This window comes from Mytilus trossulus, chromosome 2 (assembly GCF_036588685.1).
Source record: "Mytilus trossulus isolate FHL-02 chromosome 2, PNRI_Mtr1.1.1.hap1, whole genome shotgun sequence".
In the NCBI taxonomy this organism is placed as follows: domain Eukaryota; kingdom Metazoa; phylum Mollusca; class Bivalvia; order Mytilida; family Mytilidae; genus Mytilus; species Mytilus trossulus.
Window position 1 is genome coordinate 30,871,987 of NC_086374.1, and position 70,916 is coordinate 30,942,902.

At 32.3% G+C, this 70,916-nt stretch overlaps 2 protein-coding genes across 4 annotated transcripts; one reads left to right on the plus strand and one right to left on the minus strand.

Moving 5' to 3' along the window:
* Positions 1 to 2,209: 2,209 nt before the first annotated feature.
* Positions 2,210 to 8,870, minus strand: LOC134705044 (uncharacterized). Of its 2 annotated transcripts, XM_063563815.1 has the most exons (8): positions 8,776 to 8,870; positions 7,827 to 8,006; positions 7,391 to 7,512; positions 5,339 to 5,474; positions 4,369 to 4,476; positions 3,810 to 4,022; positions 2,998 to 3,073; positions 2,210 to 2,490 (listed from the first exon to the last, which is right to left on the minus strand). In XM_063563815.1, the coding sequence occupies exons 1-8, from the start codon at positions 8,825 to 8,827 to the stop codon at positions 2,289 to 2,291; spliced, it is 1,089 nt and encodes a 362-aa protein (XP_063419885.1). In that variant the 5' UTR covers positions 8,828 to 8,870; the 3' UTR covers positions 2,210 to 2,288. The 2 variants fall into 2 exon arrangements, with proteins under 2 accessions (XP_063419885.1, XP_063419886.1); XM_063563816.1 differs by lacking the exon at positions 2,998 to 3,073 and having other exon boundaries at positions 2,269 to 2,490.
* Positions 8,871 to 15,261: 6,391 nt separating this feature from the next.
* Positions 15,262 to 25,315, plus strand: LOC134706986 (uncharacterized). 2 transcript variants are annotated; one of them, XM_063566401.1, is made up of 7 exons: positions 15,262 to 15,422; positions 16,787 to 16,978; positions 17,292 to 17,366; positions 18,629 to 18,814; positions 22,729 to 22,875; positions 24,445 to 24,475; positions 24,804 to 25,315. In XM_063566401.1, the coding sequence occupies exons 1-7, from the start codon at positions 15,383 to 15,385 to the stop codon at positions 24,952 to 24,954; spliced, it is 822 nt and encodes a 273-aa protein (XP_063422471.1). In that variant the 5' UTR covers positions 15,262 to 15,382; the 3' UTR covers positions 24,955 to 25,315. The 2 variants fall into 2 exon arrangements, with proteins under 2 accessions (XP_063422471.1, XP_063422472.1); XM_063566402.1 differs by having other exon boundaries at positions 18,629 to 18,796.
* Positions 25,316 to 70,916: the final 45,601 nt, after the last annotated feature.

A 70,916-nucleotide genomic window follows, 5' to 3' on the forward strand; every position in this document is an offset into this window, starting at 1 on the left:
TTACAATATATGACCAGGGTACTAAGATAATATCTTAAAAGCGTTATTTTTATTTTTGCATTTATATTAAATGGCTTACTAGGTTAATTGTAAAAGTAAAGTTAAAATAACCATGCATCGTGATATTCAAGCTTGATATAGGTTACTAAGTATTTTGAAACCAACACACAGAGATACATGGAAATCAATTTGTTTAAAATAAGGAGGTATGATTGCTAATAAGAAAATTAGGGACAAAATATACCAGAGGGAGAGTCAAACTCATAGATAGAAAAAAACCTGACAACGCCAACGTCTAAAAATAAAAAGACAAACAGAAAAATAATAGTACAGAAAACACAACATAGAAAACTAAAGGCTTAGCAACACGAACCCCACCAAAATCTTTGGGTGATCTCAGGTGTTTCATAAGAATAAGCAGATCCTTTTTCACATGTGACACCCGTGGTGTCGCTTAATTTATTCCAAAGCTTATTTGGTAGGTCACATTCGTGAACAGGAAGTGTATTTTAGTTAAGGCATAAGTAATATATCCGACATTAACTGTGAAACGGTTATTTCATAACGGTCAACTAACTCGTGATGGCGTCCGTAAAATTTACAAGGGATGATTTCAACTTCACCATTTGATACTTTTAGTTTAATAGCTTCCTTGTGAGTAGTAATCATCTATCAAGGACATCATGATAGGATATACTAACCCAGACATATCGTACCTATTGGGGAATAAATACTCCATATGCAGGCGCTGCTGGAATGTTGCTACATTGAAATGAATAGTTCACAATTGGGAAGCTGAAATCATCTCTTTTGTCGTAAAGTTTTATTGTCATTGTCAATTTCTAGATGTTAGTCAGATATGAGGCAGACAATTGTATATCAGTGACCATAGAATGTGGATGGAAGCAATTAAATGTCAATGTACGACTTCAAAAGGAACACAATCTATATTGTTACATAAGATATAAAAGTCCACGCCATGGTGAAATGTTAACAAATCAAATGAAAAAAAACCCAAAGTGACGATTTATGCTAAAGCAAAAAACAACGAAAACATCATCAAGTTGGTAAAACGGTAAGTTAATAACAAAAAATCAACCAATCGTTGCGTTAGACCATGTTTAAAGAGTATTATTTTCTATGCCGATGTCTGATATAAATTATCTATGAATAAAAATGATTAAAGGATTAGACGTTAACCATTAAATAATATAGATAAGGTGGGTCAAGATGCGTAACTCGTTTCAGGTTGGCGAAAATGGTTGTATTTATACAAATTTTCATAAATTAAGCAACCACGAAACACCCTTCATTGTGCCGCTTCAGCAAGTAAAAACATCTCTATTTTGGAGAGGGTTTGACGCCAACAAACATCATACCACATTTTCCTATTTTTATATTAAAACCTAGTCACATTATGTACGTGCTAATCCCAAACAATGAGTCTGTAACTAAGCGGTTGTCGCGTGTTGCTTTATAGTTTTTGGTTTTCGTTCAATGTTTTGTGCATCAATTCGGCCGTTAGTTTTCTCGTTTGAATTGTTTTAAATTTGTTATTTCAGGGCTTTTATGGTTGTCTTTGCAGTATATGTGTTGTTCATTGTTGAAGGCCTTACGACATGATTTAGTTGTAAACTTCTTCGTCGTGTACACTCTTTTGGAGAGTTGTCTCATTGGCAATCATTCCACATCTTATTTGTGTTTGTATACCAACTAATACCGACAAAACAGTATTTTAAGATTTAAAGGTGTTTGACTGATAACCTTTGTGAACAAGTTAATTCAAATGTCCAATGATTTTACATTGATCGTTTCTTAAATTATAGACTTTATATACTGTAAAGCGGGAAAAAATGAGAATGTCAACTCCTGTTTAAATAAGAATTTTACAGCTGCAACAGAACCCCATTTTATTATCACGATGGACTTATTAAAGTTTGAAGTTTATATATATGATTAAATTTTACCCTTTAAGCTTCATTAAACAGAAAATATTTTATGTATAAACTTGTGACACAAATGTGTACAAATGTAGTGATTTATGGACTTTTTGTCTTCTCTTGGTTTTTTTATATTGTCATCATGTGTGTTGTCTTTTTTCGCCAACGTATGTTTTATGTCCATTGGTGAATTTTACTTAAAAAGTATTTGCATTTTTATTGATCGGCATATCATTCATAATTGATATATAGAATCCCCTAGAATAATGTTATTATGGATACGACACGATAATACTATGTAAACACAGTAGAACAGCACAAATCTCGAAATTATGCTTTATTTTATTTTCAATCATATACTGTTGGTTGGTTGAAGACTAGATATTCCTCGTCGTACATTTGATTTCTAGCTTTGAATTGATTGGTATCAGATGGTTCAGCTAGTTTGTTATATTGAACTGAAGTATAATAAATGTCTTCACTGTCCTCATCTGTGTTCGTGAAATGTACTTTTGGGACTGCTTTGTCTTTTGATTCAATTGGCTTTTCCCTGAAATTAATGGAAATAAATGCAACATTAGTATGCCGCTGTTCATAATCGTTTCAATTGTTATGTACACTAAAAATTGTAGGTAAGTTGGATAAATATTTCGCATCTCATTTTTTTTTCATTACTTTGCAGTTATGTCTATTTTAAAGAAGATAAACTTTTTCATTTGGAAAAATTTTGCACCTTTCAAATTTTTGTTGGTTACCACTGAATAAACAAATTGATTACAAATACATATTTCAACTCTTTACATGCAGACAATATGCAATATTAACAACTAGTTTTAAAAATATCAACGAAAATCATTATACATAAATATTCTGAAAATTTTAAATTAAAATTTAACAATTATTTGTCGTTTGAATCATTTCAAATGTTTGTTTTTTTCGATTTTGAACGGTCGGGGATTTAATTATAGTTGAAGGACGCACAAGACCTGTCGTGGCTCACATACACGTTTGTTTGACTTATAACGAATCATAATTTATTTTTACAAATATATCATACCTAGTTTTAATATAGATAAAAGCGACGAACAGCAGCAAGAAAGAAGCCATCACTACTGCAACACCAATGATTATAACTGCAACAAAAAGAAACGATGCTAACATTAAAGTTAGTATAATATTTTTTATATAGACAAATTGTATGAATGTGTTTGATATAACAAAGTGCTGGAAAAGATTTACTTTGTATAACAATGTAGGCACACGTTACCGATAACGTTATGGGTTCGCATTGCTCCAGTTAAACAATTTTAATTATTTTGTAAAAACATGAAGGTGAAGAAGAAGCACTTACCCTTCACGGCACACGGTTTAACTTCATGTATGAGTGAATGCTTTTCCCTTTGTTTTAGATATTTTTTTGCACTGAATGGAATTTGCTAAATCGATAAATAATTTGCTTTTCTTTAACTACATATAGTCATTTAGGAGATCTATAAATTCAATCTCTGTTCAACTTTGAAGGTAATGCGATGTATTTAATGAGAAGAAGACCCTAACCAGGCAGAGTAGAATATATATTTGCACAGCTCATAATGCTTGCCATTGTTCTGATTCTGTATAACTTGATAACATTGGTTTTGTTGTCAAAAACCTATGGTGGTTGGTTTCCATTCGTTGCATTGGTTGATACAGTCTTACGTTTGATTGTGGCCGTTTCATGGACTGTTCATTAACCTTGGAGTTTAGTATTCTGTTAAAACTTTTTTTTTATTACCGTTGACAGAACTCATGACGTGTTTGTGTTTCAATAACGTGAAGCGCTTCATACAAAGGTTTAAGACATAAGTGTCTGTAAAAATGATATATAACCTTTTTTGTTAGATTCTTGTGGTTGAGTTAAGGCTTGATTCGTCACTTTACGCTTTATCGTTGATAAAGTAGAACTTCTATAAACTGTGGTATCCCGGTCTATATCGACTTCAATACCACTGACGATTACTGTATCGGTATTTTCAGTAGTAGGAACAATCATTGTAGGCGTTGATTCATTTAGAGAGCACCTGATGTTATCTGACACACCAACTGAAAATAACAAGTAAATGTTAGTACAATTTGGAAAGGACAATGAATAAAAAAAATACTTAATACAAATGTATAATGATTAGAAAAAATATGTGGTTTCATTTATTTCAATTTGCCAAAAAAGATGTTTATAGGAGATAAGACTTAAAATTGCAATGAATTGGGTTCTTAAAATGTTCAACAATTCAACAAATATAGTATAGTGTGTGATATTTTGAGAACTACTTAGTGTTCTGATGTCCAAAAAAAAATGAACTTAATCGTAAATACTGTCATTTGGTCGAGAAAAAATCCCACATATTGATTACATCAACTAATATGGTAAAGAATTATCAAATTTTATTACCTTGACAAAGATACGGAAAAGTTTGTAAACAATCTCCAATTAATCTATGACTATATCCATTATCATGTACATTCCTTGCATGACATGACCCAATATCAAATTCGTTATCTATTAAAAAAAAATATATATGCATCTGAATAGTGAATCACATTTTTATATGAATTATGTTTACGCCAATCTGAATCATTAAGAATATGCTTGTTTAAACTGCAGTATTTATTACAATGAGTTCCGATTTCAATGATAATGTTTTGAGTATTTGGAAAGCCCTTCTGACTTTTCTTTGATACAATTTGAACACAAACAATTGACACAATATTTTTTACAGATACATAAATAATGAACGGATTTCCCACAAATTCAGACATTAGTAGCCCAATTACATATTTTGGCAATCATGTTATTTATTAATAAAGTACTCTGTGTTCACTAGGTACCAAAGCAAATAATCATGCCAACAACACTATCTAACTTCTGCATCTTATTGCTATAATGGTTTGTATGTAGTTATAATTAAGGCAAAATAAAAAAAAAGTTTTTTACGTGGTTTTAAAGATCAAAAGCATGCAAAAAACCCAACTAGCCCTGTGTTTAAAAACATTAATTTTTGGCACTTTGATGCTTTGAAAAAGGGACAAAAATACCAGAGGGACAGTCAAACTCATACTATCTAAGCTTGCTATTGTGTCTTGATATGAACAGAAGGCAGTGTGAGGTATTAATTGATTAGTCAAAAACCAAACAACACCACTTCTTTATCATTTTCGTTTTGGTTTTGATTTTTTTGCAAATTTTGGAAGTAACGATACTTGAAAAAACGTTGTCATTACAGGATATGTTTCCTTGAGACAAGTATTTACATATTGAAGAGGATAATCTATAATCTCATTTGGATCTTTCATTTTATTGCCTGAAAAAGTGGTTCTTTGAATAAAATTAAATCCGAAATGAAAACATACTTAAAACGTACCCTTTTCATACAAAACTTGATGACGATCCACACCACACACATCGTATAAGTTTCCTGGACATATTGAAACGTCACAGGAATTGGACCTTTTAACACTGGCAAAGTCTTCTAGATCATAACAAAAACATTCTGTAGTCTAAAAGTATCATAGTGTCACATTACACATCATTAGTACTAAATAGAATATAATGTCAAATATTACAAATGAAATTAGTTATATAATTTAACACAGCAGTGACACATACCAACACATCGCTTAAACTATCAAAGAAGCTTCTAGGCACATGGACATTGGTTAGTCGGTATTCATGATATTATTTGTATTACAAATTACAAAAAAACGAAGAGACTTTATCATGTTACTGCTTTCAATAGTAAATAAACTCATCATAGATACCAGGACTAAATTTAGTAAAGAGTTGTCTAATAACATTTACAGGAGCAAGCTGACTGTATGTAACATAACCAGTAACAGTTTACATCGATATATTTGGATATATCAGTTTCACGTGGGAAGGTGTATACCAACATTAACTACACGATTTCCGTACTGGTTTACTATGCCCATGTCTAACTGACGTTTTAGATTTCAAGGAACGTAATCTATATATAACTGGTAAAATATTAAATCAAGGGATTTCGTTTTAATGAATAACTATACATTTTATTTTATTATTTCAAATGTAGAAAGGTTTGTTTAGAATTTTAACTGTTATTGTAAAAACCTTGTAACTAACGGAAGACCTGTTGGTGACCTTCTGCTTTTGTTTTTCCTGTGGTCGGGTTGTTGTCTCGTTGACACATTCCCCATTTCCATTTTAAATTTTATTCAAATTTTGATTTATTTTACGCTGGAGGTGTGTACAGATCCCTTTTATAAGATTTTACAGGAGAAAACTGACTTAATATAATTTAACCTGCAGCAGTTTCCATTGATATATTTGGATATATCAGTTTCGTATGGGAAGCTGTATACCAACAATAATATTAACACCACGATTTCCTTAATCGTTTACTATGCCCGTGTCCGAACTGACGTTTTAGATTTCAATGAACGTAATATATATATAGCTGGTAAATAATTAAACTAAGTGATTTCGTTTAAATGAATTACTAAACATTTCATTTAATTATTTCATGTGTAGAAAAAGTTAAATAAATGAAAGTATCCGAACTTTGAGGTAAATAAAAAACGGAGAGTCCCTAACCAAATGGCAAAATCCAAAGCTCATTTTGCATAAAATTCCATTATATTGACAATGATATGTAAACAAAACAAACATTAATGTTTAAAACAATTAGGGAACAGCAGGCACCATTATGTTTCGTGTGAATGTTTAACTGTAATTGTAGAAACCCTGTTTCTAACTAAATTTTACGGTGGTGTTTACAGTTCCAATCAAATTCGATGCAAATCCAGTAAACATATACAGTTGAGTCACTTTTTAATGTAATCAATCAATTTAGCACTGCAGTAAAACCTCTCTAAAATATCAAGAGTATACTCTTTGATTGGTTCTTAGTGCGTTAGGTTTTCTTGTTCCTTTTTTTATATAGTTCCTTGTGTCGATTTGATTTTAACAAGTCGTGTTTGACGTTCAGCTGTTTCACAACCCTTTCAGGCTAGGAAATGGGTTATACGTTTATGGCATTGTTTGGCTTTCAGGACTATTGAAAATTCATTAATCGTTCTACAATAGATAGAGGGCCAACAGAACCCGAACAAATAATTTAACACAAAAACTAAATAAAAAAATCCGTCTCTCATGAATTTACAACTGCTGAATTCCAAATTTTAACACACCAAAGTTGTCTTAACTGCATGAAAGCAATCAAATGGTTGACAAAAAAATTTATGTAGGTATTAAACATGTTTTAAATATTTCTTGTTTTTAATAAAACTTTCTTCTAGGAATGTTATACACTTATCAGACTTGTACAATCATTGATGCAGGAAAACAAATCAAGTGCAGTGTATTCTGCTAAGCTAAATAGCATAATAAAAGAGAATAGTTAATGAATATATTTTCAAGGATTGCATCATACTCTTACAGTAATGCCAAAGTGAGTGAAATTGTCACTTATGCAAAAGTCAGCACATATAGCAATGCGTTTATCTGCTTTCCGATGATCTGTTGGTGTGTTCTTGGTTGCTTCTCCAGTATAACATCCCTCTAAAATATTCGAAATTTTTCATTACATTTTTTTCGGCAAGAAATATTTTGGAAACCGTCTAAATTCCTTGAAAACAATCTTGAATCTTTATAATCGACATAAAATTAGTTACAATGATCTTAATGTTTTGAATAAGATTTATGATTAATTCAAACCTTATTATTTATGACCATGTTTAATTTCTAATAATAGATAATTGACTTTTTTGTGGAAATCACTTCATACATGTAATTCTATAAAATGTTGACATTCTTTTTAATTTTTTGTGTGTCTTAAACATGATATATAAAATTAACTTTTTCTATTGACTTACGTAATTGTTTGTAAACTGGCCTCCCATTCCAAACATATTGATAGTGCTGACATGTTAACAAAGCTTTAACGAATAGTTGTCCAAAACTCAAAAGATTCCCGCCAAATTCTTGACATGATGTTTCTGCGTCATCAAAAATTTTCTTTTCGATACCAGAATAGTAAATTGTAGCATTAGTTCCTAGAATACCAAAGGCATATCGATTAATAACATAGAAATTAGCTGACACACTAACAAATTGAAAGAGCATTCAAATTACAAACAATCAAATTTATCAAACAATATTATATATCCCCATTTGCCGTTGAAAAAAATCAACTAGCGTTTTTTTAAGCCAAATATAAAGCAAAAATCATGATTATGTTTCTGGAAAGATATTTCTAATTCGTTAAAAAACATAGTAACAATGTGTTGGTTTGGTTAATTTGAATAAGACATGACAAAAAATGCAATATCTCAAGTTTTGAAAAAAAACCAAATAATCTTAAAAGGGGAAAGTTTCTCTTTTATTGGTTGGTTTTAATTGTTTGATGTGTAATTTTCAAAAAGATTCATTTAAATAGATGCACTTTACACATGTGTCTGGCCTACCAACTATTTATCAACGACCAAAGGACTATGATGTAAACGATTATGATAAAGGGCACTGTACGACTTTAAACCTATATCCTCAAGTAATCTATAAAAGGGCCATGGTTGTCATACATTTGAAACAATTAAAACTAGATAAAAAACAGTACGGTATATTATGATAAACTTTTTTTCACTGACAATAAGTACAAAACTAATACAAGTACCCCCTTAAATAAAAATAAATCATAAAAAACCTGCTAACATAACAATAACAGAAATGAGTTAACAAATAGTGATATACAAATATATGTGTTAAAATTTGTAAAATAAAATGAAATGAAAAACACAAAATATCAAATATTATAGTTGTGCTTACCGCTACATGTAAAAACAAGTATTTGGCAAATCAAAATCAAATGTCTATTCATGCTGTATATTCTTTTTCACTTAGAGAATTGAAGCTATTTTATCTCCTCCATCAATTGAATAATAAAATACATTTTAAGATGACTATTAAATATATTTCTTTTACTCTATTTTGTTTGTATAGTCAATGATAATAGGTGCCTGTCTACCCCCTTATCAGATTGGATCCTTCTGTACGAACACCCAAAGTATATCATTGCTATATCAAGAGCTGTAATAATCATTATCACTACCATTAAGTTTTCTTTACCTTTAACATGCTTCGACAAAACTTATATGTGGATTTTAATGAAAATACTTTTAAAATATGCCCAATCTTTTCATTTAAATGATTTTTCTCGTGTATTTATATACCTAAACGACAACATTTTGAAATGTACATGACTGTACACTGTAAAAACAGCGTTTAGATTTGAAACGGATCAACAACATGTTTAGGTCTAAACGTGTTTAGGAAAGCGTTTAGGATCTAAACGGATATATATCTAAACACCTAAAAACCTAAACGTGCTTAGAATTTAAACGTGTTGCAGGGTTATCATCAGTGAATGTTATCATTAAGCTAAACATTAAATGGCATCTTAACACTTCTGAAATACTTTCCTCAACACCTAAACACTTTGTAATATTTCAGTACTGGTTTCACCCTTTTACCCGATGTTTCTACATATTCAAACATATTCTGTGAAACTATGATATCTTAGCTGTCTTGAAATTAAAATAATTTTCAAACTTCAGTACCACGTATGCGGAGCTTCTTTACTTTTAATGAGAACAAATCATATCATCTTCCCCAACTGAGTTTCCTTTTTTTGTGTTGTAAGATTATAAAAATTACTTTTCAATTATTTTTTTTCATTTTTTTTTTTATAAGTTAAGCAATTAACTAAAGGTTAAAGTTTTCGGGATTTTAGAATCTTTTTGTTGCTCAACTTTCCAAAGGAAATGTGATCTTATGCCACCACTTGGCGTCCGTCGTCGTCCATCGACGGCATCTGACTGGTGAAAACTTTTTCAAAAATCTTCTCCTATGAAACTACTGAGTCCATTCCAACCATGAGCAATCATTTTCATTAGAATATCTCGAATAAAGTTTGCTTTTTTTTCTTTTTCATCAAAAAGTATGACTGCCAGGAATAAAATGTAGGGAAATTTTGCAGCTTTCATTTATTTTGTTGAATATTATCATAGATAAAGATTATCTGTAAACAACAGAAATGTTATGTTAAGTCAAATCTACTTAACTTTGAAATTGACCGAAATTGTCATTTGACCCCTTAATGAGTTATTATCATTTAAAGACAATGTATCACAATTTTTTCATCTAGGTTGCTTACTTTAAAAATCTTCTCCTTTGAAACTGCTGAATTAATTTCAGCTAAACTTGGGCTGAATGAGTTACAGATTATCTAGTATAAATATTGTATTCTTTACTTTGTACGTCAAGATATAGCTAATATGTTTAAAATAAAACACAGGGATACAATATTGAAAAGCAAAAATAATCATTGATGACAGAATTTTATCAAACAAATACAGGGGAGTTATTTATCGGATCTTGAGAGCCTCTTGTTTTATTTTACCTTAATATTAGTCGATCTGCAATGCTCTTCGTGAGAAACACTCAGGCTAAACCTTCTTACGGTTCCTCAGAGCGAAAATCATTAATACATGCATCTAGTCATGCCCTTGTTTTTTTAGTATTCTCCATGTGTACTTTTTAATAAGTATTTTCTGAGATCATTCTCTCTCATTTAACTATACAATACCAACATATTTCACCGTGAACAAGATAACAAATTTTAAAAACCTTTATCCGTCCTCATTGCCGACAGTTTTTGACATGCAGGCTTTCAAAAAAGGTTAAACTAGTTGATGCTCTTCTCATGTATATCTTCTTAGTCCTGTATACTCAAGTTAAGTATATTTATCGACCATGATACAACAGAAATTGCTCCATTCTATTTACATTAACATCTTGAACAGTATTGAGATCATGTTTTTTCTGCATTTGGCATAGTGATAATTGCATACATGATATTAAAGATAATATGCAAACTATGCGTTAATTTCATAATGAGTTGCTAATAACAGCTTGTTACTTCCAATATTATAGTGAATTATGATATCGTAATTACAGTTTTCTGTGGATTTGCATTCAGTCAACACGATCAACAGTTATCAATGATTGTTAATGAACGGAATTGTTTACATTGTGTCTTTAAAACTGTCCATGAACTTATATCATATACTAGCGTGTTGTGTCACCATAGAGGAAACATTTATTGACCTTTATTTCGGGAATGTTTTGACCGATATTTCAGAATAGAATTGAAAGTCTTTTCATGTTGGGTTTGTCTCGTCAACTTCAAAAGCTTAATTTAGGCGTAACGTTTCCGGCATTGGCTGTGAAAACAATTGTTTCAGTTTGTGTAACGAATATTTTGGGCGAGTCATATTTTATATGCACATCATTTTAAGTGCATTATTCATTTTTATTAGAACAAAAAGAAATGATAACAAATATTTGGAAATTCATGAGTACTTGTAGATTTTTTTTAAAAGAAAATCAATTTAAATATACCCGATATACATTCAACATGTCAAAATATTTCCCTGTAAATATCATTCAGTTCACTGGCAATATCAAACAAAGTTATACATAATATCTATGTCAATTTTTATATACATTTTGACAAGCTATTCAAATTCGTACTTTATTTGGTCTCTTTAAGTTTTTGATTATTCGTGCGTCACTGATGAGTCTTATGTAGACGAAACCCGCGTCTGGCGTTAATACAAAATTTCAATCCTGTTACCTATGATGAGGGTTTTTTCTACAGACAATGCAAGACAAACGTGCATACAATATGTCAAGTTGTAAAGGAGAGACGAAAGATACCAAAGGGACATTTTAACCCATAAGTTTAAAATAAACTGATAACGTCATGGTTAGAAAAAAAGGTCAATAGACAAACAATAGAGCACAGAACGCAATATAAAAGAGGGAAGACTGAACAACACGAACCCCACCAAACACTTGGCACAAAAATGAACAAAAGGGTAAAACATGCTTCAGAGAAGAATAAGTTATCAGTTTGCTGGAGTTTCTCATCGACAACATATTTGTTGAATTTGAAGGTAGACTTTTACAACAAATTGTTTGAATTCCTATGGGAACGAACTGTGTGCCTCTTCTTGCCGACCTCTTCTTATTATCATATGAATCGGAGTTCCTTCAGAGACTTGTCAAAAAAAAGAAGATCAAAGAAGCCAGATTATTTAATTTCACTTTCAGATATATTGATGATGTTCTTTCAATTAACAACCGAACTTTTCTGTTTGGGTTCCATTTCTATATCCCCAAGAACTAGAAATTAAAGAAACAACTGACACGGCTTCCTCCGCCTCATTTTTAGACTTATATCTCGATATTCAAGAGCTTGCAGCTCATACCCAGACGTTGTAAAACGTCACCAGTGTCTGCGAAGAAAGTTGAAGAAGTAGGGGTATGCCAAAGAACATCTAGTCCTTTTTTCAAAAAAAAGTTCATCGGAAGGTACCAAGACCTTGTTGATAAATTGTTCGTCTCAACTTCACAAATAATACATGATGGTCTAGATTCTGCGTACTGACGTTGTTAAACATCTAAACAACCTGTTAAATTGTTTTTTTCATTTTTCTTTGTTCTTTTATTAATATCACTTGTATTGTTTGGTTTGTTTTCTGTGATATCCACTTTTGTTGGTGGGTTTTGTATATGCGACTTTTTGTGTTTCTTTGGTTCTTATAACGTGACTCTGTACCTCAAAAGATCTCGTCATTATGTTATTGGTCTATTATATGTCGTTATGTTATTGTTCTATTATAAATTTTAAAATAATTTGAACGACAAACGACAAAATTATTTTACTCGCGTAGTGGTATTCACCATATGTGGATTCTTAAAAATGCCAACAAACATCTAAAAAAAATTAAATCTCGGTCTATTTCTGAGATTTATTCTAACATAACTTTTGATTTTTAACCCTGTATACTACCATTCCCCCATGCGAAATATAAAATTGTTTTGAATAAACTTTGAACGACCAAATTTCTTCCTATGTGACGTTAACATTTTCTGACACGTGTCAGATAAGCGAAGCAATGAATGTGTTTTTTTTTTAAATTGATAGATGCTTTTGTGTTTTTTTGTAAATGATTATTTGTTTTGAGATTGTTACACAGTATTGACTGCTATACCAATATTTTTATTTTTTTATTTATTATGTCTGTTTAGTTCACGCATCGTTGTGAATATAACGAAATTTGAAGCATAAGTCATAGAAGTAAGAGGTTTAAGGCAACTAAACCAGGTTCAATCTACCATTTTCTACATTTGAAAATGCCTGTACCAAGTAAGGAATATGACAGTTGTTGTCAATTCGTTGGACGTTGATTTTGCCATGTGATTAGGGACGTTCCGGATTAAATTTAACGCGGAGTACAGTATGTTTGTGATTTTACATTTTTTCCAAGGGGCTTTAGAATGGTAAGCAAATCCAGATCCAAGGATGGAACCCGATTAAAACCATCTGTAGTCTACAAAAGTTTGTAATTAGTTAAACAAAAGCTATATTCATTGATTAAAAAAGACAATAGTATATTGCATAAGAAAATCAAATCCATTTATGAGATTTTAGATTTACTCATACAGATTAAGCTAACAAAACACAAATTAATATCAATCAATTAAATCTATAAGCAACAAAGAATGCATTTATGAATACAATCAAAACACACAACCTAAATGTCGTCCTTCACTCTGATATACTAAGTAGATTGATATACTTAAAAAAAAAAAAAAAAAAAGAAACACAGGAAGATCTTTTGCACGATTTATTGTTTTGTGACACTCTTTCATTTGTTTCTATGGACATTAAATATGCTTGTATGTAGCGACGCAGTATGTTTGTTTTCAAGGTCACATCGTAAAAATGAATTATCCTGAAGGAAACCGTACCTGCCTGCACCTAACCTGACAGGATGTTTCACTTTCAATTCAAAAATGTGTTATATGACAACGGATGTTCAAAAATATCAATTAATGTCTATAATAAAGTCCCTGTTATGATTTTTGAAATATGGTATGAAGCAATGGTAAAGGATGCGAGATAAATGTCAATCAGACTGCAAACAAACAACATAGAAAAATCAGGAAACTAAGTTTTTTTGTGAACAGGAACCGCACTATTTCATTTATTTAGACCTTCCATCGTTCTTTATACGACCAAAAAGCGACAAATCACATTGTTCTTTTCAATTCTTATTTATTATATGTATCCTTGCTGATATTGTTCCATATATTATTCTAAAGGGATATTCAAACTAGCTTGTTTTTTTTGATTTTACGATTTGTTTCCCAATTATTCTAAAGTTTAGGTCGGGTGGAAATACACACTAGGCTGACTCCTATGGTGATATTGAAACGACAAAAAGAGGAACACTTATAATCAATATAATATGTATTATAACTTCAAAAAATATCCTAGCTTTTTGAACTTGATATTATATCATTTCGTACGGAAATGTTATGCCCAAAATTCAGGATAAACTTGATTACTTTTCCTTACCTTGATCGATACACTTCCTTATTTCCCACCCAGTTTTTTTTCTAATATGAACGTGTTTGCTGTGACATCTTAGGTTTCAATGAAGATTATTTATTCTTACTTAGAAATTATACACCTGATATGTTGGGGTTTTTGGGGGGGGGGGGGTGCAGAGGTTGTTAATAAATTGATTCTAGTCGGGAACAAAATCAGAATTAATTCTTTGTTTCCCTGCATTTGAATTTTGACCATTAATATTGGGAATTTAACGTGATAGTGTTTTAAAGAACCGTTCATGTGTTTGTTTGATTTTCTATCCATATCCTCTGTTTCACTATTTCTACATTACAACATATGTAAGAGTAACAGTTTATTTTCAGAAACTACACGCAATGTTTTATAACGGTATTGCGCACTAATATTTTACTTAAATAGAAAATATTTCCATGTCGATGTTATAGTATCAAAGCTTTTCTGAACTGGTTTTATAAATGTATATGCTTGTGTCCACTATTTGCAATGCCTTCAAGATTTCAAGAGTGTTATACAAGACAGATGTTCGTCTGTTTTTCTCAAAACAGCAAAATTTTCAGTGTCTTTCCTTAATCAAATTTTATTGTTTTTATTTTTTATAGGATTTGGTGTACGTGTTGATCGGAGAATTTTGGAATGGAAAGTCTCTGTAAAGTTCCTCCATATCTTGTGAAAAGAATGAATGTCATAGTCACAAGATTATTACAATAAGGATTTTTAATTGGAACATTATAACGGAAATTGTACAAATTTATTCGTTAAAAATATTATAATAATAGTACTTGAAATAAAAACTTCCCGTTTCGAATAGGAAACATGCAATATGTGTTACTTGTGTGTGATCTGATTTGATGCGTTTGATATACTATATAGTTTTCATGTTATCAAATATATTTACCAGAATATTCCATTGGTAGGATTATAAGTCTAAACATGATAATAGTATGGATTCAACTTGTTTCTTTTTTCCAAGGTTGGTTTTTATAGATTCGTGTATATTTGATAGACAAAAAACTTAATAATAGATTTAGTTTTTTAAATCGTAACATGTTTTCTTATTTATTTTTTTAAATTCTAAACAATTATTGTTGAAAAAATGAAATGCAATGTTTTGTTAAGGAACATGTGCAATGTTTGTTAAGCATTTTCAGCATTTATATGGTAAGTAATCATTCATGTAAAACATACATTTTTTTACAAGCAGTTAAAACTTAACTTGAAAACTAAAATGTATTGAATTTTACACTAAATACATGAACCGAATACTATGCTTTAATTCAGAATGACATTTTAGAAATAGTTATCAATTAATCGAAAATGTTTATCCTCAATGGATGGACAAAAAGAGAAAAATAAAGCATTTATAGTTTGGTAAATAATTGAAGAAACACGAGCAAAGTTTATTGATCATTAATGTCAGAGTTCTGAATACAAGCAGTCAGCTGGTGACACCGGGTGAAAAATGGAAACCATATTTATGTTGATCACAGGAATAAAAAAAAAATACAAACTCAAGTTTTAAAAGTCTTACTTAAATTCATTTGACAAAGACGAGTGAAAAACTGGAACGATGTTTTTGACCTTCATATTTTAAATTAACAAAGTTTCATCATTGTAATGTCAGACAGCGTAGGCATTTTATTTCATATTTTCCTCTTTCATTTTTTGTTTCACCCCATAATCTCGTTTTACCTAAGGACACGTTTCGTACTAAGATATCTCATTTCATATACGTATTAAAGAAGGAAATTAAAGTTACTGCATAGAATCAAAATTTGAGGTGATATTAGATATGGAAAAACCGCAGTACGCGTTTTACGGGAAATAAGCAAAGAATTTGTGTAATTAGGTAAATTGATAACTTTTACTGTAATATAAATGTCTAACTATCATTTGTCAAAACCAGCTAAAAATTAAGGAATGATTCCATAACATGTAATTAACATATTTTTAAAGTTTTAAAGTTGCCAGCTGAACATTTCATTTTTGGTATTCTCTCTTTTTTTAATATGATTACATTACTTACAAATGTATTACATCACTAGAGAAAAGAAGGAGATCAGAGTAATCGGAACCAAATTAAAAGCTGTTACTGACACCACTCCTACAATTTCAGTATTCAAGTCATACTATTGGGGTTTTTTTTCAGCCGCTTTTCAGTTTTTAGAAAGTCACAACTTCTGTTTTGGACAACTTTAGGTCGGTCTTCCATCTTAACATTTATGTATAAAAAAAATAATATGTCTACAAGTATCCTTTTATCGTTTGACCTAATAAAAACATTTTTTGTTTTAATTAGTATTCATATATAACATAAAAATGCATCATATATTGTAGGTATTTCATGCCTTTTATTCCTACCTAACCAAACGTTTGACTATCTTGACGCGGTAAAATACTGCGCTTCCAAAAACAACAGTGTTTTGTCAAACTTATCAGATGCAAAACAAGCAAGAAATCAATGCGTGCTAACTAATTGTGACGTATGGTATAAGAGAAGGCAGGCAGATCCAGATTTAGGTTCAGAAAGTAAGTAATAAAACAAAGACAATTGATAATGTTGTTATTATATCTCCATACTAATATCACTGAGAAATTAGTTTAAGTAGCAACTGATATATGCTTTGACTATTGTTCAATTTAGTCCGAGGATAAAGTTAAAAAATGATATCCATTTCTTAGGAAATATAAGATTTTTATTTATTCGTATTTGGTTCTTCGTAAAATTATAAAAAAGGTGAATGAACATTTTAAATTAATACAGATTCTTAATGCATTTGAACACCAACATTTTATTTGCATGTACATTGTACATGATAGTGGCACTGCTCTTTGTTTATAGAGCCTGATGGAATGTGTTATGTATACGGCAGCTACTGGAAGCCATGTAGGGAAAAGTTGTGGTTCTTTTGTAATGGTGAGAATTTTTAATTTAAAGATTAGGTTAAAGTAATATAATCATTACACTCTACTGTTAAATAATACCGAACATATGTTGGTATTCAATTTGTCCTGTGGACAAAAAGCAAACATGAATAAATACTGATTTTGTGACATAAATAATCCTTTGTTTTCCATTAAGTATTATTTATGTTAATCACAAATAATAAATTAAACAATATTCGTCCGATGATTACCCCAAAAATAATCATTCACCGGCTGTGAATAATAAGACAGTACAATTTTGTGGAGGTGATTTTTACCGAACCTGCACACTTTGACGAAAATATCAATCACAATTTTTTCACACCATGACTGTGATTTTTTAGTAGCCAAAACGTTATTAAATTATACAGTGAGGTATAATAAAGAATATTAATTCAAGCGGTATCCTTGCTATATTTCCTATCGAAATATCAGAATTCAATATTTTATGCTAAAATGAAAGCTAAAGGTACTTGATTTTCAATAATTAGCAAAACGTATGCAAACACTTTAAAATATACGAGTTTTATAGTATAAAAAAGCGACTATTTTTAAAGTAAAATATGCATTTGAATCTAAACGAAAATTGTTAGATTCACTGGTGGTCAGTGTTTAAACAGTGGCTAACATTAGTTTCAGTTATCGAGATGTGTATCCAAATTTCTAATTATCAATCTATAGATTCCTATTCAAAATTGAAACGTTTATGTATTCCTTTCATTATTAATTACAGATCTTGTTTTTTTTATCACAGCTAATATAGACGCTTGAAATAGAAAAAAAAATAAGTTAATTTTAGTGATAGAGATGACTAGTGCCACATTATTGTAATTTATGAAATTGGCGTTATCATTTGTTTAAATACACAAAATTAAACTTGATTCCATCAATCGTATTTTGATTCATCTAGAACTAAACGATATTTTAATTGGAGAATGAATTAATTGCACGTACTATTCCTGTTAAATGTAATCACACTTCAACGAGAGTTTTGAAGGAGAAAATTACACTTTTTCTCAAAAGATTGACTGATCATGATATAACAAAATTATATACAAATATATTCAAACTAATTCGTACACAAATTTAATAAAAAGTCATAAGAAATAATGACATGTCATCCTCCGAAGAGTAAAAAATCAATAACGTACGCTCAAAATAAAGATTACTTCCTCACTGCTAGATATTATGCATTTTCGTACGTTTCTTTAATATAAATACAGTAACGGTTTTTCTATTTTATTGCCACTTTAGATGGAGAGAATCCTGGATCAGTTCAATGTGCAAGACCGAAAGGAATCATTGCATGTTCACCACCTGCAGGCCAACTCAATGACAGGAAGATACCATTCCCATTAATGAACTATTCTAATGACCACTCACGTAAAAACACAAACGAAAAGTCAACAAAGCAGGATATTGGTAAAAACAACTTGATTGGTTAGGCTAAACAAGTATTCGCTTTTCAAAAAAGCTATCTCTCTCTTTGCATTATAATATTATAAGCGTATATCGAATGAATATATATATATTGACACCTTATGTTTGTGGCATAACATCGTGGCCTCAAGTAATTTTTTTTCAGTTTAGTATTAAATTTATATTAAGATTCATTTTGTTACATCTTGTGATCAATTTTATTTGGCAATCGCCAATGGCAGTCAGCAGGGTTAAAGAACATCAGTTGTTCGACCTGTTAGTCAAATGCGTTTTGCTTAAATATACTTTTTCACTTTTTGGTCTTTTGGAAAATGTTGTTTGTGCTGTTTTTAGACCCTTCTACGACGAAATTTGTTTTACATGCACACGTATAAAAATTGCGGTTTTTATCCAACGCAATCATAGGTTTGAACGTAGTTTTCAATTTAGACTCGCATATATTTTTTTGTTTGGGCTTGTATCATATTTCCCTCCGGTTTATATGATCCGTTAATCCTATATTGACTCTTAAAATTGAGGAGTTTATCTAAAAATGAAGGTACTTTTTATATGGCCTTCCAAATACCGTTATGATCCCTAACATCACTGAAGAGACATTTATTGTCGAAATCCGGATCTGGTGTACCAAAAACATATTGACACCATATGTTTGTGGCATAATATCGTGGCCACAAGTTAAAATTTGTTTTCTGTTTAGTATTAAATTTATATTAAGATCCATTTTGTTACATCTTGTGATCAATTTTATTTGGCAATCGCCAATGGCAGTCATCAGGGTTAAAGAACATCAGTTGTTCGACCTATTAGTCAAATGCGTTTTGTTTAAATATACTTTTTCACTTTTTTGGTCTTTTGGAAAATGTTGTTTGACGTGCTGTTATAGACCCTTCTACAACGAAATTTGTTTTACATGCACACGTATAAAAATTGCGGTTTTTATCCAACGCAATCATAGGTTTGAACGTAGTTTTCAATTTAGACTCGTTTATATATTTAGAAATAAGACCGTTCAATGCTGTTTATTTGGAATTCTTATTGACGCAATCTTTCTTGTAACATCATAATTATCGACACTGTTTAAGCTTTAGAATTGTGCTAGTTCATATCGCACATTATTATTTTTATTTAAAACATTTATTTGAACTCTCTGATGTAATTATTCATATAACCTATTTCATATTCAACATATTTTTGCAATGATGCAAGCGTCTTAACTGATGTTCGGTTTGCCTTTTTTATTGTATAAATTTCAAGATTTAGTAAAAGTTTATAATCTAAGAAGACTTAAAGATGATTCATTTAACATCAGAATCTGACTGACGAAGGATATCTGTTATCCGAAATATTTATAAATAATTACATTTATAGTTCCTTTTTGTGTTATTGGTGTTATTATGTACACTTTTTAGGCGTTTATATATATATATATATATATATATATATATAACTCGTCTAAACATCAACCTAACAATGTTAGATCTGTAAATTTGCTTTCGCAAATTTTTGGTTCTTCCCTCGCCGGGATTCGAACCCATGCTACTGTGATATCGTGACACCAAATCGCCTGCACTGCAGCCGTCCCGCTAGACCACACGACCACCTGGGCTCTCAAAAAAGAGCTTTCGGTGGCCATATGTTACCTTTCCACGTCAGTTTTAATCTAGCGGCGTACTACAGTACATGATATATAAGGCATGAAGATGTTATTGTTACAGATCAGCTAAATTATCTATAGTAAAGGATCCTATAAATTAATGTAAGATACAGTCACAGAAAATAATTATATTCATAAGTACGTCTGAGTCAGTGACAACCCTACAACAGATGTATCCATCGGATCGCCATCAATGATGGTGATACATGGCTGTGTACATAATGTATATACAACTCGTCTAAACATCAACCTAACAATGTTAGATCTGTAAATTTGCTTTCGCAAATTTTTGGTTCTTCCCTCGCCGGGATTCGAACCCATGCTACTGTGATATCGTGACACCAAATCGCCTGCACTGCAGCCGTCCCGCTAGACCACACGACCACCTGGGCTCTCAAAAAAGAGCTCTCGGTGGCCATATGTTACCTTTCCACGTCAGTTTTAATCTAGCGGCGTACTACAGTACATGATATATAAGGCATGAAGATGTTATTGTTACAGATCAGCTAAATTATCTATAGTAAAGGATCCTATAAATTAATGTAAGATACAGTCACAGAAAATAATTATATTCATAAGTACGTCTGAGTCAGTGACAACCCTACAACAGATGTATCCATCGGATCGCCATCAATGATGGTGATACATGGCTGTGTACATAATGTATATACAACTCGTCTAAACATCAACCTAACAATGTTAGATCTGTAAATTTGCTTTCGCAAATTTTTGGTTCTTCCCTCGCCGGGATTCGAACCCATGCTACTGTGATATCGTGACACCAAATCGCCTGCACTGCAGCCGTCCCGCTAGACCACACGACCACCTGGGCTCTCAAAAAAGAGCTTTCGGTGGCCATATGTTATATATATATATATAGAACATCCTTGATTATTGAACATTTGCACACAATTTGAGTCATTGTTTAGGAGTGCATGTCTTTTTGCTACTAATTTGAATTGATTAGAAATAAGAATTCGATTGACCTAGGTATCATTGTGTACGTAATATGTAAATGATCTAATTAAAAAACAATATCATTTTGTGTTTTAATTGATACTTAATGTTATCATATTTGACACAATTTAATAGAAAATATGTCATCATGCGAGACAGTATTGAAGCAATAACTTAGCAATTAATTTGAAATTTTATTCTTGAAAAAATATGGAGTTCTTGCGTGTAGATTGGAAGAATTATGTTTAAAAAAACGGTGTTAGATAGTTAAACTTCTTAACTTCAACACGTACAAGTGTCACATTTTAAACAGTATCTGCGTTTCCTTCAAGTGCATCTGAAAAGCTTTGGCCGGCCAACTTTTTTACACCCAGTAAAATTACTAAACATTTTTCAGGTTTTTCCTTTAAACGTTAGTTTGAAACATTGCTGATGCATTATTGAATAACAAGACAATTACTCACCTCATCTGAATCTGTAATAATGTTACTTTCAATTTCACCCAACTAATGAATGAAAGGATTGCAAAATTGAAAGTAAAACAGGGATAAATAATTTTGCTGACTGTTTCGATATAAATAAATCCTTATTAAACAGGTAAAAAAAGATGATTGATATATCTCTAAACCTATAACACGAAATCAAAAAGACCTATACTTAGATTAGATGGCGTCTAAATAAAATACACAAGAAATAATAATGTCTATTATCGAGTCAATATTTTGTTAATTGTATATTTTAGACTGTTTGTAATTTGCATAAACGTTTAAGTATGGTATGATATGAATTAAATATAATAATTTGAGTCAAATCAATGAACTTGAATTTGACAGATAATGCCCCCTTTACTATATGGGTAAATCTTCTGAAGGCAAATTGAATTGTCACTTTTCAATTGTTATTTTAATTGTCTTGACCTTGCTCCTTGACCCTATTAACTTATTGTAGCGTTTTAACAACCACTGATTAACATATGGTTGAGTGGTAGTTCAGCATAATTTAAACTGGAAACAAGTTTTGACGCAATTCATATTTACATATAGCATTTCATTTCATATCAGCAGGTTACTTTCATATTCATTATCTTATCGACAAGAGGCACTTGCATAAAGAATATATTTTTGTTTGTTTGTTACACAATCTGAGTTTGATTGTATGCTGTTCTATACTTCTTTAATTATTCATTATCCTATCGACAAGAGGTAATTGCATAAGGATATACTTTTGTCTGTTTGTTACAAAATCTGAGTTTGATTGTATGCTGTTCTATACTTCTTTAATTATTCATTTGTTTAACTTTTAGATTTTAACTTCTACGAATGGATGATTTTAGCAGGTGCTGTTGTTCTAGCTATCTTTGGAACTTTAGTCGTTGTTGGTGCAATTTTGAAATGCCGCAAACCAACACAGCTTGCAAAAGACAAGTTGCTAACCACTCAAGAAGACACTGGTAAATTGTAATTAAGAATAAATAGGACAAACTTATCACAATACCTATTTTCTGATATTGAAAAAAAATTAAGGAAAGGAGTACATATTGAGTATTTGCCAGTGTACTGCAAATACAAAAGTTATAATACTGCACGATATGTAACAATATCTAGCTTTAAGAATTAGGAAAACAGGAATAAAGTCACCACAGTAATTGTATAGCACGTTCACGTGTAGCTTGATTCCAAATTTGGAATGCCTTGAATTTTAGTTTCTAAATAAATTAATATAAGATGAACAGACTGACTGATACACATAAAACGTTCAGACTTAATATTCACTTAGACAATGTCAATCTAAACCAAGGAGTAAATCAGTAAATCAATTCAATAAGATGTATGTGTATTTTTCTGCTGCATTTGAAAAATAGAAATAAACAATGCGTTCCCGTAAGGAAGAGAACATCATTTCATTACGTTTCACTCATAGCAACAACGAACACATTACAAGATTTTGATCAAGTTTGATATCTGAAAATACTGTCAATGATTTCAATTAGGTCGCCCATTAGTTTAAAAATTTTTACACACAAATCTTTCAAGCTAATTTAACCAATAATAACATTAACTACTGTAGGTTAAAATGATCCATCTTATGTCTTTCCTTCACTAGTTCAACGTTATACTGTCACTGTGCGTGTACATTATTTAACTGATTCAAAAGTGCGATGTACCACATAAAGGATACAAATAACCAATTACTGAGTCTTTAATTTTGAAACAGAACAATCAATAAGATATGTGATAAAAAAAAAAGTTAAAAAAAAAGAAGATATTTGATGATAAATGCATCATACAATATAATATTGCTCACACCAGTTATCACGTGCGGAGAAGGAAATGCTTACCTACTAGGAGCAACTTAATTTACGCCAGGGGTTTATGGGTTCATGCTGTTAAATTTTAAGTTGACTGTCAAGTTAAAGTGGATTGTTATTTGTCCTTTGGGTGTGGTGCTTGCTAAATTTATTCGTATTTTTTATCGTCTCTGGTGTGCTTTTTAATTCATGGATGCAGCAAAATAAAATCAGCACCTGTCTATCGATTATATACGTCACAGTCGATACGATATTCTACCTATTTCGTTTCATATTATGAATTTTTTAATGAAGCTGTTGAACAAAGGGTTTCAAACGTTTCGAAATTTTAACGGGTACCAATACCATTTGGTTGACAGTTAATGTATATTTCTCACATATGACCACTGATTGGTTTTCTTGTCGTCGCCTAGCTCTATCCCGTCATGCTTTTGTCGATTGCGCCCTCACCAAAGATGACTAATCACAGAATGTGCCTTATTACATAAATTTCTTTCCTTGAGCGACACATGAGTGCCACTGATGAAGTAATATCCCATTACCACAACACATGACGTCATCATTAGTTTTTGGTTCAGTTTGATATTTCTAAATTTTTTTGTAGACTGTTTTCGACTTTTCGTACTCTTATACTTTGAGAATGAGTATTGCATTGTTTTCCGACTTACTATGTTTGCCAAACCAATTGTATCTGTTGTCTCTGTTTTGTAGATCTTGGAAAATACAACACTGAAAGCAAATGGTAAGTTTTCTTTTAACATTACAATAACTGAAGGCTTTGCTGGTAAATATATTATAATTAAACAACTTCTTTGCATATTATATGTCTTAATTCCATTTTAGATTAATGTACTCATTGTGTAAAAGTATTTTGATATGTGTGGTCTTTGAATTTGGTAATGTCAACATTGACTATCGGAGATCTGTTATGAACACCAAAATCTTTAAGAACAACCATTGTTTATATATTAAAAACGACAACTACTGATGACGTAAAAATGGGAAATATGTTTATACACCTGATATTGATAGAAAAGAACAACAGTTTATATACATTTTCTTTATTTTAGGTACGAAGGCACTCATAGATTTATCAATGAGCCACCGCATATTTACGACAAATCCATCAATGCACCACAGGAAATTTACGACAAATATATCAATGAACCACCGCACATCTACGACAAAGCTGAAATTACAGTCTATGATTATGCAATTTAAACTCATCTGCTCTTTAATTGATAAGTCTTCTTACAACGGTATAACAATAACTGTTCATTTAGGTACATTTTGCCGTTATGCATCAATTAGAAGGTAGTAAGAACGAGTGGAAAAAGATAGTTCTTTACAATTTCTATGTGACATTAAAATGCAATGTAACAAAAAAAACTTAATAAATCAAAGAATTGGAATATAATAACAAAAAAATAAGATTGTGACTGATAACAATAATAATGAACGCATATGTTACGCTCTTTCATGAGGACTGTTGTTGGTTGGTTTTATGATAAATATTTGTTTTTATATTTGGATTAGTTATTATGTAAGCATGTGTCAGTTCTTTAAATAGTTAACGATTTTGTACAGTAGTTATTTTCATTTTAATTTTTTACTTTTATGTTCATATATATTACAATTCTATTTTACAGATTATAAACATATCCTTGGCTTAGAGACCATTTTGTATATTCATCCAAACCTTACTATTAAGAACTCGTGACAATATAATATCATTAGCATTACATTAGCAAATTATTATTTGTACTCTATTACGTTTTTGCAGTAAAGTTACTTATAATTCACAATATAATGATTTTATTGATAACATTAAAAGATAACCTAATTTAGGTTTTTAAGCCAAATTAGCTAATGGAACTGGCTTGTGTGAAAGTATATCCAATTGCTTCCGGTTTTTATCACTCGACTGTGGGCAACAATTGTCGCATAGAAATCATCGCAAATTAACAATGATCGCTTGAAAATCTGAAAATGTACTTTTTATTTAGTAGTCAATTATTTTTGTCATGCTCAATCAATGGGGTTAGATATTATATTTTTTACATTTTTTTCTATACAGGATTATCATGGGTTCAAATGCTGGCAAATTAATATATTGCCTACCTATGTTCAAATTATCATAAGCGTGACATGAAATAATACTTTGTATTTTAGCAGAAACATTTAGCAATTTGTTCCCTCGAAACACTAGTGAAATAATTTCAAAAGGCAATCATTATGAAAGTTTATTGTACAAACTTGTACAAATTTTCATATAATACACATAGACTAACATTTTTATATAGTATTTTTGCATTTTTTTGCAAGGCGAGCATGCTGCAACATATTCGTCACCAAGCCTAGTTAAAAATACAACCGTCGTCGCAAATTTTGAAATATTTGAAAATTGTGAAATCAATCCCTTGTTCCCCATGATTAATGGGAAAATAAAGTAGATTTGTTTTATCAAGTTTAAAAGGAAAAACAGGAAGAATATTGAAAATTATAAATTTATTGTTTATCAAATATAACTTATGTTTGCAAAAAAAACGTTTTTGATATGAAGTGACTTTTTTTTGTAGAAGTAATATATAAAGTATGATAACAAGAAATTTTACATATCAGATGTACTTTTCAATTTGTTTCCATGTATCATAATTAAAATACTATTACATATAGCTTCAGGTGTCTATCGCTGATGTCCTGACATGGCATTTTAAACATTTGGTTTTTATATTATATTTGTTTTTCTCATCGGATTTTGTTTAATGCTTAGTCCGTTTCTCTGTGTGTTACATTTTTATGTTGTGTCGTTGTTAGGGTAAACAATATTTTTATTATGATAAATACAAGTAGAAATCAAAAACACATTCACAATAAGGATCCAGAAACAAGCAACACTTGCTTATATTAATCTGTCTCCTTGATATAATATTGTGTCGTTGTTCTCCATATTTGTCCATGGATTTACGAGTTTTGAACAGCGGTATACGACAATGTAACACACACAGAAACGGACTAAGCATTAGAAAAAATCTTATGAGAATAACAAATATAACATCAAAACCAAATACATGAATTTGGGATAGATAATTACCGTGACACGTCTTATAGTAATGTGAATTCACACTCAAAAATAAGTGAAAACAAACGATACAACGGAAACATAACGTTAAAATGTAACACACACAGAAACGAACTATAATAAAACAATGGCCATATTCCTGACTTGGTACATGACATTTTTAAAGGAAAAACACGGTGGGTTGAACCTGGTTTTGTGGCATGCCAAACCTCCCTCTTGTACGGTTATGTGAAATATAACATTAAAATGACAACACATTATTATAGGAATACAATTTTATTTAAATAAATAGGAGAACACAATTGAAAAAGAAACACACAAATAAAGGCTAACAAAAGGCAACAACCAGAAATGCATTTTGTCCATACAAGACTTACTAGTGACGCCCAGATACAAAAATTTGAAAGCCGAAACAAGTACAAAGTTGAACAGCATTTGAGGACCAAAAAAATCATAAAAGTTGTGCCAAAAACGGCAAGGGTTTTCTGTTAGGTACCAGAACATCCCTATTATTTAGAATAGTTTATACTTCTGCAAACAGTAAATTTTATAAAATGACTATACAAAAGATATATGATAAAACTGAAGTATTAACTAATTAATTACAGGAAACAACCTAAATACATTACATAACTCGACAAAATGTACAAAAAATAGACACATCCGAAAAACGTCTAAATAAATTTTCAGGTTTAATGACCCACCTAGGGGTGTTATGTTTGTGCGTCTGTTCGTTCGTCTGTCCTGTTTCAGGTTAAAGGTTTTTTTTTTATTAAAAGTAGTTTTTGATAAAGTTGAAGCCTAACTAAAATGAAACTCAAAACAAAATTGATAGAGGGATCCGTGTACTATGAATACTTCAATTTCCCTTTAATTTCATTTCTTCTTGTTTCGATTGAATAAAACAGGGGTTAAAAAGAACGTCATTCAATACATGAATCTATGCCAACTACATTAATTGACAATAAGATAATACTAGTATATACACTGTGACTTGAAATTAATTAAGCTGTAGCGTAGGTTTTCATTACAAAGTTACAGTTCAGAAATATTTTATTTCTTCATTTGAATACTTCGTTTTTCATTGAATTGAGAGAATATTTCTTTTAGTCGATCGATATATTTATTTATTAAATCTAACTGTCTCACGATATTATAAACAAATATGTATAGTCAAAAAAAAAACTGACAATTTGTTTTAATACATGTTTTAATTGCATCGACGCCTGGACTGATTCTGGTGTGTCTATGCTGTATTGAACTTGGCATCATGTATTCGGGTTTAGTTTTCTGTAATAAGTTAATACTTCAGTTTCATTATGAATATATCTTTCACATTCATTTGTTAAAATTTACTGTTATAATAGCATGAATCGTTCTATATAATAGTGTTCTTATCCCGGCATAAAAACAATGCCGTATTTAGCAAAACCTTTTCAACTTTTGATCTTCAGTGCTGTACAACTTTGTACTTTTTTCACTTTCGATCTTGTATATCTGGGCGTTACGTATTCGGGTTTAGTTTTCTGTAATTTAGTTTTCTGTAATTAGTTTTTACTTCAGTTTCATTATGTATATCTCTTTCATAGTCATTTGTTAAAATTTACTGTTTGCAATAGCGTGAATTGTTTTATATAATATGAATGTTCTTATCCTGGGCATACAAACAATGCCGTATTTGGCAAAACCTTTTCAACTTTTGATCTTCAGTGCTGTACAATTTTGTATTTTTTTCACTTTCGATCTTTTATATCTGGGCGTCACTGGTGAGTCTCGTGTGGACTAGACGCGTTTTTGGCGTATTGAATTTTAAACCTGATGCTTTTTGTTATCTATAAATCATGCTTTTCTTTGTCTAATATGTTCTGCTTTTTATTTGTATCGTAGTCCTGTAATATTTTGTTTTCATTTCAATGTTATATTTAACTGTGCCATTAAAGTGCGAGGTTTGGCATGCCATAAAACCAGGTTCAACCCACTACTTTTATTCCCCTTTAAAAGTGTCCTGTACCAAGTCAGGAAAATGGCCATTGTTATAATATTGTTCGTTTCTGTGTGTGTGTGTTGCATTTTAACGTTGAGTCGTTTGTGTTTTCTCTTATTTTTGAGATAAGACGTGGCACGGTACTTGTCTATCCCTAATTCATATATTTGGTTTTGATGTTATATTTGTTATTCTCGTGGTGTTTTGTCTGTTGCTTGGTCCGTTTCGGTGTTGTGTCGTTGTTCTCCTCTTATATTAAATGCGTTTCCCTCGGTTTTAGTTTGTTACCCCGATTTTGTTTTTTGTCCATGGATTTATGAGTTTTGAACAGCGGTATACTACTGTTGCCTTTATTTAATAGGATATCAAAAACTGCCGATTACACTAGAATTTCGAGTGAGATTTCAAGCAAGCTGGTGTTTTCTTCCCAATTTTGTCTTGAACGGCTATATTTATCAAAAAAGTAAAATTCCCAAAAATACAGAACTAAAAGGAAAATTTGGTGAGGAAAGTCCCTAATCAAATGTCAAAATCAAAAGCTCATTCATTCACATCAAACGAATGAATAACAACTGTCATATTCCTGAATTGGTACATGTATTTTCTTATGTATAAACCTGGTTGTATAGCTCGCTGTACCTGTTACTTGTGTGACAATTGCATCAGGTTCCATTATATTGACAACGATGCATGAACAAAACAATAGGTAGAAATGTAATAAATAGGGGTACAACAGTCAACAATGTGTTTTAATCGTAAACACTAAAAACAAACACATGTAACAAAGAAGCACAAAAAGGTATACATCAAAGTTGATAACCTTATTCATTGCTTTTTTTATTATAAGATTATATTTATCTATTTAAATCCACACATAAAGGATTGAAAGATTTTTAGAAAAGGGACCGAATTCTTACCCTGAAATACACATGGTTAGAGTAACATTAACACTAAAGTTGAATCGCGCGTTTGACGTCACAGAGGTAGAAATACAAAATTGTTTTCGTTTAAAGTATAAAATGAATATAGTCTAAACACATTTATTTAAAAACCAGTTTTTGGCATAACACAGGTTATGTTCTTCTCATATATGTTAAGATGATATGATACTGAACCCATAACGGGAAGTATTGTGCCTGATGTTTATATAATGAATCATATACTTATGTCAGTTAACTGCTAGTAGTCTGTTGTTATTTATGTATTATTGTCATTTTGTTTATTTTCTTTGGTTACATCTTCTGACATCAGACTCGGACTTCTCTTGAACTGATTTTAATGTGCGTATTGTTATGCGTTTGCTTTTCTACATTTGCTAGAGATATAGGGGAGGGTTGAGATCTCACAACATGTTTAACCCCGCCGTATTTTCGCGCCTGTCCCAATTCAGGAGCCTCTTGCCTTTGTTAGTCTTGTATTATTTTTATTTTACTTTTTTGTGTACAATTTGGAAATTAGTATGGCGTTCATTATCACTGAACTAGTATATATTTGTATAAGGGCCAGGTGAAGAACGCCTCCGGGTGCGGGAATTTCTCGCTACATTATAGACCTGTTGGTGCCCTTCTGTTTTTGTTTTTCCTATGGTCGGAGTTTTGTCTCTTTGAAACATTCCCCATTTCCATTTGCAATTTTATTGTACCATGATTTACATGAGTGTAAAAAGTAAGTACTTTTTCGGTATACATAGCAACGACATTTGGAAATAGTATAAAACTACCCACTGTTATCTCTTGATTTGTTGATTATTATATGATATAAAGAAATTTACGATGATCGTTAATATTTAGCAATTAATAAACGAACAGTCAGTATATTATAACTGGTATAATTATTAATCAAATTAAATTGTAGGTAATCTATGAATGATTTTATTAGGCGTTTCCTTGGTATAAGGAGTTTTGTGCATTTCACTTAAGTTTTGTGGGCGTGACTTAAAACAACTAAGATTTTACTTAGAAAATACTTAGTTTAAGATTTGTTATGCATACCATTTAGATAAATAAGGCGGAGTTTCCTCCACTTAAAAGTTTACTAAGGAAAATCTTAACTAAAGTAGCTGTATGCATACGGGCCCAGAAGCAAACCTACTCACAATCTTGAATAATCAGATGAAGACTAAAATGCAATAATTGTTTTGATATTGTTCTGCGATAATGTGTGTTCTGTCATAACGGATGATATTGTATCATGATAATGTAGTATGTGATTAAATATAAAATGTTACATATTAAGACAACCTATTAATTCCTTAATGAAGCAATTAAACAGTTAACGATACTAATTTATGCTCTTTAATTTCCTACTGTATTTGGCCTTTTAACGTTTTTATTCGCGAGATGCTGGTGAGTAGTTTGGAGAATAAAGGCGAGTCTGACTAACTCGGTTTTGTATTTGAATCAATGATGAGTTTCTTTATTAATTCTACCAGATGAAAATGTCAAAAACCGTGTCTCTTCAATAATGCTTTAGTCAAAATTAAAAAATTCAAACACCAAGTACAAGCATTAAAGAAATGACACAACCGAAAAAGGCTCAATGGATAACAAAACCCGGACAAACAATCAGAGGTATGCATTGATATAGAGATAGTCCCCAATGTGAGATTCTACCCTAAATTCTTAATATCAATTTTCGATAAAACATTATTCTTATTTATTTAGATGTGTAGTATCGACGTACTGTTAACTAAGCTATTTACAATGATTTATGCCCCCAAGAAACAAAAGTCCATCAACAATGGTTGGAGTATCATTAACAGTACCAAATGAGATATATATAATTACCGTTTGTATAATCAAGTGGTTTATTTGCGTCGGTGGTAAATAATGATATTTGATGATATAACACGAAAACACCTATATCAGATTTAGCTTTGCAAACTGTTTAAGATTATGAAAAAATATATAACATAATACCATAGATATATTAATTATATGTTAAGGTGGGACATAACACTACATGGAGATACCTAATTACGTTTGATTGTTATGTGAGGCAACGTTACAGTGTATAAAGTCGTCATAGTTATATATGATACACCAGGCTGAAACTTGTGTATGTTCTTGCATGTTTATCTTTATGCCCGCGTCACACTGTCCCGATTTTTATATACGATGTACACCCGAATGCGAAACTTGTAAGTTCGAACGAAAAGTGACCGAAGCATGTACGATGAATAACGAAGTCTATACGATGGTGCCGAATTTATATACGATAGCAAAAGATGGACATACGAAGGTTAACTGAAGACGGATATTTAAGCTTCATATCTCAGGCGAAGCCTACACGATGGATCACGAAGGCTACACGATGGATTACGAAGTCTACACGATGGATTCGATGATGGCGCGATGGCCATACGATGTCTAAACGACGTCGTGTACAGCTTACGAAAATAGTTTGTGTATCAAATATGCATATTCAATTTACCATTTTCTGCATGTGTCATATACAAATATAGTGTCCATATTTGTCCCCAATATGTTACATGCGAGGGGATGCAACGCTCGGCATTGCCTTGTTTGAACTGTAAAATGTGTGCACTAGTCTGAATAATCACCCATAATTATGCCAATGTTTACTGATCTATCTTAAAGGTAAGGTGATGGGTTCGTTGATCCCTTTTATTTCAAAAAGAGCTCTTTCCTGGAAAACATCATAATAATATAGACAAAAGGAAGGATGTGGGAAAAGCAACAAATGCTGCAAAATATGACATAGAAAAGAAAATGGTTATGGAGTGAACATTCGTGTGACAACAACTCAGACGATACATTAAAAATCAGAATAATGAAGTACTAGAGGCTCTCAAGAGCCTGTATCGCTCACCTGATTCTACTTGGGTTTTTGAAATCATATAAAAAGATAAATTTTGACTACAAAGTAATAACACTTGGCCAGCACCTCATTAAGAAAGGAAGATTTATGCTATGTTTGTTTTCATTCAATTAAGTGGTTCTCTAAAAGAAGATATTTGTATGAATTTCCCGTAGGGTCCTATGTTAAACCAAGTCCCCTACTGGAAGCCACCTTGGTTGATGGATTGGCTACAAAGTAACAACACTTGGTCAGCATGTCATAAGGAACATTCATGCTATGTTTGACCTCATTCCATTCAGTGGTTCTCTAAAAGAAGACATTTGCATGTATTTCCCATTGGGTCCTATATAAAACTAAGTCCCCCACTGGCAGCCATTTTGGATGATGGATCGGCTATAAAGTAACAACACTTGGTCAGCACTTCAAAGGGAACATTCATGCCATGTTTGGTTACATTCCAATCAGTGGTTCTCTAAAAGAAGTCATTTGTATGCATTTCACATAGGGTCCAATGTTGACCTAAGTCCCCCGCTGGCGGTCATCTTGGATGATGTATCAGCTACAAAGTAACAAAACTTGGTCAACACCTTATAGGGAACATTCATGCCATGTTTGGTTTCATAACATTCAGTGGTTTTCTAAAAAAGTCCTTTGTATGCATTTCCCATAGGGTCCTATGATAAACTAAGTCCCCCGCTGGCGGCCATCTTGGATGATGGATCGGCTACAAAGTAACAAAACTTGGTCAGCACCTCATAAGGAACATTCATGCCATGTTTGGTTTTATTCCATTAAATGGTTCTCTAGAAGAAGTTCAAAATGTAAAAAGTTAGCGACGACGACGACGGACGACGAGGACGGACGACAGACGACGGACGACAAGTGATGAGAAAAGCTCAATTGGCCCTTCGGACCAGGTGAGCTAAAAAGTTGGTTTCCCTAAATACGTGTACCTGCAGTGTTGGTGTACGAGGCGCCTTTATGATATTCATTATGTTACTTGATATGAAAACTTTCATGTATTTTAGCGCGAAAAACTAACTTACATTTAGTTGGATTTTTTGCTGTCGTAGTTCCATCTTGTCGCCCTCGAACTTTTATTCGATGGCAACGCGACGGGATTACAAGGTCTTCACGAAGTCGTGATGCCATCGTAAGACCTTCGGGTAGCTTCGTGATTCTTTCATGTAGACATCGTAATGTCAAAACTGCCCGATGGAAACGATGGAAACACGAATGCATTACGATGTTCAAAGATGCATTCCAGGTGAGATGGTGAGGATGGTGATACGAACTCAATACGAACCCTCAACATCGGAAGACCTTCGGGGATTTTTTAACATGTTAAAAAATTAAGAACCCTTCCCGAAGTTGTCCTCGAAGGCTAGAAAAAGTGGCCGATGGTTTTACGATTGTTAAAGATGGGACTACGAATAGCCCGATCTGGATACGATCAGTCCCTATTATGAAAATTTCCATAAAAGAGGGACGAAAGATACCAAAGGGACAGTAAAACTCATAAATCTAAAACAAACTGACAACGCCATGGCTAAAAATGAAAAAGACAAACATAAAAACAATAGTACACATGACACAACATAGAAAACTAAAGAATAAACAACACGAACCCCACCAAAAACTAGGGGTGATCTCAGGTGCTCCGGAAGGGTAAGCAGATCCTGCTCCACATGCAGCACCCGTCGTGTTGCTTATGTGATTACAAATCCGGTAAATAGTCTAATTCGGTAGGTCAAATTCATGAAAGGGAAGGGGATTGTAGTTACGACGTAAGGAACATATCCGATATCATTTGTGAAATGGTTATTCCATAACGGTCAACCAACTCGTGATGGCGTCCGTAAAATTTACGAAGGGATGATTTCAACTTCACCATTTGGAACTCTTGATTTAATAGCTTCCTTGTGAGCAGTAACCCTCTATCAAGAAAATCATGATAGGAAATGCAAGCACGGGAATATCGTATCAATTGAGAGATATATACCCCGTATACAGGTGCTGCTGGAATGTTGCTACTTAAAAATGGAAAGTTCACAATTGGAAAGCTGAAATCATCTCTTTTGTCGTAAAGTTTTGTCTTCAACCGACCCTCATTGTCAATTTCTAGATGTAAGTCAAGATATGAAGCTGACTTAACTGTATCTGTAGTATCCTTTATCTCCAATTCGATGGGATAGATGCGTTCCACATAGTCACCAAATTTTGAATTGTTTAGTGAAAGAACGTCATCTATATAGCGGAAAGTAGAGTTAAAGGATATTGCTAACTTCTTATCTTTCTTCTTAAGAAGTTCCTGCATGAATTCAGCCTCATAATAATAAAGAAACAAGTCAGCAAGTAGAGGGGCACAGTTTGTTCCCATTGGGATGCCGACAGTCTGTTTAAAAACACGTCCTCCGAACGTAACAAATATGTTGTCAATCAAGAAATCAAGCATCTTGATAATATCGGTTTCAGAGAATTTTTTGTTTGAATCAGAGTGATTTTTTACAAAGTAGGATTTATCCCCCCCTAAGACAAGATACTTGTATCTACGTTGGCCATTCTTTTTTATGAAGCAAAGTAATACCAACTCTTTTAATTTGTCTTTAAGTTTGGAATGTGGAATACTTGTGTTAAGAGTAGAGAAGTCAAATGTGTTAATACTGTTACAATATGAAAGAGAGTTAGATTGTATGTACTCTAAAAGATCTTTGGAATTTTTAAGTATCCACATCTGATTCACGCCACCTCTAGAATAGGCAGTTTCACAATTACTTTGAAGCCCGTCTTTGATTGCTGATAAAATGGATGTTAATAATTTAGAAAGATGTTTTGTGGAGCACTTGGAAGACCCAGCAATATACCGCTGTTTGTAAGGACACTTATGTAGTTTAGGTATCCAATACAGTGATGGAAGATCCAGTTCTTCATCTTTGGTTGAAATACCAAAGGAACAAAGAACAGAGCTATGATTATCCAGGATTTCCTCTTTGGTAAGTGTCGTGAGGGTATATGTTGAGTTTCCAAGTGAATTGTCTATACCTAATTCGTTTATCAAGCAATTAATGTAATGATTTATACAGACAAAAACGATGTTATTTGGGGCTTTGTCTGCGGGGACAACAACATATTTATCATGGAGGTCGGATAGGTGTTTAGCAACATTTGGGTCTTTAAAGATAGACGTAGCATGGGCATTGATGGACCCATTCAGTTTCTTAATTCTGATTTGTATTAAGGACCTCACTGCCTTTATCCATTCGGATAGAGTGTCTACGTCTTCCTTCTCGCGCTTAGCCTATTGCCTGGGATAATCCTCGACTGAATCCATCAAAATTTTAAAGTTGTATTTCCAATTGATGGATTTAGGCTCACGATATTTCGGATCTTTCGATAACACGTTTCGTAGAGAAGTGTAATTAACAATGTTAAGGTCACCGGTAATAACGTGGCCAGCAGGATTATATGTGAATTGGGAACTAGCACAAGTGCAATCAGGAGGTTTAGACTTGAAGTTGTCAATATCGAGATCCTGCAAAACGCGTTTGTAATTGAAAATTTTAGTTGCAATAGGTTTGGTATAGGTATAAGAAATTATTGGTACAGACTGGTCTTTAAAATAAAGAGTTATTTTCGATTGAACTAATTAATGATGAAGGATATTGCCAAGGTTGACGCCATCGATACCTTTGTTGGCAAAGGAAAGATTTAGAAAAGATCTTTTCTCTTTTTCATCTTTTCCAATGCGAACTGGCTTGAAAAGTCTGTGACTTGCAATATCCGAAATTATAGCTTGAAGTTTGTATTGGTTTGAATGAGGGTTTGTAACAGTGGATTCCAAACATAAATTGAACAGAGAATGAAGTTTTGAAAGGGGTAATGAATAAAGTTTCGTGCGAATGTGATGAATACCTAACGGTTTTTGTATGAATGGCAGCAAGTCATTAATAGAGACATCATGCAGAGAGGGTGATGTATAATGACGATGACCATGACTGCGTCTACGTCGAGGAGTCGAGTTGAAAATATTCATCACATTCACCGAGTTACACGAAGGACTAGATATAATACCTATACCATCAATTTTGTCATTGCAGCCATACGGTGTTGCAGTTCCCAATTGTCTAATCCAGTAGTCCTCTTTTTGTCTACGGAGAGTCGTTGAAAGATTAGGATTGTTATCGTGTTGCCATCGGCGTAAAAATCGGGACAGTGTGACGCGAGCATTAAAAGTCTCATAAAAACGCGAAATAAAGTATAAAGTTGAAACGCATGGAAGACCCATACATTCTGTATACATTTCTGTATTAGTTTGACGTCTGTTACCAAATATAGCCAACGATATTTTTTTTTAAATCGAATTTAATTATAAACTGAGATGAAAACTGCTATAATGAATATTTCGCCAATTTATATAATCATAGGTCAGCAGTATGTACAGAGGTTTTAAAATCTTTTAATTATTTAAGATAATCGTATCATTTAATGTCCTGATAAAATAAGAAATAAATATTAGCGATTAGGTGAACAGAAGTTATTCTCAATGTTGACGTTGAAATAATTCCTTCTAAAGTTTATAGACGCCAAAATTACATTTGTTTGACCAGTATTGAATATAAGTGATGCACATTACCACGGGAATGTTCCATATTCTTTCTAACACTACTAATCATGTTTCGCATTGCCACAATCCTGGCATTCTTTTTTTTTACTATGTTTTTATCAAATTTATGAAATAAAAGGATTGTTACTTGCCGTTAGTAAACACAATGATTAACCTTAAGGATGTTCGCTACTGTTGTTTTTGAAATTTCGTCTGATCTTCAAACCCTCTCGTTTTATCCGTGTAGTGCCAATGACAATTTTGCTCGCTAACCCCAATGTTTCTTTTTTAAAAAAAATTAACATATGGTTAAAAAGTAATTTTTGAAACTCTTATAAAATCCTTGATAATTTCTAAGTTTGAAAGAAAAATGGATGTCAATGTTGAGAATAGGAAAATTATAGATAGAATCATTTCCCGCCACAGAATATATTTCAAAAGCAAGGACACAGACTTTTGATTTTTTTTTAAAAAGAAGCCAGCATCCTTAAGATGGAAAAGGGATAATTTACATTTGCAGAAATTAGGTGACGATGATTCAAGAGTCATCTAAAAAAGATATAAAGACACACAGTAAACATAATAATCAAATGTTTTTAAAGAGGGACGAAAAAACTACTATATAATATATATAACTCATTTGATATTTTCCCTGGTCAAGTGAGGCTGTTAAAAAACAGGGGTCCATAAGTATGCGACCTAGGCTACTTAGGTATTTATATACCCGGAAATGATTGAACAAAATATTTGTTATCGTTAAAAAAAAAAGGAGGGACGAAATATACCAGAGGACATTCAAACTTAAAGAAGTTTCTCCGACGACAAACAAATGCACAAATATATGTTGAGTATGATATTTATCTATTCATAATACATCTATGTAATGTGAACGACATAAACGTTTAAACGGATAGAAATAAAATTCACAACTGTAAGATTTCTGGTATATTTCCTTTCAACCATGTACATGTGCTATTTAGTGGGGTTTTTTTCAAGTATGAGTATGGTCGCCTCTTTCTATATGAAATACGAATTTGTGGTATGAATGCTAATGTCCAAACTATCCAACAGTGACAAAATAAAGTAGATTTTAGCAATAATATGCCACTATATGGCCTTTAGTATTGACCAAAAACCCATAGCACATACAGTAGCTTGACATGATTATATGCCACCATATGGCCTTTAGCATTGACCAAAAAACCATAGCACATACAGTAAAATAACATGACACGACATGACAAAATAAACAAAAAAAACATATGTAAAACAAATCTGATATTTAGTTCTAAAGACAACCACTGAATTGCAGGTTCCTAAATGCTTTTTTTATATATTATACTGCATTATCTTTACTTTATCTGATTCAATATTAAGCCATCCCATCGTCAATATTGAGATTTGATTTGCTTGTTTGGGTTAAAGTGTTTTTAATTAGTATTTTTCTGCTATATGTGGATTTTTAATTTTGTGAACAGCACGAATAAAAATTATGTTCCTACATTACTACAAGTTTTATACTCAATCCTGGTTGAAAACTATAGGGAAAAATCAATTAATCAGCATGAAGCTATTGCTAGATCATGATGGTAATGATTTAAGGCTATGCATCAATATAAAGGTACAAAATGTATACATAATAGTATGTTTGTCTCAGGAACTGCAAATGTCTAATATAAAAACCCAAGTCAGGAGCCTCTGGCCTTTGTTAGTCTTGTATTATTTAAATTTTAGTTTCTTGTGTACAATTTGGAAATTAGTATGGCGTTCATTATCACTGAACTAGTATATATTTGTTTAGGGGCCAGCTGAAGGACGCCTCCGGGTGCGGGAATTTCTCGCTACATTGAAGACCTGTTGGTGACCTTCTGCCGTTGTGTTTTTTTATTTTGGTCGGTTTGTTGTCTCTTTGACACATTCCCCATTTCCATTCTCAATTTTATTACGTAATTTACCTTCAGGGTTTGGCTTACAGTTATATTTGTTGTTTATTTAAGGTTATCAACTATCAAATAATGATTTAAGTTTAAAAAAGTTGTGACCCTGAGTATCAGGCGAAAAGTATAACATTGATTCGTGTTTTTGTGTAACGCCACCATTACATCGCTTTTTTTGTGTTATTTCGTGGCGGCCAGCTTTTATTGGTGGAGAGAGTCGGAGAGCTGAGAGAAAACCACCAACACTGGATAGGAAAACGTACAATCCTAGTCAAATAAGATTGTAGTCGAGTGCACCTGCACTAGCAGGGTTCAAACTCACAACCTCACTGTTGACTGGCTAGTGATTACAGAAGTAACTATCATATCTATACTGAACTCCAAGTATAATACAAAACGGAAATTCCTTATCAAATGGCAAAAGCAAAAGCTTAAAAACATTAATAGAATGGGAAATGACTGCCATTTTCCTTACTTGGTACTGGTATTTCCTAATGTAGAACATGATTGATTGAACCTGATTTTATAGCTAGTTGATCCTCTCATTTGTATGACAGTCGCATACAATCCATTTTATTGAAATCAAAACGTGAGCAAACCAAAGAGACATAACTATAAGCAAATATGTCAAAAATTGGCACTGACCATAGTGTTATAATATTGATGACTATAAAGCAAACAACTGTGTTCCATAGTTCAAAACACAATGATGGGTGTATAAATACCGAGCCACACCAAAAAGATATTTCCAAAAATGGACTACAGAGTAAAGGTTAAAAATGTACAAAGACATATAAAATGACACCATAACAAGCAATTAAGATAATAACAACATAGAATCTATGCATCAGCACCATCATGTGTTTACTGAATTTGATACGATATTTTTATCAACGAGGTTTTTGTATCTTCCAATATGTTTTTTTATAGAAAAAGCATAAGTCTTTAACATAACTTTGGTTCATCTACTTTCTGCTCAGACATAAAACCTCAGTAGCAGCAGCAAGCTTTTGAATACCAAATGGGTTGGTAAATGTATAATGCATATGCAGAAGAAGTTGGTATATTACAACTAAGGCGAAGAAAAATTAATAATTTAATAAAAATTGAAAAAGTCATAGATTCTGCAACTGAGACGATCGCGTATGTATATTCGAAGATATATTGGTTTTGGAAATTCGTATCTGGTGTATTGAGATAAAAATGCCTTTCAATTATGTTAATACTGTATTTCTGATATTTTTATATTAATCTTTTTCCTTTAGCGGTTCCCTTTCTAGCAATTTTTCCATACAATTCACAATTTTCATATCAACAAATTATGGTTAAATTTTTCATTAAAACAATACAATTTATATACCTGATAAAGAATACCAAAAATAAAAACAAATGTCTTATCTAAACTTCTTTAATTCAATAACATAACAAACTTCTTTAATTCAATAACATAACAAACTTCTTCAATCTAATAGTCTTATCACAGTCTAACAAATAGACAAACCTGTATAAATGCATTTTACTAAAAACAGTTCTGCAGTATTAGTGTCTGCTTTATAACATCAATGTCACTCTGTTGAAGCGCACCAAAGATACCAGGCTTATAAGGAAACCTATCTTAGATACCTATGTAATAGGCAATGTAGAAAAACAGTTGTCCTCGTCAGTTCCTTTGTTAAATATTGATATGAATATATGAACAATAACAGTTTCTCATTCTGATACATATGGCGATAAGTGGTGGAGGCATTTTGTACCATGTCCCTGAATAATTACAAAGAATTGTTGGAGGTAGCGCCCATGTTCTCTTGTCTATTATACAAGATTCCGATATCATCACCAACTGGACCAAGAGAAGCAACATTATTATTTTCGTTGAACCCATTTCGTTTCCGTTATTTTCTGGTTTAAAATGCAATAGTGTGTAGTTTATGAATACATCTACAGTATGCGGCTAAAAGCTGCAAATACAGACGATTTATATTGAAGTATTACATCAGCAAGCTTATTATCACCTTCTTCAATTACAATTAAATGGAGTTATTGTCTTTCATTAACTAGTTTGTATAACTACTCAGCTGGGTTAAAGTCCGTCTATGGTGCAAATTGCACTATTTATCGTAAAGTTTGTGAAATTATACCACATACATGTAGGCGTAAGTTCATTGCATGAACCTTCATCAATAATACAAGACTTATAATGTTGAACGCCAGATGAACAATTATATTGAGATTATACAGTTTCATCAATGATACAAGACTTGTAATTTTGATCGTCAGACGCGTTCCGTCTACACAAGTATATTAGAGATGTTTGAATCAAAAATTTTAAATGACAAAATAAAGAACGGAGAGTTTATCATTGAAGGCAAATATTTCCAAACAGTTTTCCTATTACATACATGAGGTATTCCACTTCTTTTGTCGAAAAAAACCTAGTATTTCGAACAATTCAAAGTAGTTTTAAAAGTTTACAGGTAGGAAACAGTTGTCCTCTTCATCACTTCCTTGGTTAAACTTGCATTGTTATATGTACACTAACAATTTATTATGAATGAATCTATAGTATTTGGTGAAAAGACAAAGAGACAAATCCTGAATATTGAAGTTTTAATAACATCTGCTAGCTTGTTATCACCTTAACCAATTACAATTATATGAAATATACTACTTTTTATTAATGAAAGTACTTGTTTTGGTAATTGCGCAGCTGGTTTAAAGTCTGAAAATGGTGATAATATGACTATTTACCGCATGTTTCTAGAAATTGGTAAATGTACCTTTATATAGTGAAAAGTAAAAACAACAAAAAATGAACTCCGAGGAAAATTCAAAAAAGGAAAGTCCCAAATCAAATGGCATAATCAATAGTTCAAACACATCAAACGAATGGATAACAATTGTTATTTTCCTGACTTGGTACAGGCATTTTCTAATGTAGAAAATGGTGGATTGAACACGTATTTAGAGATAAAATAAGATATCATATTTTAAGATGGTGGATTGAACACGTATTTAGAGACAGCAGGTATATCAGTAAAACATGAGCAATACGACGTATGTGATACATGTGAATCAGAATCTGCCTACCTTTCTGGGACACATGAGATCATTAAGAGTTGGTTGTAGGGTTCGGTTTTCTTAGTATTTTATGTAGTGTTTAAAGACTGTCGCTTATGTTTTTGATGTTTTTCGTTTTTTACAATATTGTTGATCTCAGCTGGATTTTATCAGATCAGGGGCCTGTTTATCGAAACTGTCTTAAGTTCCGTCCTAAGAATTTCTTAAAACAGAGTTTAGGATAAAGTTGGGACCGACTTACGACACGTCTCAGAATGCACATCGAAGATATCTTAGTAATATCTTAACTAGGACGTCCTAACCGATGTCCTAAGTATTGGCGGAAAATAAAAAGCAAATAAGATATGAAAAAATAAAATATGATATCTTATTTTATCAATAATTTTGGTTTTTAAATATAGTTAATTAGAAACTAATCATTAGTGTTACATTATATATAATAAATCAGTATTGTATGATATTTGTAGATTTAAACTGTATAAAACAAAACATAAAAGACAAAAATAATAACTACGTATTAAATAAAATGTGTTGGTCCGCTTTTTCTTAATAAACGGAACGTTAATACTGATTTTGAAGATTGATAATATCAGGATCTTAGACGTACCGATTATAATGCTTCACCTACGATACTTACGCTTTCACACTTATTTGTCTCGATAAGTCGGATGACAGGCGTGTAGATGTGGGTTCTTTTTTAAACCATTTCTTTTAAAAATAAAACCATAACATGATTTTGGACGATTTATCGAGTAGTAAGAGCTCTGATAATCTAATATGTGATGGAAAATGATCTAATGGCAGGTATCACGCAACTCATGAATTGTCAGAATCAATTTTCATTAAATAGGACAGAACAAACACCTTTTTAAACATTAACTGAATATTTAAATTCCTGATAAAAACCCGTTTCCATTTTGCTATATTTTCTAACACACACACGTCATTTACTTTTAAATGACGTATGCTTAATTTGAAAGTGTCCATTAGAGATTAAACATCATTCCACAAGTTATTTGCATATTTAATGTCTTAAACGGTTTTGATTTTAGATGCATGTCAAAAGTCCGAATAACGAAATGTAATGTTCAGTCTTTCAATCCATTTTAGAGTAATATACTGGGACAAACCCAGTAAAATTTACTTGCTGTTAATTCAGTACTGTTCGGTGCTTTTTCATACAAAAATACACGATGTTGAAGTGTACAGCAAAATAGAGAACTACTGACTAGTCTGACAATAGACTGAATGAGCTTCTCTTAACCGACTTCAAACGAATAGTTAAGGAGTACTATATTTACAACTTTCAATAGTGAACAATTTTGACTACAGGATTGAAAATGTTTTAATTAATTATTTTGTGTTACTAGTACTCATTTAAGAGCTGTTTGGTCACAAAATTATCGTTTCAGATCATTACTGGTTGCGTAGTGTGAGTAGAAAGTTAATTAAATGTCATTTTTTGCATTTTTTTTTTCAATAAATACTATATGTTTTCTTAGTGCACAGTATTATTTAGTGAGTCAAACGATTTCGACAGAACTAACATTTTTTATTTGTTCTGCCTTTTGATTACTTATAAAATTGTTTTCATTGATTTTGAAGTTTGCGGTGCTTGACAAACGCTTCTCAAACGTAAACGATAAAATTTCTCGATCAATTAAATGACAGCCTCTTTGGAGAGTAAAACTTTGAAACGATGGGATGATTAATCAAGTCATAATGGTCTCTTATTATTATCAACGTTATGGATTTCATGACCGATGTCACGCAACTCATTTATTCATCCAAATGTCATTTAATAACACTATCAATTTTTGTTTAATTAATTGTGACTTGTTACTTGTAATATGAAATTTATATTGCTGATATATCTCATTATAAGTTTAATAGTCCAATAACGATCTAGCAAGCCAGTTTGTAATTATGTCCACTAATATATATTACCACAGTAAATATATAATTACAAAATTTTGATTTATTTGCCACAAAGTCCTCTTTTTCTATTAAATGCAATAAAACAGTAAAAAATAATGCTTTACATCAAGTTTCCCCTTAGAATATGTACAAAATGGCCTATCTCTATTATTCATTATATCTGCAGTTTTGATACAATTGAAGTTTGAAAAGTTCGTACAAAAATGGCTACAGAAGGGTACATAAACCTTAATACAATATATTGATAAATGACTTTACTTTTTTATTTTATTTTTTATAGAAGGTCAAATATTCTCTATAAATGAAATTCTGTCTTTTACAAATAGAGCGGATCTAATTAAAAGTAAAATCGGAAAAAAAATGAACTCCAAGAAAAATCCAAAAAAAGAAAAATCCCTAATCAAATGGCAAAAACAAAAGTTCAAACACATCACGTAAGTTCAACAACTGTCATATTCCTGACTTGGTATAGGCATTTTCTTATGTAGAAAATGGTTGATTGAACCTTATTTTATAGCTAGCTACAAATGTAAACCTCTCACTTGTATGACAGTCAAATTCCATTTTTTTGACAATGATGCGTGAGCAAAACAAACAGACATAAAAGATAAATTATCAAAAATACAACAGGAGTCTTCTTATGTTTATTTACAATCATTCCACTTCTCCTTATTTTATATCATAACTACAATGTTAAGTTCGGAATCCATTTTAAAATCTATTACTGAAATGATACCACTAACTCATAGTACATCACATCCGGTAGCATGTATCCGATAAAGGCCGAAAAAAAATAATTTGGCAGGTATTTCTACATTTCATTGCAGTAGAAAATTTCTGGATAACAAACATCTTGGGTGTTTCAAATCACAACTTTTTATAGTGTTTCTATAGAATACTTTGAAAACTCGAGGTTACGTGGTTACTAAACATGCTAGAGCTTGTATACAGGTAAAAAAAAGTACTTCCAGTGATGATTATTTTCTTATATGCAATGAAATGTTATTCGAAAGTTTGTCTATAGTATTGGAGAGGATAAAACATCACTAATACCAAGTGTTTCTTTATTTGAAACAAATTGAATGATAACTTCCGGAAAAGTACAAATTCAACAAGGATTAATAGGTGGTATCAATGGGGGTATTACACTTAGTATTGTCATTGTACTGATTTACAATGTTCACGTTATTTTTGTCTAAAAAGTAATACATAAAAAGTAATGGTTTAACTTTAACTCAGAAATTGTATTCAACTAATCAGTTATGACCATAAAAAAGCCTGCACATTGTGATAAAATTTTAATGAATTCATTGATTATTTTGATTTGCAAGAAAACTGAGGTAACCATGCCAAGTTATGTACTTTTTCTATTATTTCTAGACTAACAGTAATGAAGAATGGCTTCTAGTGTATCACGTTTCTTTTTCCTTCTTTCTTCTTTCGGTTAAATTAAATGTAATTGCATTGCTTCTAATATTTCTCTTTTCCGGGGGTTTATATTGCAGTAGCTTTTAGTTCTGTATTGATTATAGTTGCTTCGGATTCCTTATATATTATATGTAATCAATACAATTCAATGTCATTATTTCTTAAAACAAAGTATTACAAATTTTGCATAGAACGAAAAGCATCTATTAAAACTGTCAAATCGAATTATGTATTCCTTTTAAAAACGAAAGTGATGTGAAGTGAAAGAAGCTGTAAAATGTAAGGAATTTCTATAAATTTTACGATTCGTAGTATTGAATGGTCTTCTTGTTAAAGATGTATACCTTCCTAGGTTTAGACAACCATGAAATTATACTAGTAAAATTGCAAAATTACACTCAAATATCGACCGTTTGACTGTTACTGGTCAATATCACAGTCTTTGTTCGATAAACGTTTACCAAAATTAAGCTTTGAAGTATTTATATTACTTATAATAAAACGGATATCGAAAAGTAAAGTATTGCACAGTAGACCGTTACTTTTTGCTTTATTATCAACATACTAAGTGTGCAACTCTTGTAGCTTTTTTTAATGTGAAATTTCAAGTGTACTTTAATTTAAATGTAAAGACGGGAAAATGAATTATAATTTTTATAAACTGTGATGTCCGTTTACCAAAATGGACTTAGTAAAAATAAGCTAAAAACACAATAAGTCTGTACTTTAATGCGTCTAATTAGTCTCTTAATTCTTTTTACAAAACAACAACATATATATCATTTCAAATAAACCACTCCTAATACTAGATCCTATATCTAAAACAATATTAAACAAACATAATAAAGGATCAACAAAATAATCAAATGAAGAATCATTTTATTCATATGTCACTTGATATAACCGAATCTTTACAAACAACAAATCACGCAGTGACATAACAATTCCATATCACAATTCCAATAAATTTATTAGGATGATAATCAAAACCGTGATAAACCTATTAATATTATTTATATAAATGTATAAATGCAATTCGATCTGATTATCTTGCTCTTGAGACCCTTTTACGCCAGTGTTTGCGGTCATTTTGTGTGTCTGTGTTAGATATTGTAGATTATAACAAATCTTAAGATATTATACTAGTATACAAAGCTGATAAAAAGGATGTCCCGACGATTAGTTCTCATGCTTGTGCTTGTCCAATTGGTGGTTGTTTCAATATCTTTCAGGACGGAAAAGAGAACATGGACGCTGCCTCCACGAATTTTGTGTAATTATTCAGGAACATGGTACAAAATGTCAACACGACTAATGTCGATTTGTATGAAGATAAAGAACTGTTTTTGTTCATATATACATATTGCTCCTTAGCCACGGAAGCTGGTTCTGAAGGTGGATTTATAGAAGACACGGATGAAAGAAGACAAAGAAGAAACTCACATAGTGCAACCGTGTAAAATTATAAAAACTATTATCACGATCTGTTTTCTCAGGTTTGTTTCGTTCTTTACAATTCTGATAATAATTTCAAATTGTTGTATTGATGTTAGATTTAAATTCACAATTATATAATACTAATGATATACATTTTTTTTTTTCAACCCACATTCATACATAGTTTAACAAAGTTTAAGCTAATGTATCGTCTTAGAGCCCCTTTGTTAATGAGTATCAAATTCAAAAATCAAATCTGTTGACATTTCCGTAAAGTTGATGAGCATTAAATATGATTTTAAATTAAGCATAAACGTGAATTATTTTTCCCCAAAAATTACCAATTCCTACAGGACAATTTAAAATGATAGAATGTATGCACCGCAGAAAATTTGTTTTGTTCTATATGATATTTTTGTCCTGTAGGATAATTTCGGTCGCACATGACACATTTTCCCGACAGGATATTGTTTGTCTCTTCGGATAATTGTTTTATCTTATAGTATATTTTTTGTGCCGTACGAAAGTTTATTTTAGATTTTTCTTGGGAGAAAGAGATAAAGCTAACTTCCACTATACTCGTTTATTCATAGAGTCAAAATATGAAAATTGATAAATAAAGGCAACAGTAGTTTACCGCTGTTCGAAAGTCATAAATGGATTGAGAGAAAACTAATCCGAGATACAAATTAAAACCGAGGTGAACACATCAATAATAGGAGGAAAACAACAAAACAACAGAAACTCTTAAGTGCAACAAAAAACAAACGACAATGCAAAAAAACGAACAATAAGAAAAAACAATATTCCCTATTTGGAACATAACATTTTAAGAGAAATACAATGGGTTGAACCTGTTAAAATTTTGGCTAGCATAACCTCGAGCTGATCTACTGATAAATCGAATATCCAATAGTGTGCATGATATTTACATGTACATATCATTATCAAAGATATGCATTCCAACAGAGCTAAATATGTATGTCAAAGACAACATTGTAAAAGAAGGCATCTGAGGACAACTATTACAATAATGACTTAGTAAAAAATTGAAACACAATTCAGTTTTACTTTTCACAGGCTGTTGTATTTGGTTATGAATGGTTTAATTTATTTACATAAATACTTGTGCACAATATTTGATAATTACAGGCGTACCATCTCAAAGTGATTGCTTGACGAAAGATTGCATACACGCTATTTTTTCTCATTTTTCAATCAAATATAAAATAAAAAATATTCCTTTATGAGCTCATTTTAGAGAAAAATTAGGTCTACTTTTTTGTATTTTACTATTTACTGGAAATTTCTGTTTCATGGGCAGACCTATTCTATCCTCCGGAAAGATTTTTTTTTGTTTTGAAAGATAAACACAAGTGGACTTTTGTAAAACATTTGTAGCTTTGGATTTCAAATATTTTGGCCACGAGCATCACTGAAGATACATGTATTGTCGAAATGCGCATCTGGTGCAGGAAAATTGGTACCGTTTACGTTGTTGTAAAATCTTTTCTACCTTTATTTACTTTCAATGTGTGTAATAATTTTCTTATCTAAGTATACAAAACGAACATTCTTTACAAACTAATGAAAAATGTCACAAATGAATTTCATTTCTGTATCTTAGTTTCTGATAATTAAAGTAAAAATTCATTTCAATCACTTGCAGCCTTCTACAATAATTTTTGATCTACCTTAATATTTAAAACTGACAATAATAGTGTAAATTTTTTTTATTCCTATTTCAAACGACTTGTATATTTTATAAAGAGCCTATCATAAAGTTTTGCCTTTTCTTTAAAACTACCACTTCGTTCAACCCGCCTTGCAAGATCATCATGGCTAGTCAAGGTCGTTAAACAACCTTGTAGTAAAATTAACCACAAATTGCATTGCTGTCATAAACCTGAAATGATACGTACATGTATATGATGATGCCTATTAGTTCGGCTTTAACACGATAAAATGTAATCATATGTAAAATATGAATTATAATTCTGGTTTAAGCCACTTAAAAATAAATACCACGTACCGATTATGAAAGTGTTGATAAATTGATAATTAGACTAAGCGATCGTGATCATGGGGCGTCTATCAATTTCTTTCAACTCAAATGGAGTATTTAAAATTATCGTAATTTCAAATACAAATTGAGAGAAAGAGAAATGAAATTGAAAAATTACAACAACAAAAAACATATAATAGAAGAAAAAAGACAAAGACATGAAACAATTGTTTGATTATTTTTTCAACGAAGAACTCGATTAAGAAATTTTAAGAATTCTTAATTTTTAATTCTTTTCCCATCGGATTTCAAAGATTATAATTTTTTTAATAATTATTGTACTTGATAATGGTTAAAGCTTCAACACATTTTTGAATCTCGTTGTACACTGCTTTTCCGGTAAAAAGTCCAAGTACCGACTGAAAACTAATAGAAAACACATAGACATAAAGCATCATTATAGTGTAATTCATCCACCATGTAAGGTTTTAAATTAGCATATACATTCTACCGTTATGTACTAAAGCTCGTCTTTATATTTCCGTTGTGAGTTTGTTTTATATATAAAAATAATAAATGCTAAAGCCTTTGAAACCAAAGCTATATTCTGAAACTACAAATGACATGGAGAACACATTTTGTTAATTGTGTATAAATTATCTATAATAGATAAAATCATTTTAATGTCTTTGGTTTCAAAATGTTTACCATAACATCTACCCAAGATATGCTATACACAACAAAAAATGTGACTGTTTACCTTCAAATTGGTTCGACTTGACAAAGGTTTAACTCAGAAGGATAGATTTTGCTTTATAACTCTGAATGTGTTTGATTTGTTGGTGCTCATAATAAAGGTAAACTCAAAGTTTGTGAGGGGATTCTGCATATTCTACATTGATTTTATAGAAGAATTTAAGTTCAACATTCGTTTTAAGGCACTGTCGTTTAAAAACAAAATTGATAGATCGGTTAGTCCGGATTCCTATTCCTATACCACCATATAGACATTTTCTCGTCCTAAATACTTGTATGCCACTTAAAGTTTGTATTGGACGTTAAACAGCCATCTATTTATCTGTCAATCCAAATTGATCATGTATAAGTCATGCAACAACAACACGAAACAATTACAGATTTACACAGTAGATGGGAGGCCAGAAAAAATAAAAACATTTACTTCTCAATTACATTCGTATACAATCGTAATCCAGATTTTTCCGATATGAATTACTTATTCACTTTGAACAATTTCAAAAGAAAAGGGAAACGTAACTTAAGACCGCACAGTCTCATTGTTTACTCAAGTCTGATTATTAATTTGTATGTCTTCTAGATAAAGGAGAGAAAATATGTTTTCTTTCACGAAGGATCAAAATATTTAGTAGGCGTACAGATTGTTTAAAAGCCCCCACATCTATGAGAGAACCATTATGTACTTCAATTATCATTCTAATTGTACATAAATTACCTGTCCAGCAATCTCGTGACAACATGGCACGATATCATTTAGTTAATGATTGAATATTAAAGTACAAACCATTAATTGAACTGACATGAATTGTTATATGTATACAAATGTATATGAAAATTAAAGAACATTTGTGTCAAAACGACTCTGTAACATGGAACTTCAGAATGCCGAAAAACAAAACAAAAATGCCAAAAAAGGCACTTATTCTTGAGAAAACAATTCTAACCCTTTCGGAGAACCTGCGATAAAACTATTTTCTTTTCTTTTTGTGTTGCTCAATCTTTTTTTTCTATATAGATATAGGAAGATGTGGTGTGAGTGCCAATGAGACAACTCTCCATCCAAATAACAATTTAAAAAGTAAACCATTATAGGTTAAAGTACGGCCTTCAACACGGAGCCTTAGCTCACACCGAACAACAAGCTATAAAGGGCCCCAAAATTACTAGTGTAAAACCATTCAAACGGGAAAACCAACGGTCTAATCTATATAAACAAAACGAGAAACGAGAAACACGTATATATTACATAAACAAACGAAAACTACTGTACATCAGATTCCTGACTTAGGACAGTTGCAAACATTTGCAGCGGGATTAAACGTTTTAATGGATCCAAACCTTCTCCCTTTTTCTGAAACAATAGCATAACATCACAACATAGAAAAACATACGATAAAATATCGAATGTCTTATTCTGTATACTGTTGGATTTTTTTCTTTTTGGGTTTTTTACCTTGGTGTTTTTTAATTTGTCGACATAAGCAAGAGAAGTAACAAAATTATTAATGTTTAACTTTTCGTCATTCTTCTAAAAAGGGCATTGTTTCTTATTTTGAAATACATTAATAATTGCATTGGATGTTTGATTATAAAATATATGCATGGTCTAAATAAGTATGTGACTACCAACTCTATCAGTACCGTTAATTTATGACAACAGAAAGAAGGACGAGGTCTCGTGCTTTGTTCCTAAAATGTCAGATAAATATTTAAAGGGAACTTTATAAAGTAAAGTGACATTATTCGTATTTGAAAAGATCAATCAGACAAATCTCCAATGCAAACTTGACTATGAAACATTCAAATCCATAGGCATTATCATCAGTGTATTAACGTTGTCAAGGGTCTTTGTAATATGGTTTCAACAACATGTTCAAAATATGGACACTGTTACAACTCCAGAATACAGATGTAGTCGGTCACAAAAACGCAAAATACGTACAATAGATATTATCAAAATGTACCAGCAATTATACCATATCGAAAATAATATTTGTAATTATTAAAAAAGAAAAAAGCTCTACATGTTATGGATATAGAATAGTATCGAGAAATGAGCAACTTTGAGTATTTGACACACTTTATGTCGACCATGAATATCAAGTCGTCTATTTGTAGAATTTTGTTTTTATTTCATTGGGCATGTATCCAATAATCAGATCGAATGGACTCAGCAACAGGAAGGATTGAAACAATTGTCAACTTTATAAATTTTAAAATGAACCACTTTATTAGTCAATACAATCGTCAAGAAGCGAGTAAGGTTCAGTCGTAATTACAACATTTGCGTTCGACAAAACAAAACCGACATATTAGTGGTGTTGCCAAGAGCCTCCTACATACGAAATACCATAACTGGAGTGCCATAAAAAAAACTAGCCACAAAACCAGATTCAATCCACCATTTTTTTTCTCAAAATGTCCTGGACCAAGTCAGGAAAATGGCAGTTGTTATCTTAAAGTTCGTTTCTGTGTATGTTACATTGTTGTTTGATTTTTGTTGCACTTTAGTGTTTCTGTTGTTTCTATGTTTTCCTCTAGTAACTGATGTGTTTCCCTTACTTTAAGTTTGTAACCCGGATATGTTTTCCCTCAATCGATGTATGACTTTAAAACAGCGGTATACTCCTGTTGTCTTCATTTATAGGTCGGTAGGATATACATGTTGGGTCTAATTGGAAAGCGTACACATAGCATTTTCCTTCCTAAACATTTGAATAAAAAATCAGTGGAAGATAACTGGAAACGTCTCTCAATCCTTTCATTTTTTACTATTACATATATTTTTTTTAACCGGAATGGATTTGATTCATTTTTTTGTTTAGATCAAAACACAAAGAATATTCAGCTCAATACATAGAAATGATAAGATGCGGTATGATTGCCAATGAGAAAACTCTACACCAGAGACCAATTGGTTTAGAATTAAAATAAGCAAAATATGCTGCAGTATTTAGCAGAGCTTGACACAACGTCATCGAGCTTTTGCGTCACAATCTAGATGCGTCAGAGTGTTATGTCTGTTTTACACATAATTTTATCGTTTGATAATTTTTATCGATAAATCTGTAAATAAAGGCAACAGTAGTATACCGATGTTCGAAACTCATAAATCGATAGAAAAAACAAAGCTGGGTCATAAACTACAACTGAGGAAAACGCATTAAATACAAGAAAATGGCGACGCAACATTAAAATTTAACACACACAGAAACGAAATAAGCATTAGAAAAAATCCGATGCGAATAACAACTATACATGTAACATCAAAACTAAATACATGAATTTGAGGTACATAATGAAAAATTCAAGAATGCAGCAATTTCATGTTTAATGTTGGTTTTATCGTTGAAATGGTTCTACACTAGTAATTGTTGGGACCCTTTATAGTTTGCTGTTTAATGTGAGCCTCAGCTTCGTGCTGAAGACCGTACATTGACCTTTAATGGTTTACTTTTATAATTGTGACTTGGATGGAGAGTTATATTATTGGCACTCAAGATTTACCTTCAGGTTTGTTCGACTTGACAAAGGTGGGCTAGCAATGAATTTTGCTTTATAACTCCGAAAGTGTTTATTTGCTTGGTGCTCATATTGAAGGTAAATACCAATATTTAGAGTGGATTCTGCATAATTTTCTTTGTTTTATGGAATAATTTAAGTTCAACATTCTTTTTGAAGGCACTGTCGTTTAAAAAAAATTAATAAATCGGTATTATATCCCGAGGCTACTATAGATACATGAGTAGTAGTGATGGTGATCTTTTATGCACCCCAAAAACGCGTGGCGGCTGTGGCGCACCCAAATATGGTCAAACCCCGACTCCGGAAGTGACGCCACGGGTGAAAGGTCAATGATTCACGCCTAGGGACGCTGGAAGTCCTAATAAGGCCATGACGCTCGTAACCTATGACTCATACCATGCGACCATGAATCATCAGGATGCAAGATCAGGACATGACTCACTACATGACAATGCCACGATTTACGTATGAAAATTCGAGAAGTATTTTTTTTCTGTTCGTGATGATGTTTTATGCAATCACAAAAACGAAAGGCGCTAAGGCGCTGACGTCATATGAACAGTAGAACTCACGTAGATCTTTGCCAATTCTAGTATGAAGGGCTATATATCAAAACGGAAGCACCTGATGTCGGATTACGACTCTTGGACCACCATATGATGAATCCCATATATGGAAAACGACCACAATACCCTATGACCATATATGGAAATTATGACCAAATTTGGTAAAAACCGTATCTTCACTCGAAATAAACATACACGACCATATATGGAAATCGACAAAACAACCTATGACCATATATGGAAATCATGACCAAATTTGGTAAAAAACTTATTTTCACTCAAAAAATCAAAATAAAATACATGATCATATATAGAAATCGACAAAACAACCTATGACCATATATGGAAATCATGACCAAATTTGGTAAAAAACTTATTTTCACTCAAAAATCAAAATAAAATACACGATCATATATGGAAACCGACCAGATACCCTATGACCATATATGGAAATTATGACCAAATTTGGTAAAAACCTTATTTTCACTCAAAAATCAAAATAAAACACATGTCCATATATAGACAACAGGTCACGTGATTGTATCGAAGAACGTTCACTCTGGTACAAAACAAGGAAGTAACTCTGTATATATCTCTCTCGAGGAGTGACAATTCAACGTTCAAGGCAAGGTCACGTGATCATATCGAAGAACTCTGGTACAAAAAAGGGAGGCAACTCTTCATGGTGTGAACGTCAATCACCGATTAATCGTATCGTGTTCGGGGCAAATAGAAAAAAAAATACCAACGCAGATGTCAGTTTCATATATATTTATTACATTCATTCGTACAATGCAAGCAGTTTGTCGTCGTTACTCATCAAGTCACTAGGGGGGAAATCTTTCACAATGTCTTCCATGCTAATGTTTCTATATCTCATCTTCACGAAATGTACACAATAGAGTCCGCACGTATCGGATGATCCCGGTTGCACTTGAGTCGTACTGAATCTGTATTGAGGTCCATTGGCGATGAGCACGTTCCTGAAGCGACGATGGTAATACTCCGGAGAACGTCCGAGTGGATCGAAGAATTCTGCCGGTCCCGTGGATGGAAAGTGAAACGCCACCCAATGCTTCCCCGGTCCATCGCAGGTATCCGTGTTGATGACATAGGTCATCGGTCGGTGCGAGATATCTGCGGGTAACTCTTCGGCACAACGTACATCCACCGGTAACCCTTCCAATGCTTCTTCTAGTTCCGCGTCGTTCATGGGAAGTGCGTATTCGTCCGTGTCGTATTCGGAGGTATCCTCGCTGCTGTCGAGCCTCCTCGCCTTGGAGACCCTTTCCTCCTCCTCCCTGCCACACGCATGCTCCTCCAGTCCGCGGCGGTGTACAAAGACCAGTCCGCATTCTTCGCAGGCGATCAGATCGTTCGTGGTCGTTTCTTCCGTTTGGGTCGTCTCCTCCTCTCCCGCCCCCGTCAGGACGTTCGTGCGCAGTCTCTCCGTCTCGGGGGTCTCCGGTTTGACGTCGACGAGGAGATAACCGTGTCGTCTTCTCGTGGCCTCGTCGAATTGTCGAAGGAAATGTTCGGATCGACCCGGGTACATCTGTCGTGCCAGGGTGGCCAATAGTGTCACCTCGCCTCCCCTCGTCGTGCGGTAGAGTGGTCTCTCGAAGACGACTTCCATCGTCTCGTCCAGTCGTACTGCTACGGATTGAAGTAGTGGTAGATACGTGTCTCTGACGTACGATTCTTCCCTCGCCACGTCGGAACATAGGTAGACCCTGCGCGTGGGTATTTCGAAAGTAGACACGAACGTCATTTCCAATAGGGCACACTCCCACGTTCCATTCGTTAAGTGTGATCGAGGTAAACGTACTGAGAAGTGACCTCCCCTATTCTCGGGAAAGAGATCGAGCGAGTCTCCGCTATTGACGAATAAATAAAACTCGTCCATGATTAGATGAAGCCCGTGTTCTCCCCTTCTTATAAAGTTTTGAACAATACCGCCGCCGCCCCACTGCATTTGCAATTATTGCCCTGGTGTTGACATTGTTCATGCAGGACTAAGTCTGTTTTATTTTGAAAGTTTGTTTCGCAATATTTACATTTTAATGAACAGGTGTTCTGGTGTCGTAGGAAAGCATCCTTTCTGTTAAAAGTTTTATCACATTTAGCACAGGAGAAGCAACTAGATCCATGAACGGATAATTTATGTCTATTTAGGTCGGATTGTCTTGTAAAGGTTTAGTTACACACATCGCATTGAAACTCCATCGTGAAAATGAAGATATTGATCATTTACTGCTTATATGTACTCTTGTGATATTGTCACCTGCATTTTCATTTGTTAAAATAGTATAATACAATTATTTTCATTTGATAATATAAAATGGACGAAATGAGTCATAGTGAAAGGAGCTGGTGCAAATTCCTTGCAATGAGTCATTCTAAGGGTATTCTGTGTGTCATAGCGGAAGTCTGTTTACCGTATAAGGAGCTGATGTAAAGTTTTTTTTGTAATGAGTCACACCGAGGTTTCGTGTATATCAGGTCATCTGAGGTCAAACACATGATTGAAAATTCGAAAAGTACTTTTTCTGACTATTTAAATTAAAAATATATTATAGCCGAATGAGATCGGAAAAAATACTTCTTGAATTTCCATTCATATTCTCCTTTGTAAAATGTGCAAACGGTAAAAAAAAAAAAAAAAAAAAAAAAATATCTTCTTGAGAATTCGTGAAAGAAACAGGGCAAATCGAATTCAAAATGGACATATTTAATAAAACCAATATATAATTATATATATAACATAAACAAATAGTTATCCTATCTCCTTATCATTGTCACTTTCATTCACCATTCCGTGAAGTGGTTTGGATTGCACTCTGAACATGTCAAAAATCCCAGTTGGTTTTGATGGTCCGAACTGTATGGACAAGGGACGATGGCACATAATTCCGGGACGAAGTCGCCAATCACGCTCGCCACGTCTTTTAGCTTTTCGTATTCTGCGGGCCGTAGACAAATTCCCTTCTTGGTGGGGACGACTTCCGTGTTGTTGGGGGGTAGCCAGTGTTGACGAAGGTCCAAGCAAACGCTTTTGATCTGCACGGATGCGTAGACATTGCCCCCCAGATGAGATTGGTACACCCTCTTCTCCGCTAGGGCCTGGTCCAAAAACTCGAAATTGTCCACCAGTAGCTTCCATCTGTGCAGTGGAAGGCTGATCCCCTTTTTCGTTGGGATTAACTTTTCGTCCTTGAGCTCCCACTCTCTCACGTCTATTCGAATTTCGTCGTTCCATTCAGTAGCTTGTACAAATCTCTTGTTTCCTAACTCTAAGTTACAACGTGCGCTCTCCATCTGTACTGACTTGTGAATGATGCGAAGCTCAGAAAACTAAGTGTTGTATACACATTTTGATGGATTTTGATTAGTGAATACATGACATGACCAAATAAGGATATATCCCATCCTTAATGATTCATCACGGTCCCTTAGTCATAGGGTTCGCGTCCCGGAAGATCTAATCATTCCTGGTATGAATCATGGCACGTCACCAAATTTGGTAAGCTGGCATGGTATGAGACATAGGTTACGAGCGTCATGGCCTTATTAGGACTTCCAGCGTCCCTAGGCGTGAATCATTGACCTTTCACCCGTGACGTCACTTCCAGAGACGGGGTTTGACCATATTTGGGTGCGCCACAGCCGCCACGCGTTTTTGGGGTGCATAAAAGATCACCATCACTACTACTTACATGTTCTTGTCTTTAATATTCTATCACAATGTATACACTCGTAACCTAGATTTGTCAGAGTTGAATTACTAAGTATTTAATTGAATATTTTCATAAGGAAAAAGAAAAGTAACGTAGTACTGCGCGGTCTCATTGGTTTATACTTTTGTATGTTTTTTCTTAATAAAAGAGGGAAATGTTTTCCGACACAAAGGATCAAAATATTTAGTAGGCGTACTGATTGTTTAAAAGCCCCCACATCTATGTGAGAACCATTATGCACTTCCATTAGTGTTGTAATTGTACATAAATTACCGGTCCCGTAATCTCGTGACAATATGGCACGATATCATTAACTTAACGATTGACTATTAAAGTACATACAATAACCATTCAAATTGACATTAAGTGTTGTAAATGTAAAATAAAAAATAAAGAACATTTGTGTCAAAACTGCTCTGTAACATGGAAATTCAAAATGCCGAAAAAAAGCACTTAATCTGGAGAAAGAATTCTAACCCTTTCGGAGCACCAGAGATTATCCCTATTTTTCTTTGTTTTTGTGTTGCTCAGTCTTTTGGGTTTTTTTTAATAGAATTTTCAGTGTTTTGGTCTTCATATTTTGAATTTGTCGACATAAGCAATAGAAGTAACAAAATTAATAATGTTTAACTTTTCGTCATTTTACTTAAAAGGGCATGGCCATGGTGCTTCGTATCTTATCTGAAATACATTAATAATTGTATATAATGTTCGATGATAATATATATACATAAGTATGTAACTTACAATTCTATCAGTATAGTTAGTATATGACAACATAAAGAAGGACGAGGTCTCGTGTTTTGTTCCTAAAAGATCCTAAAATGTCAGATAAATATTCAAAAGGAAATTTCTAAAATAAAGGGACATTATTCGTATTTGAAAAGAAAAATCGATAAACCCTGCGATGAAAACTTTACCATTAAACATTCAAATCCATAGGCATTATTATCAGTGTGTTGTCAAATGTACTTGTAATATGGTTTCATTAACATTTTCAAAATATGGTCACTGTAAAAACTTCAGAATAAAGATGTAGTGAGTGATAAAAACACAAAATTCGTACAATAAATATTATTGAAGTGCACCAGCAATTATAACTTATCAAAAAGAATAGCTTCAATGATTAAAAAAGCAAGCGAAAAGAACTATATATGTAATAGATATGGAATAGTACTGAGAACTCGAAACTTGAGTATTTGACATAACTTATCTCGACCATGAATGTCAAGTGGTCTATTACTAGAATTTGTTTTTATTTCGTTAAGCAGGTATTCAATATTCAGATCGAATGGACTTAGCAACAGGAAGTATAGGAAAAATTGTCAACTTTATAAATTTAAAAAAACCCACTGTATTAGGCAATATAATCGCCCTGAAGTGAGTAGGATTCAGTCTTGAATACAGCATTTGCGTTCAACAAATCATACCGACATATTAAGTGGTGTTGCCAAGAGCCCACTTCATACGACATCCACCACAACTGGAATGTCATAAAAAACGTAAATTATTTTCGAACGAGATATTATAATGTTGACTGCAACATAAAAAGGGAACGTAAATTTCTATAGTGGCAACCATACAAAGGGTCATTTTTAAAAGGACTTCTAGATAGTTTTTAAATTCTAAAAGAACATGGAACTTTCTCAATACATGAAATAGTTTTCACTGAAAACGTTTCACAATCCTAAGTATAATTATTACGAATACTTTTTCAACCGGAATGAAATCAAATCATTGTTTGTAATCAAAACAACAAGGAATATTCAGCTCTAGATATAGAAATAGGAGATGTGGTATGATTGCCAATGAGAAAACTTCACACCAGAGACTGAATGAAGTAAAATAAGCAAAATAAGAAGTTCTAATCTGCAGTATTTAACAGAGCTTGACACAACGTCATCAAGTTTTTGCGTCACAATCTAGATGCGTCAGGCTGCGTTGGTCTGTTTTACACATAATTATATCGTTTGATTATTTTTATCGATAAATCTGTATATGTGGGGTTCATAATGAAAATTCAAAAATACAGCAGTTTCATGTTTAATGCCAATGTATGCAGTTAAATTAGTTTCCGTTTTCTATAACGTCATTAGTATCATTGTCAAACAAAAATACCTTTGAAGTATCATTTAACCAATTATGGAAACTATATTTGCAAAATATTTTATTTCCTTACCTCAATACAAATTGTGCTCTACACATCGTTAACGTTACGTAGAACATTAATAAAATATGATGTCAACGAGCCCAAAAATAGTTTTGATTTACATGCACGCAGGTGAAATAAAAGTTAATCGTTTGAAATTCATGTATACTTAGATTACGGGTTGTCTTGTCTTGTTAGTCGCACAAAATGTTTAAATGATTATAATAATCTTCTTTACACGAATATAATTTCTTCATTTAACATGACGGCGGTTCATATATTGTATTTTTGCTACCAAACATTAAGCGTATATTTACACGAACAAGTTCCTTCCTTCAAACATTTTGGTATAACTCCATGTTGAATGCGGAACAATTTTCTTTGGTATTTACATATCAGTTCGAGTGATTGTCCCCATGATTTCTTCTGTAAACTTTCCGGCTGTTCATTGTTTGATTTACAAGAACATATGAAAATTCCAAACACTGCTAAAACACAAACTGTGTTTAGTAAAAGACCCATGACGTCTTCAAAAGCTTTCCTAAACTGTTTGTTGGACAAACTAGGCAGTGTTCTTTTATGATGCGTAAATAACGACAGAAGAAGTATGAGAAGCCTTAAAACAGGAACCTTATAGACATTATAAGTAACAATAGACATATGGTTGACACCAAAGCTATTAGCGTAAAAGAAGTTTTTAGGAGAAGAAACCAGATAAAATAGAATGAAATATAAAATGTTGTCCGTAGAAATAAGGCTGACTATGTTGAAAACGTATAATTACCACAACTGAACAGCTTCGATTTCATTCTAAGAAATGTTAATCAAAGAATAAAACATCTGTACTGTAATAAAAACAAATCAAGAGAGAGAGAGAGAGAGTGCCTAGTAAACATCGATTTAGCTCCGTCGTTTTTCAACTATGAAGAAAAAGGAGATGTATCATATACGTAAATGATGCAGTGACTAAACGACATTTCATACACTGCTGAGTTTCAAAAAGCTTAAAGAAAGCTTTAATAGAAGGTAGGAAAGATGTGCCACTGACACATAATTTCGGTTTATTGTAATTATTAAACTAAAAAGAACAACAACCGAGGAATTTCTTTATAAGTTTAGACAGGCACACAAGCACGTTATCAGCGGGGTAAACAAGTTTTTCTTCATTTCGATATTTCACAATCTTGTAAGATTCAATCAGTTGAATAAAAGTACGTAACTTGCTGATATATTGGTGGCTGCACTTCAGTTTTGTTTCCACATATGGACAAAGTACAGAAACGCATGACATTGTGTAATTTCTGGTATATATTTAAAAAACTTCTTATACATAGAAATATGAAGAATCATAAAATCTCTTCAAATTATGAAAGAGCGATTTGACACCTATCCCGAAAGCAACTAATACAATGATTAAAAACAAGTATTTTAATAATAATCTTTTACTATATACAAGTGTGGACACAGATGAGTGTGGATAGTATGTATGGATGTTTGACAGTGTCTTATGACAAAATGAGTTCTATGTTTTTTCTATATGGTGTTATTAACTATGTTGCACGATGACAACCAATCTGAGCATTATGAGTGTTATTTATTAAATTTTGTATGCCCCCACCTTCAATAGTAGATGGGCATTATGTTTTCTGGTCTGTGGGTACGTTCGTTCGTTTGTCCCGCTTTAGGTTAAAGTTTTTGGTCAAGGTAGTTTTTGATGAAGCTGAAGTCCAATCATCTCGAAACTTAGTACACATGTTCATTATGATATGATCTTTCTAATTTTAAAGCCAAATTAGACTTTTGACCCCAATTTCATGGTCCATTGAACATAGAAAATGAAAGTGGGAGTTTCAGGTTAAAGTTTTTGGTCAAAGTATTTTTTGATGAAGCTGAAGTCCAATCAACTTGAAACTTAGTACACTTGTTGCATATGATATGATCTTTCTAATTTCAAAACTCATAACTGCTCCAAAAGTAATCTGAGAGAATTTCAAGCATTTTAAGCCAATATTATCAACATCTACTAATGAGTCTTAATATGTCTACATATCTAAAAAGTCATAGTATTCAAAAGGTAATGCAAAATTATTCCTTTTCATTATTTTTGTTATATGGATACACATTTGAGTGATACATGTACCAATACAATATTTGTTGTGGTATGAAAGTGCAGTAATTAGCATTTACTGTAACTATGTTAATTCACACAAATTGAAAAATAAACATAAGTATGGACCAGATGCTCCGCAGAGCCCAGCTTTATACGACTGCAGAGGTCGAAGCCTGAACAGTTGGGGCTAGTATTGACACAACATTCAAGCTGGAAACAGCTCTTAGTTTGGATTGTGATTAAATAGATGACACAGCTTAGGTTTCTGACACAGAATGAATGTGGTCTAATGAACTTAAAATATTTGTTTTGCTTTTGGGTTAGGAGCAATTCACTATGCTGTTGAATATTAATCCTTTCAAACAAAAATATCTGAAGAAATTTTCTTTTTAATTTCTGAAATGAGAAACATTTAGAGGAGACAAACTTCAGTTAAGAGATCAGAAACTAAAAAAATGTATAATTTTTCCATTTGTAAAAGGGCATACCCTAGAAAGTGCGTTCAATCACTGAATGGTTATTAATGACTGCTTTAATTTATCAGTTGGTAATAAAGTGAATATTGCATTGTATATTGTATAATTGATTTAAGTTGTCTGAACAAAGAAAGATAACTCCAATTTTCAAAGAAGATTTCATAAAGCATTGGTATTAGGTAATTTAACAACCATTCTGGACAAACTCCAATTAAGGGTCTTGAATTTACAAAAATGTTTGTTTTTGGTCCGTAATTATTAGACTGTTTGTCCCATAACCCACACAATATATCCGAACCTTCTACTTATGGTATTAAACATTGTGGTACAATTTCAGAACAATTGAAATACTTATACACAACTTTTTAAACCGACACTAGATTAAGGCTTGTTTTGGGCACCTTTGTACCCCTTATTCCTAAACCTTAGGGACCATAACCCCCAAAATCAATCCCAAGCTTCCTTTTGTGGTTATAAACGTTGTGTTATAATTTTGTTGATTTCTATTTACTTATAATAAAGTTATTATCCAGAAACCATCCATCTTTCGGACAGGATACCAATTTACGACCCCAAATTTTTTGTGGTTGTATAAAAATGTTGAACATGTGCAATGAAGTATAGTTTTAGAAATCGATTAGACTGGATAGGCCTTATAATTTTTTTCCCTCCTAATTAAAGGACCATTTACACTCAGGGCCGAGTCATCAGCAGGCAATACAGATGTATTAAAACAACCTAGCATCATATTGCTAGTAGTGGGAGTAGCATTGTCCGGTAAATTTGTTCCCACTTTTTTTTTATAAAATGTATGGTTCAAATCAAAATAGAATGCTTTTATCTCCTGAATACTTACATTGTACATAGAGATGATACTACTTTGACAAATCCTTGTCCATTAGAGTTGTCTGTCAAATCTTAATTTCACAAAGAATGAATTGCATAACAATGAACTGAGCTCAAAGCAAAGTACTTTAATAATACACTTAGACAAAGAGCTAAATCCAGTGATATACTTTGTACTACAGGTCCTTCATGACCATCCATCCACCCAAACCATATCTCAATAACATTCCATACTACATGATTGGATTCAGAAGTCCTGAAAAAGACATGACTTTTTTTATCTTGTTTTAAGTATATATGCACAGGTTAAACCTTTATTGTGGATATAATCATTCAGTATCTAGCAACTATCAATTTGCTTCATGCACATATTGATATAGGTTGATTGCTCCTCTGTTAGAAATTAGAACACACCTCCATCTAATTTTAGTCAACTGACGAAGAAAAATTCAAAACTATATAAAATGTTATCTAAGACTTGTCAGTGTCTATTTCCTTTGCCACTGAATAAGATTCCATATTTACAACCAATAAAAATCAAATATCCCTCTAATAGACTTGGCATTGAAATCGTTTTCTAAAATGGTAGTTATGTGGAACCTAGAACTAAAAAAATTGAAACAATATATCTTAAATATTTCAAATGCATGTACATTTAATAATTCTCCAAAATTCACTTTATTTTTCCTTTTTTGGTTTTCTGTTGGAGACTGTATATTGACCTCTATGTAGCCTTTTCAACTTATAAAAGGGGGGATACATTTCCATAGAATTAAACTTTTCTGAAAGAATTGATTCCATTTATTTTCAATAAACAATAAATATTGAAGTCTATAACAGGCATCTAGGAACAGGCTCAACATTATTTCTAAACATGTATTAATATATACCAAAATGTGGACAAACCTACATTAAATATTCTACTTCAACGACTTTAATTAGTGGAGTAGATCAAATTAAAAAGTCAAAATGGTTAAAAACTCCAATGGCAGTCTTTCCTGCTAAAATCTTGATGTGTAGAATGTGATATACCATTTTTGGGTCTATATACTGTCCTTTAAATTTAGGTCATTTTGACACGGCAAAATATGAAAAAAAAATGTAAACTATGGTCTGGAAAGCACACAGTTTGTGATATTTTAAAGTATCTTTACTAAGAAAACCTGCAAATCTCAGTGGCAGATCCAGAACGTCTCAAAAAGGTGTGGGGGTTCTGATGGACCAGAGGGTTGCCCACTTCCATCAAGCTTCAATGATTTCTTACATATATGTCATCAGCTAAATTTCCCCCACCCCCTTGGTCTGTCTATGCATCTGTTTATCGTTCTGCGAAATAGTACTAATACTGTTTTTTCCCCTCCCTTACTTGGCCCTAGACAGTTGCTTACCTTTGTAAACATTTTATAATTATAGTCAGGTATATATTGATTGAGAGTAACTTACATAGTAGTTAATGGGACTCTATTTCACACGATTCTGTGAAATATAATACGGCAAATATATACCCGTACATACTATCCGCATAACACAGAAATCTGATAGATTTTCACTCCTCTGGGAAAAATCAACCTGTGAAATGAAATACCATGCCTGGAAAAAAATTACCGGGACAAATTATCCTCAGGATAAAATATCACAGAGGAAGAAATAAACCGTTACATTACATGAGAAGCCGGTTTGGTTACAAATAATTATGTCACATGAAGGCGCACTGACGTCACAATTTGCATTAATTTTGCAATACACTACAGTTCACTCATACAGAACCCATTATCATGCAAACATGCAACGTGAATGTGATTGGTTATCAAATAATACAGAATTTATGCACGTACAGTTAATATAGAAGAAATTAGTTCATTAAATGTGAGTTCGTGATCTTGTGGTTAAGACCGATGGCTACAGTGCTGAAAGTCCTGAGTTAGATTCTCACTTGGGGTGCTAAAAATATCAGTACATCAGAAGGGTAATTTTCACCCTCTCACACACATCTTTGTTAATGTTCCGGGATTGTTGAAAACTTGCATATTCATCAATATTTGATTTTGTGGTTTTAACAATCCAGACAGACAAATAGCAATAAGGTGTTTAGGAAAACATGACCTAAAACCTCCTTCATATATATATGACAAAAATACATGGGAACTCATATTGAATGGTCAAATGTGTTCAATATGAAAATTGAATTAAGATGGTAAAATCAAATATTAGCCGTTACTGTAAATGGACTTAAAGTATGACTTTTCAGCAAATTTAAAGGGAAATGACACGGAAGGGGCCAAATAGTGTTCAAGGGGAGCAAATGCTGTTTAAATTAGTATGCAGGTTTTTAATATAGAGGGAAGTTGAGTCATCTTTTTGGGTGAAGTTAAATACTGACTAGTGTGTGGGTCTCATTGGGTCTAAGCGTGACCAATATTGACAATTTTTCGTAAGCGTGAAACGTGAAAGTCAAATAATTGTGTCATGAAAACGGGAAATGGGGTTCTGCAGGACCCCGGAAATGACAAAAAAATGAAAATTGCTCATGTACATAGTGTAAGCGGGATATGGGAATCTGACAAAACAGTAAGTGGGATCTGGGATCAGACCCCCCCCCCCCCCCCCCCCCCAATGAGACCCCCTTATGTAGATTTACCTTCTAATTCTATATAAAAAAAAAACACAACTAAGAACTACGTTTAATTCACTTTGACTACTGATATGCAAACCTAGAAATATATCATAAAATAGTGATTGAAAGATTCATAACACTTTGAAAGGATAATTCAGACACGTGTTACGCGGGGAGCATGTTTTAAATTTGTTTACAAATAATAATGTCACGTGAAGGCGCACTGACCTCAAGTTGCATCGCCCTTACAATTCACTAATACATGACCATTTGCATGCAAACATGCAACGTGAATGTGATTGAATATCATATAATACAGAAATAATGCATGCATAGTTTAAGAAGAAATTAGTTCAATGAATCGATGCGATTTTCACTTTTGACACGAATAGGTCGGGTTGACATTACTGTCATCGGAGATAATATTGAAATAAATGGGATAAAACGGACCGTCAAAAAGGTCTAGAGAAGCACATCAGTAGAACCTTAACATTAATAAGTAATACTTACCAAAATTTCTCTAATTAAAGAACTATATAACTGAAATTTCACAAAGATAAAGATAACAAATATCAACAAAAGATCGAACAAGAATATATTGATATAATTGACATTTGTAGAGCTATGTTTCAGCACCAAAGTATTACTGAAAATGAAATAGTAGAAGCTTTGAAGTTATTAAATTTAAATAAATCACCAGATATATTTGGAGTTTCAACTGAAAACTTATTATATGGAGGACAATCTCTTATTTATCACCTTAAAGAACTCTTGGATAGTACTTTTAGACTTTGTTATATACCAGACGAACAGAAATTAGGGATAGTAATTCCGCTCTTTAAGAATAAAGGAAGTTGTAAAGACAGTAAAAATTATCGTGGAATAACAATTACTCCAACATTATCCAAACTCATTGAGGCTGTTTTAAAGATCAGAATTAATCCTGACATTATAAAATATCAAAATCCATTACAACGTGGCTTAACTAAAAGAACAGCACCATTAAACTGCTCTTTTATTATAGAAGAATATCACAAGGAATGTATCGAGTTAAATGATCAAATAATAATAACTATGCTTGATGCAAAATCTGCATTCGATGCTGTTAAACATGCTGGGCTTATCAGAAGATTATATCAAATGAAAATTCCGGAACAATCAATTTTAATTATTGATAATCTATATAAAAATGCTGTTTCTTGTGTTAAATGGAATAATCAAATATCGGACACTTTTAGAATAGAACAAGGCGTAAGACAAGGAGGGACTCTTAGTGCAGACTTGTACAAAATCTATATAAATACACTTTTAGACATTTTAGCTGATTCAGGATATGGAGGCAAAATTGGATCTATTTCTTGTTGTGCTCCTACTTGCGCAGATGATTTAGCCATTCTTAGTAACTGTCCGTATGAAACGCAAATTTTAATTGATATGGCCTTTGATTTTAGTAAACGTGAGGCATACTTACTACAACCAGCAAAAAGTTGTGTTATACAGTCTAAATCACGTCACCATGAGAAAGTAAATGAAAATTTTTGGAATTTAGGCAATTCTGTTCTTCCAACTTCTAATAAAGCAACACATATAGGAATATGTCGTACAGACGATGATTCATGTAAAGCAACAATAGATGAGAATTTAAAGAAAGCAAGAAGGACACTATATAGTTTAATGGGGGTTGGACTTTATGGCGAAAATGGACTAGATCCACAAACTTCAATGTCAATAATGAATACTTATATTATACCGATAATGTTTTATGGATTGGAAATAGTAATCCCTAGAGGAAGATGTTTAGAAACTTTAAATATCCAATTTAAGAAGTTCTTGAAACAATTGTTATCTTTACCAAAAACAGTAGCAGATCCTGCTATATATATGATTTCTGGGATGTTACCTGTAGAAGCTCAAATAGATGTAAAAATTTTAACTTTTTATGGAAATATTACTAGACAAGGAAAAAATTCTATTGAATGGCAACTAGCGGAAAGGCAATTAAATGTTAAATCTATTAATAGTAATAGTTGGTTTAGTTTACTGAGGAAAATATTTTTGAAATATGAACTTAATGATCCTGCACAATACTTAGTTAATCCAATTAGTAAATACCAATGGAAAAGGGAAATAACTTCCAAAGTTCAAAAATTCTGGATTGAGAAGATACTGAATCAAGCAAAACTTTATACCAGTTTAAGATACTTATCGTTGATATATAAACCAGGACAATGTCATCCTATTGCAAATACAAATACTATGAATTCAAGGGAAATTATTAGAATTCCTACAAAATTGAAAATAGCTACTGGAAGTTACATTCTGCAAACAGTTAGAGCCAAGTTTAAAAGTAATACAGAACTGTCTATATGCAAACTGTGTAATGAAACAGAAGAAACTTTACCACATTTCTTATTAACGTGTAAAAGTTTAGAAGATATCAGAAAACCAATTTTGGAAGATTTAATTAATTCCTGTAGTGAAGAACTAGCTGCTTTTAATATGAAAGGTGAACATTTTGACATTTTACAACTGATCATAGATCCCTTTAATTACATGACAATGTTAAGAAATGAAAAAGTTTTTAAAGTGATACAGAACATTATAGATCCAAAATGTAGGCGATTATGTTACAATCTCCATTGTGAAAGATATAGACTGTTGCAATTAGATGATATAAAGAAAAAGAAAAGAAAGTAACATTTTATGAATCCTAAGTGTCAATTGGTTGTCTACTCTTAAACAGTGATATCTTTAGATAAATATTTTTAGATTTTAAAATATTTAATGATTTGATGATATTGACATTAAGTCCAATTTTATCGTCAAGAATATGATGAACAATGTAAATAGTGTATAGTGATATTGGTGGAAGATATTTTTATTCATGATGTGAAAAACCAATACTCGGAAGAGGTGTGCCTACATTGGCAGAATATATATTACAGATTACAGATTACAGGTAAACATTGTGTTGATGGTGATGATGCTATTATCGATCCGTTGAGTTCAGGGTCAACGGAATTTTTTGCGTTGCGTTTAAATCATTGAGGCCATCTATTTTTATTGCGGGTTCCACATATTTAAATCGGAATTAAAGAAAAAATGGAATGTTGTTAGCAGAATCAAAACAGAAATGATGAACATTGCAACATTTTCAGCAAAATATAAATAGGATGGAGGATCTGTGTATTCACATTATTTGTAAAACTCTCCTTATTCATGTGAAGCGTGTGCTTTACATCGAGGCTTGCTATGCTTATCATTGACGCCACAGTACTTCAACCAATCAGACAATGTTTATTTTGGGCATTTGACTTTTTTTAACTCAGATTTTGGAATATTTTAATCGAAATTATAGAAAAATGGAATGTTGTTAGTACATATAAAATAGAAAATGATGAATACTTTTAGCTAAAGATAATTTGGATGGGGGTTCTGTGTATTCGCATTATTTGCACAACTCTCCTTACTGATGCCATATTTTGGAATTTCCGTGACCTAAATGGTTCGCGAAAATTAATATTTTTATATATAGTATAGTAATAAGTCAACGCAATTTAGCAAGTGTGGAATTTTTAAGAGTGATTCTACGACTTGTTTATTTCAAATATTCCTTTTCTCCTTAGACGCTGGATGTGAAATATCGCTGTCGGATTTATTGACGGGGTCGGTATAGATATTATTTTGTCGAATGTTCTAATCTATTTGTGGTTCAAGCTTGGATATAAAAAAAAAAAGATGTGGTATGATTGCCAATGAGACAACTGTCCAAAAGAGACCAAAATGAGACAGAAATTGAACAACTATAGGTCACCGTACGGCCTTCAACAATGAGCAAAGCCCATACCGTATAGTAAGCTATAAAAAATTCCGATAAGACAATGTAAAACAATTCAAACGAGAAAACTAACGGCCTTATTTATATAAAAAAGATTGAACGAAAAACAAATATGTAACACATAAATAGTATGGTTCTGCTACGGTGGCATCAACATTGGCAAATCAGTACGACGCTTTGTACTAGGAAATCAAATGCCTTAACTTCTTTTGACGGTCCGTCGGTTAAACATTCATTGACTCCATCATAGAAACATATTTCACAATGAATTTCTGGTTGTTTATTATTACTTACTGATTAATAAATTTTTCTAGAGGGTTTTTCTTGGCCTTTGGGTGAAGAAAAAAAACGTACTGTTCTTTTGAAGTCAATGTTATTTTTATCTTAGGCGGCAACGCATGAAAAGAAAGACTACTCAAATGATCTCGTTGAAAACAAAATTGTAACTTTTTGTTTGATACATTATTCTAATAGGAGAAATACGTTAAGGTCGCAGTCTTGTACCTATTTTTGCATGTTATGGTAAAATTCATTAAAAAAAGTGACTTTCTCTTCATTACTTTGTCTGTTGAAATTTCAATTAATTTAGGAGAGGTAAATGTTTTTTTTTTGTTCTAACGGTGTTGCATTGTACGTATGCTAAATTAGAAGTAGACAAAAGGGTGCATGAACAATTTTGTTATTAACAAAGTCATGCCTTCATTTCTTTGTAGGTGAGTATAGTAAGTGTCAGACCACCTATTCACCCACTCTAATTTAGAACGTATAAGGTATCCCTTCCCTGAAAAAATAATGTTTTCGATGTCATTGTTTACTCAAACTAACCAACATATTTGCAGAAATGAAAATTTTGGTGAAAGAAAAATATTTTAAGACCATTTTAAGTTAAAATGTACTCGTCCTAGACTAAATTGAAAATTAAGGATTAAGGCTCTCAATAATATACTAATTTAAGATTTCTAGAAATTTAGGGATTATTTTAATAGACTAAGTACTTTGGTTCCAAACGACAGTTCTTGGTTATACACGACTTTAAACATGGTTTGAAATATGCACGTAGAAAGGTGACACTTGTATATTCAAGAAATACCTAGTTTCAATAAATGTTGAACCAAAGATGAAATTGTAAGTAAGCTGTGAAAATTGCTAAATTTGGTTGAATAGGCAGGTATTTTGAATTGGTGGTCTGACACCTTTTAACATCACATAAGATTTAAGAATGCTATAGTTTGCTTATGAAATACGCAATTCG

Bases quoted from the DNA above. Each gene is read 5' to 3' on its own strand.
- LOC134706986 (XM_063566401.1), top strand. From the start codon at position 15,383: ATGATAATAGTATGGATTCAACTTGTTTCTTTTTTCCAAG. The intron at 16,979-17,291 runs GTAAGTAATAAA...CTTTGTTTATAG, and splicing joins TCCAGATTTAGGTTCAGAAA to AGCCTGATGGAATGTGTTAT. The intron at 22,876-24,444 runs GTAAATTGTAAT...TCTGTTTTGTAG, and splicing joins AACCACTCAAGAAGACACTG to ATCTTGGAAAATACAACACT.
- LOC134705044 (XM_063563815.1), bottom strand. From the start codon at position 8,827: ATGAATAGACATTTGATTTTGATTTGCCAAATACTTGTTTTTACATGT. The intron at 4,477-5,338 runs GTACGTTTTAAG...TTTTTTTAATAG, and splicing joins TCAAGTTTTGTATGAAAAGG to ATAACGAATTTGATATTGGG. The intron at 4,023-4,368 runs GTAATAAAATTT...TGTTATTTTCAG, and splicing joins TTTTCCGTATCTTTGTCAAG to TTGGTGTGTCAGATAACATC.